We start from the raw sequence: 70496 nt of genomic DNA, 5'->3' as shown, positions 1-70496 counted from the left end.
TAGGAAAAGATTGCATAATGCATGCTCATATGTACTTGGGAGGGCTGTGTGAATGAGACTGAACTTGGGGGATTGGTTTGTAACAAATGCACACAGCAGGTGCATTTTGGTTTGAGAGCAGACTCGGAAAAATGGGGAAGTGAAACAAGCATTTGAGCAAGAGTTTGGAAAGGAGAAAGTAGACCAATTGAAGAGTCTGTCATATCTGTATTTTTCTCACCTATTTTTATACAAAATTTAAAAATCCCATCAATATAATACTATCATATAAGTAGCAGCAAGGATGGATATTAAGAGTGTTTGGCAGTAATTTCCAAATAATGATTCCACTTTTCTATCTATCATTTATTAGACAACAAAAAACTCTTTTCAATTCCATCACAAGTTTACAACAGCTACATAATAATGCATTATAAACGTAAGCTAGTCGCTGAAATACATATACGTTAGCAAAACCATCAGAAATGCCTCGGTCAATATGGCTCTAATGCAAGAGAATCTTAAAAGCAAAGTCAATTATAAAACAATAAAATTTTACAGTTAAGTTTCTTGGCTATCCCATCCCTAATAAATGTTTCTGTGAAGAAATCATATGGGGCTTAAATGCTACAAATTAAACCAAGCCACAGCTAAAAGGCTAATTGTAGATATTGGTTAGTAATTAGCATGACTTTTCAGCTGAATTGCAAAACACTTTTACAGCTCATATAAATACACCAAAGGCACAAGAGAAGATAAAGAAAACCAGACATACCTTTGTTAACATCCTTTTTGCAAGTATGTGATAATGACGTTGCCATATCCGCTGACCTACCATGGTAGCCACCAAAACGCTGTAGAATATCCCAATTACAGTAAAAAGTCCCAGAACAACCAAAGCCATTATGAATAATAATGGTAGCCCAGCTTCCCCGGCACCACCCAAACAGCCACCACATTCAGTTGCCATGGTTCCACAACTCTCAAAGCAAGTAGTGCAATCAGTCCACATACAAAGAGTGCCTGGCAAATGACAGTCTGCACAAACCCTGCAGCAACATCATTTGACACAAAAGTTAGACGTCCGAATCACAAACTCGCTGCTTCATACACAACATTGCAAATTCCTCCATTTTCAACTTAGCATAAGCAACCATGAATAATTAGCAACGTAATTTTATACGTCTTCGAGAAAAAGTTCTTAAAAGAAGGGTCCGCAATATGGTCTAAAATAAATCTTATATATTGCACTCCTAGCAAAGTTTTTGGCATCCTAAAATGAAACAAGAAAACAAGCATTATAATGCAGCCCTATGAAGATGCTGAGAGTTCCATTATGTGTTCTAACAATGACAGAGGCTTGTGAATAGGTAAAATCAAGATTACTACCCAGGTTGACAGCAACAAAGACATAACTCTCTACACGGCTGAGCTAAATCATTGCGAACTCTTCGATCATAACAAGTAATGAAGCACCCAGAAAGACCAAGCAGTGCGAAAAATAATAGAGCTCCTGCATTAGAAATTACCAACAAAAAATTAACCAAAACCAATATCTTTTTGACTTTGGAACAACGAAATTGAACTCAAGGCAATGGAGTCAAAGTAATTCGCAAAAAACAATATCGCATTAGCATTTGATGACACAACTAGAGTTAATCGTAATTTACCACATATGTAGTAAAAGCTCATTTCACTGTCAAAACCCCAGAGAAGACGAAGCCAATATTGCTGGTAACCATCTATTAGATAAACCAAATATGCCAGTGATGCAATGACCTGCATAGGTAATGAAGGGGTTGAATCAGATCACCTAGACACACTCACAAAGTACAAATGGACAAGTATATACATGGCTAGACAAATCGAAACAAATCACCTACAAGCTGGACAGACAGAAAAATAAACAGAATGTCTCTGGTGACAAAAAACCGAAATTTCAGGGTCCGCCATTTCCTATCAGCAGCAACATGAACACGCAAATGGTAAGGAGCCTTGCATGTTGTACAGTGAGCAAAGGCAAACCCTTCCTGCAAAAGAAAAAAAAATTAAGTAATGTATATTTCATAGGTAAGCACTGTAAACTACACCATTTTACACATGGAACTGTTGAGTACAGGAAAAAAAAATTCTGCCACTTAAAATTGGCCACACTTGAACAACTAATGTTTAAGCGGTTGCATATCATAAAAGTACAGATTATTGTCAGAGCTTTTCATAATACAAAATATCCAGGTGTTTCTCCATCTGCGGTTAGTACTTTACACCATACAATACACCAAGTGCACTGGAGGATTTTTTTTTTTCAAAGAAATAGTTCATGGACTACAGGATAAAGACAAAAAAGTTAATTCTAAAGATAATTAATTGGTTACAATATCAAAATATCATCAAAAAAGGGAGAATAGAGTGGAAAACTAAAGATAGCCACTAAACCACGATGTGTCAATGGCAAGAGATTCAAGAGCATGAGAAACATGTTAAAGTCATGGAGAGTAAATCAAAACTGTAAAAAAAAAACCGGGTAAAATAAAATAGGCAAAAAGTACAATTATCACCGAAATAAATGAGTGATGGGTAGCCAACAGACACAGTTATAACTGAAGGGAAAGAATCAAAAGAAAACCACTGAAAGTGACATGAAATGCTGCTAAGCCAACCACATGCTAATACACACAAATTGGAAAATATAATGAGACCAAATCAACAAATGTGAGCATAACAAAAATCATTGGCTAATTGATTAATCAAACAAAAGGTTTACTAACCACCACAAAATCCTCCAGTAAGTTTAGCATATACACTTGCTTCTTGCCACGCTTACTAACATTCAGACAATTATCATCACCTATAAAGTTGTAATGTAATGTAATAAATCATAAAACATTACCTTAATTGCTCGCCAATGATCCAAACATTCTCGGTGTACATATTTGGATGTACCTTTGCACTTACAAGGGGCTATGAAATCTCTACCTGGGTAAAAAAACGGAATGCAGCTGATAAAAGATATCATATACTCCAAGAGTTGGGGATCAACATTCAATAATGAAGCTCACATTAGCAACCATTCTCGACATATTTGCAATACCCCACACATGGAACAACAATAACAGTCCAAGAGCAACTACATACATAATTGCTAAAATAACGAAATTCAAATTCCAACGAACAATGATGTAAGACAGTACTGAATTACTCAAATTCAATAATTAATTACTTTCTCCGTATAATTGACCCAAAATGGGCAGAGCTAGGAGAATAACGTGCCTCTCATCAACTCACACGATTCACGTTTTTGAAGTCTGAATTCTTAAATCAATAAGTAAAAGCAATTTTAAGGACAAAAGTAGAAAAAATCGAAATTACAATATAGAGTCCTTAGAATTACGAAGTGATTGATTCTCACTTCTGAGCACATGAAAGTGCAACTTGCCAAAACCTGAAATCGAAAATCGAAAAGGAAAAAAGTAGGGAAGTGAAATTACCATCGGTTTCGAGACAAATTCGGCATTGGATTTGTTCGGAGGGACCAGCTTCGAGGTCGATCTCGGAAGGGTCAGTGAGAGGAAGGGGAGGGACGAGAGGAGAAGAGTCTGAGTGATCGGCCATTAAAATCCAGAGGGTAGAAATGTCAAATGATAGATGCTGAATCAACTTTTCTTCAGCGAAGCCATAATTCTAATTCATAATCCTTAGCTTAGATTACAATTTAGAACTCAGGAGAAGAAGAAGAAGAAGAATCTCCCTGATCCTTCTCTCTCTCTCAGACTTAGAAGTGAGAATTGATTTTTCAAGTGTTCGTTATCAGCGTAAACAAGGTTATGCGTGAACCGTGAGATCGTGAATTCCCAAAACTAGCCATTGGATTTGGGAATGATGAAATGTTCATTTTCATTTTTATTTAATTTAAAAAAAAAAAAACTTAATTACACGGTTCACGGTTTTGTTATTGTAAAAGTATCAAAATAATTATAACTGCAAAACACATAAATCAGGTGTGAGATTATTCCTATTACATCAATATTATTTCAAATTAAAGTTTTTGAATATAAATTTTCATAAATTGAAAGATAACTTTATCAGAGCAATACTATTTTTAATCGGCGTCAATGCTAATATATATTTTTATATTCCCATTGCATACTGGTTGTTTTTGGTAGTAGCAATTTAGCCCTGAGCGTTTGAAGAGAAGAATTATTCCTGGGCTTAAACGACGACTTCAATCGTTTGGGCTTCAACCATAACTAGATTCTGGGCTCATTACAAATCTGTCTCTGAAAAATAAAACTACATTTGTTTAACGAAAATAATTCTGATTTTACATTTTTTTTTGTTTTTTATGATGAATAACTTGTACGACGCTTATGTATAAATTTATTTTCATAACAAAATTCTTAGTTAATAAATTTCATTAGCACTTTCTTTTTAAATTAAGATACTAATGTCACAATTGTTGTTAAAAACAGTCATTGTTTTTTTAATTACATGTCATGGTAATTTATAAAACAATACCAAACGCATTTCCGTAACAACTTCTACACACACACACATATATATATATATATATATATATATATATATATATATATGAGTGTACACTCACTTAATAACTTGATATAATAATGTTAATAATATTTATTTTATATTGTGTTCCTGTCTTGTATTGTATGTTTCCTCTTGTGATGATCACCTATTCGGTGGGAGGAAATGTGGTTGCAGTGCCAAAGGTGCTTCTAGAGGATGAAGAGTCATCGTTTTAGTGTTGAGAAGGAGGTTTCCAGTGGGAGCTTTAGCAGTGGTCAGTTTAAGTATAGAGTTTATTAGTTTAGTTTAAGTGTATAAGTGATATATTTTTATAGTCATATCTTTTGTAAGACTGTATTAATATATTATGTACACTGGATTATCTATTTTTGAACCATGATGAAACTCCCTATTTTTATTAGTTTTAAGCTACTGAACTTAGGATGTTACATATATATATATATATATATATATATATATATATATATATATATATATATATATATATATATATATATATATATAATTTATTAAGCTATTAGAAAATATAATACACTATGATTTTGTAAAACAGTACACAATATATTTTGTTGTGATTAAATGGTTCAATCTACAAGAAAAATCGATATTACTGACGGTCAAAATCCGTCGATAATGATAAAAATTTGTCGTTAAATTAACATTACCAATGGATCATCGACAGTCAAAAATCTGTCAGTAAAATGCTTGTCGATAATTAATTTTACCGACGAAAATCATGTTCCGTCGGTAATTATCAATGAAAAAATTCATCGGTAATTATCAACAAAAAAATCCGTCGATAAATCTATCGGTAATTACATATGCAAAAATCCGTCGGTAAAATCTGTCGATAATTATCAACCGAAAAATCTGTCAGTAATTACTGACCGAAAAAATCGTCGGTAATAACCAAAAAATTCGTTGGTAAATTTGTTGCACTGTTCATCTTCTTCCTCCTTCCTCTTTCAATTTTTTTTTATTTTTTTTCGTGGTCACCGTCGCTGCCACCGTCAATGCCGCTGCCGCCATCGCCGCCGCCGCCACCACCGCCGCTACCGCCGTCTTCTTCTTCTTCTTCTCCTTCTTCTTCTCCTTCTTCCTCTTCTTCTTCTTCTCCTCTTTCTCCTTCTTATTCTCCTTCTTCTTCTTCTCCTTCTTCTTCTCCTTCTTCTTCTCCTTCTCCTTCTTCCTCTTCTTCTTCTTCTCCTCTTTCTCCTTCTTCTTCTCCTTCTTCTTCTTCTCCTTCTCATTCTTCTTCTCTTTCTCCTTTTTTTTCTTTTTCTTCTTCTTATTTTCCTTCTTCTTATTTTCCTTCTTCTCTTCTTTTTCTTCTTCTCCTTCTTTTTCTTCTTTTCTTCTTCTTCTTGTCTTCTTATAAGGAGAGATTTGGGCGGGAAAATTTTCGCTTCCTTTACCGACGAATTTTTTCATCGATAAATTTTCGATAAAAAAATTTGAATTATCGACGAATTTTATTGATAGAAAAATTCGTCGCTAAATAAAATTTGTATTACTGACAAATTTTTGGTCGATGATTAAAGTTTGAGAATCCGTTGATAAAATCTGTTGGTAATTCAAATTTACCGACAAAAATATATTCGTCGGTAATTTCAGTTTTTTTTTTTTTGTAGTGAATTCATATTTGATATATATCTCTAATTATATTTTTATGAAATTTTAAACAATAATATATAAAGTAATAATTACACGTATATGAAATATGACTAAGTTAAAACCATAAAATCTTATTATCAAAAATAGAACTTAATCCTAGTGTATTATTCTCAAAAATATGCGTGGGCCTTACTTCTTGTTGTAATAATAATTCAAACTAAAAAAAGTTGTCGTTTTGAAAAATTGACTTGATTCAAGGTAAATTGATTAAAGTATGCTCTATTTTGAATTAGGGTTCATCTTTAAAAGAAAAAATAAAACGTACAAGACTCAAACTCTTCCTTTTGTCAAGTAACTATAATGTTTTAGTTTTAACAACACAAAATATTAAATAATTTATTGTATCAAATCAAGATGGAAAAAGGTTCACAATGGTTAACATAAAAAGAAGGGGACAAGGGATAAGGTGGGGTTACTCGAAACACTTCCGCATGTGAACTATTATTTAAGGAAAGACATAATTGTTGTTTTTATTTACTTATTTTTTAAAATATAATTATATTTCGAAATGTGCCGTGTATGACGTAGTTTATTTTTCTTATATATAAAAGAATCTGTAACAAATAATAAATTATAATTTTTTTCTTAAAAGAATTTGTATCTTATATTTATATCTTTCCTGGCACATGCTATTTAAAAAAATAATTTAAAAATTTTCAAATTTAAGTTATCTTCACGTTTTAATAAACTGAAATGTAAGTTTATTATTGTATTAATTTATTTTAATTAAAAAATTTAAATTTTTGTTTTGATAAATTGTATCAATAAAAATAATTCTTATTTCTAAGGATTTAAAAATATTTAATTTAAAAGTAAATTATTTTTCTATTTAATATGATAAAATATTCCTTGCGACGACTAAAATATATAGTATCTATCCTTCTGATACATTATTTTATTTTCCATCTTTTTATAAAATTCTCCAATGTAATCCTAAATGCAGTAACATGACTGATTGAATAAAAGATCTCCCAATTCTTTAAGCAGTCTTTATTCTTTAAATAAAGAAATAAAAAGATGGAGAATCAAATAAAAAGTGTTTTTTTTTTCTACAAGGATCAACCAAAAAATGATTCCTTTAAGTATCGGTTTATATATTTATAAAACATATAAGGTTATTCTGTCTAAAAAATATATGATCGTTCTTAATAAATTTATTTTTCATTAAAATTAAATAAATAATCTCAATAATTATTATATTTTTTTCATTAACTTCTCTATTATCAAAAATCATTTTTTTTAATATTTATCTAATTATAAGAACAATTGCTTTTACACGTTATACTACCATGCGCCTTTTGAGGAATTTGCTTATTAATCAATATGATATAGAATTTTATTTATTTATTTATTTTTGCAATTTCTTTATTTTTTTGGGCACATACTTTGTTTCTTCTGATGCCATTATTCTTTAAATATTAACTTTTTTATGATTAAGAAAACAAAAATGTTAACCAATTAAATAATGAAAATATACGTGTAATACCAAGAATAAGACTAGTTTGCATCATCAAACTGAAATTGTGTTACCAAACATGGTTGTGTGATATCACTTATAACATTAAAAGAAGATTCAGTGACGCAAGAAGAAAACATGATCCATAGAACATAGAAGCAGCCATAAAAACACAATTCTCCTCCATAATCTGCAGCATGCAAAACTTTTTGTTTACGTGAACATATCTCAAATTGCAAGTGTCTTCAACAAATCATGAAAGTAGTGTTAACAACCTCTTTCATTTTTTTTTTCCTTTTTCTTTTCGTAAACATGTAATGTTCTTGTCTCTTACTTTATTTATTTTTTTGGTGTTTGGAAAAATACCCAACTTGAGATGCTGCTGTTTGAGAATCTAAATTCTTGCATAATATAGGTGAGAGGCCCCAATAGCCATTCTTAGTGCAACCCACTTTGTTTCGATTGCCATTTGGAATAAAAAAAAAATGCCAATGGTGTGTTTGGTTGACCTATCATTTTTCATCATTGATTATTCAAAGAAAAAAAATATATACAGAAAATAGGGAATATGGGAAAGAAAATCAGTCGCAAATGCACCCACCACTATCATTATAGCTTTATACACATCATTTGACACCGAGACCTAATTGCACACAATTATTTAAATTTATCGAATCTTTTTTAAATTATGTCTTCTTTTTGTTAATCACGTAATCCAATTCATATCCATTGCTTATTGATTAGGCTTCTTTTTCCTTTTATAATTACAACAATTTGTCCTTTTTTTATTATTAGAATTATTCAGTTGACGACGCCATTGTACCTTACAAATGCACGAGGCCATTGTCCCTCACAACAAGTACAATGGTCGACCCTTCTGCTTCCATGATTGTCTCTTGCCTTTTCCAATGCACGTATGGTTCATTCCTTTCAAATATATTTTAGAATAAATTAGTTTTTTTTTTATATGTATATACTAACCTTTTTTATTTTGTTTAAAAATGTTACATAAATATTTTCTATTATTCGGATCTTATGTCCACTTATATTATTAGATTATTGTATTTGAAGAAATGGGTAACTACTAGATCCCAATAATTTAGCAAGAGTAGTAGAAGTTTCTAGACCCAAGACAAAATGGGTAATTTTGACTAAAGGGTGTTTCCAATTTTACTTGAAAATTAAAGTTTTTGTAGGGTAGTGTAGTTTAGGGATGTCAAAGCGGACCAGGTTTCGTTGGGCCGACCCGTCGACCCGCCAATCCGCTAAAAGAAGGGCGGGTTGGGTTAAAAATTTCAACCCGTCAACTCGTTGTAATCTGGTCCGCATAATTCGCCAATTTAGCAGGCCCAAACGGGCCAGTCTGTCCTGACCCGCTAATCCTTTTTTAAAAATTTTATGTTTAAAATTAAAAATAATTAATTAATAAAACTTTTTATATTATAGAAATAAATTTAATATATATATATAATAAATTTATAAACAAAAATTTTAAAAATTAAAAAAAAAAGAGACGGCCCAGTCTGCCGACTTGTCAGCCCGCCCTAAAAAAAGACAGATTACAATATCTAACCCATTTATTAGTGACGAGCTAGTCCAACCCAGTTCGACCCATTTTTGACGGGCCACGGGCGAACCAGACTGACCTGTTTTACCACCCTAGTGTTGTGGGTGGCTTGGATCTTCATTTTACTGTGTTGTTTTCCTTTGTGGGATTAGGATCTCTACATACACTTTGTGTTTGACACTATTGAAACTTTCGTTTTTGTTTTATTTAAAGAAAGTGGTGGCGCAAGAATAAAACTTTTTTTTTTCATAAATCAGTAATAGCAAATGTCATGGTTTTCCCTTCTTTCTCATCCATTATTTTCTACTTTCTCTTTATCCTTTCTTTGAATGCATTAATTCCTCATTATACACTCACTCACATTCCTTTTTCTCAGTTTCACTTTTTCTGCCCTTTCCTTCATACACATTAACCTCTACCAGTAATCTAATCCAACAATGGATGGAACTAAAAACAAAATTAAACCTTCAAACTAATAAATATATTCTGTTTTATTTTCATAAAAAAAAAATACTAGTATTATCGTAAACTTTAAACACGTTTAAAATTCTCTCTAACACAGTTTATTATAATATTACCATTAGAATGTCTTTATTTGAAGTGTGTTCAAATTTCTTTACATGTTGATTAGATTTATTGATAAAATTCAAATTTAAAATCTTTTTTAAGATTCCAACAATAACACATAAAATAATTTAAAAATACACAATTTCGTATGCAATCACCTCAGCATTTTCTTTTCCTTAATTAACAAGTTATTAATTCTTTTACTTTGCAAGTGAATACCTCTCCTAGTGCAATTTCTGACTCAGGCTTCTCCATATTAACCAAACTCTAATAAACAATCTCCACTGTCATCCTGCCAAATTATTTCCACGGATTCTTAACTCTTTATTTCTTTCTCCGCACTAAATTATTTTCACAAATATATATGATTAGATGTAAAATTATGTAAAATTGATACCATTGAACCCTTACCACTAAATCAAAAGTTATAGTCATTAATCAGAATATAATTTTTTTTATTTAAGAGTGTAACCGCCAAAACGTTACACTTAGCCTTTGTCACGATACAATTAATGTTATCTACAATAAAAAATATATGATACAGACAGATAAAAAGAGTGTGACATTGGCAATGGGAGTAAATAATTTATATATTTATTGATAGTTTTTTTTTAGAGAGAGAAAATAGAGAAACAATACAAATGAAACATGAGTTATATATATAAGGGATTAACATCCTTTATATTAGGAATTCAAGTGTGAGTCTAAGTCCCACATTGACTATAAATGAAAAAGTAGAGTACTATATAAGGATAAAGATTCATAAACTTATTGTTTTAAGATTTTAAGTTGAGAATAGTGTCAATGTCTTATATGATTAGACTCAAGTTTCATTAATAAAACTTCCTCCTTAAACCTAACACCTGGTACCAGGTAAGTGTGTCCTATTAAGATGAACGACATTACGATAAGGGAAGTGATATTTATTATTTCTAATACTAAAATACCAGATAAATTAAAAAGAATTTTATTTTTCTTATCTGTTGACTTGTGGGAAAGATTAAAGTGTGATTGATCTCTTCCAATCTTGTCACTAGTAAAAATCAAGCAACAACAAAGAGAACAAGTAAAAGAAAATGGGGAAAGAAAAAAAGTATGAATTGTTAGTTGAGGAATGTTGGGCCTACTTGTGCTGTTAGGCTTGTAGAGATATTGTTAGAACCAAAAAGTGTGCAAAAGTAGATTTGGATTCTCAAGTTTGGAAAGAAGGGTTATTTTAAAGTGGTAGGCAAAGGTAAACTTCCAATAAATTAAACAAAAGCGAAAGAACCTTACCAAGGAAATGACTCACTTGTGACTAATTATTAGTATAGAAAAATATAGAATTGATTATTCAAAACATTAATGTAAAAATTTTCAATTACTTTTTTGGGGTTACTATTATTATCACAACAGTGTAAAATTTACATACATTTAAAATGAAAAAAAGTAAGAATATGTTATTAAAGTGTGGATTCAATATTAACTCGGTAAATTTTTGGTTGTGGTAAAACAAAATTGCTAATTTAAAAGTAATGGAAAACTAATAAAAATTAAAACCCATTCTTTTAACAATTATTCCTACGACGAATTAAGTTTCTGGGTGTCAAGCTGTACCTGTCAGACAAATTATCATGTTCTTTTCGTTTTATTAGCAACAAATTTCTAATGTCACTTTTCCTTTTCACCTCTTTTTATGATAAAGTTGGTAAAAGTTTGTCCAAGCCAAAATCGTAACGAAAACTTGTATGGATATGGGTCTAGAATCCTGCAAATTCACGGAACCGACAACAACATTTTTAATAGTCTCAACCATTATTCTTAATGATTCTGGTTTATGTTTGGTGAATACGAGAATTTATACATGGTTGGAGATAAAAAAGAAAAAAAAAAAAAGAGTTGATCCCATAAGAAGGGAACTGAAAAAATGTGTGATGATGGTGATCCTCGTCCCAACACTATCTGAAAGGGCAATATGTAATATGTGACACAAAATAGGTCTGTGGTTTCGAGTGATCCGTAATTAAAATATCGAATGAAAAGACAAAAGGGACAAAGAATGACATGTAGATAACAACTTAGGGACCGAGTTTTTTTGAACCCTTTTGTCTCAATGCAAAACTTTGTGCGCGCTGCATCGCGAACCATAATCTACATTTTAATTAATAATCATATCCTACACGCAACACCCATCATCGTTCGCATTCTAACTGGTTAGTTTTTCACCAAACAAGATCGTGTAAAAAAAAAAATTAAACATGGAGAAACTATTGCATAACAAAATATTTCTCAGGTTGTGCTCTTTCCATATAAAAAAAAGATGTGGGTCTCATGCTCATTTCATCTCTGATATATGCTCACGTCATTTTACAATAATATAAATATTTGTTAGAAATTCAAGTGTGAATCTAAGTTCTATATTGGATAGAAATGAGAAAGTGAAGCACTATACAAGGATAAAAACTCATAAATCCATTATTTTAGAATTTTGAATTAAGAGTGCTCTCAATGTCTTATCTTATATGAGTAGGCTCAGATTTCATTGGTGTTATATCTCCTCGTGAAACGTCTCTGAAAATTGAAAGATTGGTTGAGAGGGGTTTCTTTTGTTTTCTTTTCTTTTTTATGAATTCATTATACCACTAAAGTGTTCTTTTTTTTAGTGCAAGTCTATTTCATTTTCATTATTATAATGCCCCTTTCATTTTTTTTATAAGCTCATTACATTGCACGCAACGTAACTTATATAAGATTTAAATACCGTATAAAAATAATATTTACTTGACAAATGTGTATTAAATTATACATATGCATTTAATATTTGGATGACAATTGACATGTGATATTTACCGCATTCCGTAATTGGAACTTAATTATTCCCAAATTATGATACAGGAGTTTAAAAATATTTATTTTCTCATGTAGAAATATTTTTAATTACAAAAACATTTTTATTTTAATATTTATGAGAAAAGACACGATAAGAGAATAGATTTCATGAATAAAATTATAAAACACTAGCAATAGGTTTGGACACGTACCCATTGAGTAGGGTATAACATAAGTACGGATTTATTTTGAAGGCTGAATCATGATTCTAAACATTGCTTTACGCATTGATGTTAAGTTAAGAAAAAATAAAATCTTAAATGCGGATATTCGTATATGGATACCTATCTACCATTCCTAATTAACAATAAGAGTTAATATAACAGTTTAATAATAATAACATATTTTTGTCGCAAATCTCAAGTTTAAGAAATGACACAATTCTTATTCTGAAGACAACTTAAATCTGAAGACTTCTAATTAAGTTAAAATGAATTAATGATGTGGATTTACTAATAATACGATATATGATTATGGAGGATGGAAATGATTAATATTTGTGTTAGAAATGCAAGTGTGAGTTACATTGGTTAAAAATGAGAAAGTAAAGTACTATATAAGAATAAAGATCCATGAATCTATTGTTTTCAGGTTCTGAGTTAAGAGTGATGTAAATATCTTATGTGGTTGGGTTCATGTCTCATTAGTGAAACTCCTTTATAAACCTAACAATTTGTTGATTAAAAATGAAAGATTAATATTGTAAGATACTAGAATCCATTTAAAAGATGTATTTTTTTTTTCATGTAAGAGGAAGAATTGGAACATCTAACAGCATTTTTAAAGGAGAAAATTATCCTAAGATGTGGCAACATGGTGGTAGATAGGACTAAAGATTAACGTTAAAGAAATGAAAACGAATGAGTTAATGTGGTAAGATGGTATGTTAGTTGCATTCGATGCTCTGATTTATTAGGCAGAAATGCTTTTGGTATATTTATGGTGGAGGTGGTGAGGTCAATGGTTAAAAAAGTAGAGTGGGATGCATCGAATCAGAAGGGTAGAATAGGGAGAAAAAAAAACATGAAATCACAATTATTCCAATTCCAACAGGGAGAGACGTGAGGATCTGCCAATCCTATTTTATTTCAACAATAATCTAAACTAATAGTGCTAACAACCATGGGATGCATACGTACAAATATTCGTATTAATTGGCTAATAATTTATACGTTAGGGTTTGTGTGTGTATAATGTAAGACATGAAAAAAAAAATTGAAATGATTAGGTTTTGTCCAATCTGGTGTGAAGGTGTGACGTCTTCTTCTACTCCAAACACTCCACACCACCCTTCGTTAATCATATAAAACTCATAATTTCTTGACTTTCTAAAATTGTTGGTGCCCGCATTCTACCTTGGTTATCATTTCTCACAAATTAATTTCGTGGATGGTGACACCAATAATACCTTATAAACCGGATAATTAAATACAAAAATAGCAAGTACATTAATTAATTATTAAATATTTAGATAGAGTGATGGGTGTTGATAAACATTCCGGTGGCGGTGGAACAGTAACAGGAACAGGAACAGGAACAGGAACAGGGTTGAGGTCTACCTGGTGCGCACATTAGCGATAGTGGAAACATGACGATGAGTGTGACACTTGGGTTGTGAAATATATTTGACTCTCTGTAGATCAACATAAGCAAGCAATTAGTAATTAGTAACAACAACAACAACACACACAAAAAGAAAAAAGAAAAATAAAAAAGGTTCCACCCTCTAATAAGAAGGCACAAAAAGTCGTCTCTTTCAATTTTATTTGTATTTGTACATATACATAAATAATGTAAGGGCATTTAAAAATGGGGGGCTATGTTTGTGTATGTTTTTTTAATATATATAATTAAAATCGAAGGAAGAGGTGTGTCTCTGAAAGCGTCGTCTTCCGAACTAACAACGCAATGATGGAGTGATAGGAAGGGTCTAGCGTTCTGCGGTTCTTCACCACGCCATGCTGGCATGAGGATTTTGAGCGGGAAAATAATAATAAGACAACGTAAATAACGTTTCTGAAAGTGGCTTTATAACAAGGTTTGGCTTTTTGGATTTTGTTTTTTCAGTTTTTGTGGATAATTGAGTAACTGTCGAGGATGGGAATTGGTACAGATCAAAGTTTGTTTGTTGTACTTTTCCAACTCAATATTATCATGACATCAATGGGTGGAGGAGATACCTGGGGAGATTGATGACTTTATTTATCTTTGTTTTGAACTGCTATGATTACCGGTACTTTCTTCCGGAGGTTGTTAAAACTTTTGTTGCCTTTGGGAAAAGGGAAAAAAGGGGGCTACGTAGGATTTGGTTTTGCGTTCCTATATTTGCGAAAAATGATGAGGTGGTTTGTTACCTTATTAATGGGAAAATCGTACAATAGATTCTTCTGCATAGGCGCTGTCTGTGGCGGTTGTCGTGCAAACGTGGATGAGGTGGAGGAAGGAACTAAACTAAAACACGGTTTAGTTAAATGAATTATGCGACTTTTGTGCTTCTCTTTACCTTGTGATGTCTGGTTTTTCTTGAGATTTATGGTTCTGTATGTTCCCGTGTGTTTTTAGCTAGTAGTTAAGGAATTTTACTCTTACTTCTGCTGGTTTAAACAGTGCCAACTACATAATCTACTCTTGTTCTACTTCCTGCTGGTGCTATGATGTAGGATTAACAGAGTATGAACTGGGTATTAATCTTTGAAGTAATAACGGTGTTTGGCTTATAATCTTGAATGCATTTTTTGCTGTATAGGTATACGGTGAATGGTTATTCTTGAGTTGTGGCAGTGATCGATACTAAGAGCATGAATTCAGCATCCCCACAGTTCGTTTCCTCGAGAAGGATGAGTGTGTACGATCCAATCCACCAGATTAGTATGTGGGGAGAAGGCTTCAAAAGTAATGGTAATTTAAGTGCATCCATGCCTTTAATAGACGAGACAGACATGAAGTTAGATAGTCAGGTGCGAGTCCACTACTAAATCTGTGCTTTGTTTCCTTGCCAAATACGAAGGCTTCTTCTGCCAACTAACCAAATTTGTTTGTGCTGTTTCATACCTAGTCAGAGGATGCTTCTCATGGAATACTGGGAGCACCTAATAAGTACGACCAAGAAGCTAACAAGCCTACTGATAAGGTAAGACCGTGTTTTTTTGCCCCTTCTTTCCCCCAAACAAAAGAAAAGAAACAAGGGTTATTTCTTGGTGGTGTTTTGTTACTTTAAACTTTGTGAACTCTGGTATACTTCCTGCAACTGATTTGTCAGCTCAAATTCCCTGCAAATGCAGATGTAGACAATTTTGAGCAATACAATTTCAAATTTCTTTCATCGGGTCATTTGTCTAGGACTAAATGTTTTGCATTTTAGATACGTTGTCATTTTGAAGGCTCAAGGTTTGTTCTGTAGGGTGTTGTTGTATAATGCAACGAAGTATTATTCAAGCCTTGAGTTATTGGGAATGTTTTGGCTCAGCCTTTTCAGTTTTGTTTCCTTTGTGTGAGTGAAAAGTTTAGTCCTGCCATTTTGAACTTTGAGGAATCTGTATTCAAATTGGATCCATACTCTCTTTTATGCCCGTATATGGTGGAAACAAATAGGAACCTAATATGATGAAACATGCAGATACAAAGACGTCTTGCACAAAATCGAGAGGCTGCTCGAAAGAGCCGTTTGAGGAAAAAGGTTTGCATGTTTATGCATTGATGGATTGTGGTATTTGGTATTAGAGACTAGATACACTAATGTTGGTGTTGTTTCTGATATTGCCCCACAGGCCTACGTGCAGCAGTTAGAATCAAGTCGTTTGAAGTTGATGCAGTTGGAGCAAGAGCTTGAACGTGCAAGACAGCAGGTGTGGGGAAGATGAGTTAATATACTTTTAGTTTCTCTAATGGATCACATTACGTTGATCATCGACTTTCTTCCTTTGCCTTTCTCTTTAATATCTCGATGCAACAAAACTGCAGGGAATGTACATAGGTGGTGGGTTGGACTCTAATCATCTGGGTTTTGCTGGATCGGTAAATTCAGGTTGGTACTGCAACTATATATTTCCCTGCACAATAAATTACACATACATCTTCTTTTAAAAATATTATACTTATTGTATGTTGATATTCCTATGGCATTGCAACTCCTGAATTGTTCAGAAATTTTCGTGTTGTCATGCAAGATTACCATAGATTGTTATGGTTGGTTTGTAATATTGTTCCTAGTTTGCATGAGTATCCTTTCTTCTTGTATTAGAATCAGTTTTCCAGTCTGTTCTTGCATTCTAATAATACCATATTTGCAGGAATTACAACCTTTGAGACGGAGTACGGACACTGGGTGAACGAGCAGAATAGGCAAATCACAGAACTGAGAAGTGCTTTAAATGCTCATATCGGTGACATAGAGCTGAGGATTCTGGTAGATGGTATGATGAACCACTACGCTGAAATCTTTCGCATGAAATCTGCTGCTGCAAAAGCCGATGTGTTCTATGTCATGTCTGGTATGTGGAAAACAACGGCCGAAAGATTTTTCCTCTGGATCGGAGGCTTTCGCCCCTCTGAGCTTCTAAAGGTGACGGTTCATATTTAATAAATGCAAGATGTATAAAACTTCATTCCTAGAATGTGTAGTATGGTTGTTGCTGACATTTTATTTTAATTGCAGGTTCTTGGGCCCCTGATTGAACCTCTGACAGAGCAACAACGGTTGGATATCTATAACCTTGGACAATCATGTCAGCAAGCAGAAGATGCCCTGTCACAAGGTATGGACAAACTCCGGCAAACTCTTGCTGATAGTGTAGCAGCTGGACAGTTCATGGAAGGAACGTACATTCCACAGATGACTTCTGCAATGGAGAAATTGGAAGCTCTGGTGAGCTTTGTGAACCAGGTAATGTTTCTGCAGACAATTGTGTAACTTAATTTGTAGTTTTCTTCCGTTGTTAATCCATTCCAGAAAACAAACTACTCTAGGACTTTAAGATTTACAATTCTCATAATATAACAATAGGATATTAAACTGAACCCGGTAAGATATCCTATTAAATGCTGAAATGCGTTCTTTAATTTCTCTATCTCCGTTTGTCAATCTATCTATTTGTCTTTCTTTTTTCTTTTACACTTTTCTTGTTCTTGGATAATCATGAAAGAACTTTATGATCAGAAAGAAAACCTAATCTCTTTCATAAAGCAACATTCCTCAAGTTAGTTTTGATGGATTCATAGTAATATTTCACGAATCATATAATAGAATTAATTCTATAAGTTTTTAAAAAATTTCCTTTGTGGGAAACAATGGTGTGTGTGAAACAGGCTGATCATCTACGGCAGGGAACGTTGCAGCAGATGTCTCGAATACTTACAATCCGTCAGGCTGCTCGATGCTTGCTTGCTTTGGGAGAATATTTCCAGCGCCTGAGGGCTTTGAGCTCACTCTGGTCTAACAGACCCCGTGAACCTGCTTAGTCTCATAAACAAACAGGTTAAAGGAGCCAAAACTTGTAACATGAACGTGATGTGATGATGAACAACATTGGTCAGTTTCTTTGGCCAAGAGCATCACGTGAGGGTCCAGGTTGCTCACATTTTTCCTGCAGTTTTGCGTTATGGAGAAGCTGTAAATACCACTGCTCGCTCATTTTATGCATACCAGTCTGTAAATAAATTAATTTTGGACGCATGGTGTATATTGGATTGTTGCAGAATGAAATATTTAGAATATGCCATGAGCCTGTGTGGAAGTTCGTCATGTAAAATTCATATAACGTTACTTTGTTTGCTTTTCAAAATCAATCCACTTTTAGACTCTCTTAGTGGACATAGTTATTTTTCTGATGATGGAGAGTGATTTGTTAGAAATATCAGTTAGTCTGTGATTGGTTTTATTAGTATGCTGTTCACTCTAATAAGCTTTATAATAAGAGTATTTATACAGTTTTGTTGTATCTTTGTTCAATCAACTACAGATGGTACTCCTTTCTTCTGCATCCACACCAAAATCTGCACATGAGGAGGCATGTCAGTGAACTTCAACAAAGAATCTGGACTCTGCATCATGGTTAAATAGCCAGAAAGAATTGTGTGTACCGGCATCATTGTTGGTGAAACACATTGGTGACTTAATCCTGAAACATTTCCATGCATTAACTAGAATACCGAGATCTTCAATTTATAGGAGTAAACAGTTTCTATGTTTGGAAGAAATCTTGGAAAAGAAAGTTTCTATGCTATTACTTTTATGCAACCAAATTCATTACATCTGAATTTTTCATGCATAGCTACTGTTTCAGCCTTTGCAGGTGTCTTCTCTTTTTTTTCCATCGGTGACAAACAGTTTCTATGTATGTATATAATGAAGCATGCATATAGGTAGCAGAGAAAAAATTATGATACAAGAAAACTGAATGACAAAACAAAAAAAATAAACGAATATTTCGGGGATGTAAAAATCAAGATAACATACTGTCATGTACCTGCATCAGAGATCTCAAACGCTGGAATCAAGTGAGATAGTTGTTTCTCAAGCATAAATAATTCATAAACTTCAGAAAGTGTACGTTGTCGATACCACTTGACCATGATTACCCTGTCAATTATCTTTCCGTTAATCTTTCAAAACATCTTTTGCGAATAATTAATACAATAACTAGTTTTAAATATGAAGATTACTTTTATTTTTATATCAGAAGCAACTAAATGAAACCTCTCCTACAGTATGGTTATGGTAAGAGAAAATATTGAAAAGCATAAATATTCTAAATTTTTGTAACTCATATTTGTTGATATACAAGAAGCGATGAAATCAATTCCTGCATTTCGACATTGTTTATAAATTGAATTAAATAAAAATTATGAATCTAATTAAATTTTTTATAAGTATTAAATAAAAAACAAAAGATTTTAACCACATATAACAACTGGTCTTAGTTTTCCTTAAAAGAAAACTAGTTTTAGTGTATTCTTCGATTCAATTTTCAGAAAGAAAAAAAATACATAAAACTGAGAGAAAGGTTGTCATATATCTGAGAAAACTTTTGGTTAATGTTGGATTCTCACAGGTTTTTGGTAGAAGTGGAACAAGGAAGGAGCAAGAAACTTTTTTCTTTTGACAAAAACATCATCACCAAAGTCCTTTGTATGGTCGAGGTTTGTAATCAAATTGCAGAAGCTGAAGCCTCCGAGAAGTATCATTGTCAGTTGTTGCACCTGAACTCAAACAAGAAGAACAAAAAGCCTTTTACAAACATCTATGCTTTCTCTTCACCATCGCCATGTATAAACCACTTTTAGTAAACACTACACCTTTGTCTGAAAAACTCAAACTTATCTGTTTTGTAATGATATGCATGGCCAGGCCTTATGATTAACTGACCTAGAATCTTCATTGTAAATCGAGCGTTAACTTGGGATTAGCTAACTCTTAAAAAACATTATGCTGAAATTTGTTTAGTCATGTAATTAACAATAATCCCATGTTAAATAACTTTACAATGGTGTACTGATGGAATTAACTGCAGGAACAGGAGTGTGTAAACCAACAGACAGAAAAACCACTAGAAAAAGTGCAGGGAAGTTGTGGAAACCTGAGATACCCGGTAGTATAATTGTGTAGATCTTTTATTTCAACCGTGGAAATACAGAAAGCAGTGAATTATGAAAAGGACAAACTACGATTGCTTAGATGAAAAAGAGATATCACAATGTCAATGAATTATCTCAAAAGCCTGCAGGAAGACCACCCTTTCTTGGATCACTCACTGCCACAAGCCTTCCATTTCCATTCTCTTTACTTTTTCTTGATGACACAAAATCGTCTATAACAATAAATTGGCAAATAGTCCCACCGGCAAGGCCCTTTAGGACATGACCCTTACTTATAAGGACTTTCCTGATATCAGCGCTAAGTTCAAAGTGGTCACCGCTCACAGTTGTCCAATTCTCATAGTTAACCACGTTAGGAATTAGCTGCATAAAACATGGGGAGTTTCTCAGTTAATCAGTGATGGAAATGTTGAGACAAGTATGCAGTCAAAATCACAAATGGAACAGTTTATTGAAATAGTTTACAATTTATATGTAAAACAGTTTAGACTGATATACTGTTGTTTTATAGAAAAGTAGTTTATATCAGTTTGTGCAAAGAATTTAAAAGTTTAAGATACCTGATGATAGACCCTTGGAGCCGTTACAGAAGAAAAAGGATCGAGTCCTTTACCGAAGTGATTCAAAAGAACCTCTGAAGTTCCACCAATAATGAAAGCACCTCCACTTGCACCTACTACAGCTTTTAGCTTCCCATTCTGCATGGACATAGTAAGAAATCATTGCAAGAGAACAATGAGTACCTTAACTGATAATAATGAAACATTTCAAAACCACATAGATGATAATGTGGAAAAAGATAGCCAAATTTAAGAGTCAAGGATTTGATACCTTGAGGGCAATAGTTGGTGTCATGGATGATAGTGGCCGCTTTCCTGGCACGATGAAATTGGCCGGAGCTGGCGGTGGAACATCCTTGGAAACATTTATAGGCATGGAAAAATCATCCATCTCATTGTTCAGTACTATTCCAGTACTTGGTGAAAGGATCTTTGAACCAAAATATGCATTTACAGTAGTAGTCATGGAAATGGCATTTCTCTCAAGATCTATTACACATAAATGACTTGTACCATGATCATGAATTTGATTCCACCTGCCAAGACAGTTAAGCAAAACTTAGAATTCTGTATCACCACAAATAAATTTAGTTAGAATATTAATTTAGACCTTGTTTATTTGGATCTATATATATATATATATATATATATATATATATATATATATATATATATATATATATATTCAATTTAGTGACCACACATACAAGCATTTTCAAATGTGAGGCTTCTAATAAACGTGTGAATCAACCTCCTTTTCACATAGTGTAATGTGAGGCTTCTAATAAACGTGTGAAGATTGAGTGCATTACTTCACTTGGCTATTAGAACTCAATCACATAAAACATTAACATCACTTTCAACTCAAAATTTTAAACAATGGATTTATAAGTCTTCATCTTTATATAATGCTTTATTTTTTCGTTTCTATTCAATGTAGGATTTAGACTCGCACTTAGATTACAGGTCAAATGCCTAAAGTCAACCCATATAACAATTATGGACATCTGCTCAATCAAGTTGACTAAATGCCTATAACAACTAAAGCCAACCAATTGATCATGAAACTGAAATCATTGAATCTTTCAAAACAAGATTGTCGAGCCGCGCATGTTATGATGCATTATTTGCCAACGGTTGCTGCATTTGTTTCCGTCATTCATTCGTAAAGCTGAATGTTCCTAGTGTATGAGGAAGAAGACAAACATGGAGTCTGAAGAATGTCCTTAACTAGCACAGGCATGAATGAAGCCTTGTGAACATTAGTGTAAATTCAAGGAACTAAGGAACTTACTTGCCACCGTAATGACTGGAGTCAAAAGTCTTATTATCATTGATGTCATTTTTCATCTCTTTAGCAAACCAACGAGAAAGCATATCAGAAACAACCCCAGTAATATTTACAAAATCAGGATCACCAAGATTCATTCTCACGGCAAATACATGTTTCAGAGCTTCAATTTCACGATGGACCCCTAGGGCACCAGAAATGCCAGAAGGGAGTTTATATTGATCTAGAATGTTCAGCAGCTGAAACAAAAAGATAACATTGGCTAAATGATTTAGTTTCCTATCGATGAGATCGATATAAAGAAAAAGAAAAGGAAAATATTATTAACAAGAACACCATTGCAGTGAAGCAGTTAAACTTACGAGTATCATTGGAGGTCCACCTGAAGGGGGAGGCATGGCAAGAAGATTTAGTCCAAGAACATTAGTAGATAAAGGTTTCTTCTGTTTAACAGTGTAATTTTTGAGGTCTTTCGTGCTCAATATCCCTCCAGCATTCTGAACATCCTTAACTAAATTACGACCAATCAATCCATCATAGAAGGCTTTTGGACCAAACACAGATATCGCTCTGAGAGTGTCGGCTAGCTTCTTATTGTAGCATGTGTCACCTATGTTCAAGAGTTTTCCATTTGGTGCAAATATGCTACGAAGACCCTTGTCTTGCAATATATCTGACTCTGTTGCCTTCATCTGCATGTGCAGGTATGCTGATATTTGAAACCCACGCGCTAGTTTCTCAGCTGGATTTACAAGCCTTATCCATGGAAGTTTCCCATACTGTTTCCACGCCTCGTGAAGCCCAGCAAGTTCTCCAGGAACTGCTACAGAGAGACCACCTTTGGCCTTCAAAGTAGTATTTCCACCATACATATTCTGAAAAATTGATATACTAACACACCTTAGTACTTGTTTTTAACTGTTATTATGAGATGAAAGGAATTAAAACAAACAAAAACATAAAATTGAGACACTTTTTGTTTTCTCTCTCTTTTTCTTTGTCCTGCAACAAATTCATGAATTGAAAGTATAACCTTAGAAGCAAGAGCAGGGGCAGTTTCTCTCATATCAAAGGCCTTGGACACCCCATTAGCCTGCCTGAGAAGCATAAAGGCTCCACCGCCGAGGCCACTGGAGGCAGGACTCACAACCCCCAAACAAAGGGCGGCGGCCACCGCAGCATCCGCAGCATGTCCTCCTTCTCTGAGAATATCCTTCCCAATCCTTGAACATCGACGATCATCAGTGGCAACAGCTCCATTGCGGGCATAGATCACCTCTGCGTTAACTTTTTTGGCATCAAGGTTTGAAGCATACCCCAAATTCACCACAGCAACCAAGGCGATGACATGCCATAACAACACACCTGCAAAAGTTGGCATGTGTGGTCACAGAATTTGATGTCGGAAATCAAACAGTGGCTGCTGACTTTTTAAGTATGAAGCCGAGAGTGAACGCTGCTTCACGTTCACCTCAGCTTTTTGCAGTTGGATGGTAGTGACTCTCTCACACACAGAGGGACGTATTTGTGTTCTATCTTCTGTGAAAGCACAATATTTATAGTGAAAAAGGGAAAGGACCAGGAACTGACGTTTATTCTTGAATGCTTACAGTTACCATGGTCCATGGTTTTCTTTCTCAAATTTCTAATTTAGGTAAAAAAACATAAATAAATGAAGGTTGGTAAGAGCTTGTAATAGGAACATTTTTCCAAACTATTCTCAATCAATATTTTTAATAGACATAGGATCAGAACAAAGGAATGCGATTTATTTCAACGTTAAAGCTGGATGTGGTATTTGTATCAGAAAAAATACCACATCCGTTGAGATATTTTGTAGAAAAAGAAAGGGTCATACACCACATCCGTTAAAGAGAGTTAATACATATTAAATTTTATAACATTTTTATGATTAAATTAAGGGTTAAATATATTTTAAATTTTTTATAGTAAAATTTAGAATTAATCTTTTATCAAAATTTTTATCAATTTAGTCTTTCATATCTAACAACAGATATCTTAAATCCTACAAAATTTTATAGTTAAATATGATATTAAATAAATTTTAACTAAATAATTATTAATACGGTTTTACTTTATTTAAAGGATAAAAATGTTCATAAATATAATACAATAATATTTTATTTCATATACACCAATAAAAAATTAAAAATAAAAAATAAAATAACAATATTTAAATTGTTAAAAAATTAAAATATAATAAAACTTGAAAAAAATTAGCAGAAAAACAACAAAACCGAACATCTAAAAATTTACAAAAATAAAACAATTAAAATATAAATTAAATAATAAAATAATTATATTTTAACATTATTAAAAATTTAAAAAAATTCTTTTTTTTTACAAAAATTAAAAACCGTACATTTCAAGTCTTCTTTCACCGAAAGACCAGGCAGCACATGTGTACATTCTCTTCTTTTTGTTCTATTTTTGTTTCTATTTAATGCTTTCGTGTTTGTCAGACTTAGGTTTCACCATCTCGACTACACCTGTTTCTATTCAAATAGTAAGTTGTCAAATTGTAGTAAGTTGTGAAATTGTAATAAGATACTGCATATTTTACTTTATATATATATATATATATATATATATATATATATATATATATTAGATTTTATTTTAATTAAAATTTATTATGTCAGGAAGATGAAAACTGTAACAGAAAATATTCTTAATTCTAATTAAATTTAAGCATCCACTAAAAGAGTCAATTGGTAGTGCAGCCAAAGAAAAGAGTGAATTTTAATTGGGTGGTATCGTAACAATAAAATAATTTTGTAATTACATTAACTTCTTATTATATTTAAATTTTAATTAAGCTGAATCCATTCATCTAAAAAGATGAATAGTGATGCAATCAAACAATAATCTAAGTTCGTTTGAAAATATATCGGGTCTGATTTTTCAACTCAAACTTGTCCAAATTTTGAAACCGGGTTGGGTCGATAGATAGAATAGTAGACTGTCAACACTTCTAAATCTAAATAGTAAAAATCTATCAGAAAATGCCAAAAAATAATTATTGTTTGTGTCACACTTAATCGTCTCAAATAATTTACAAATTGATATTTAAGATGATTTAAGTATTTTTTTATATTTTATTTTTAAGAATCCGAGTATGAGTCCAAGATTTTGTATTAGTTAGAAATGAGAAGGTAGAGCGTTATATAAGAATAAAAATTCATAAATTTATTATTTTAATGTTTTAAGTTGAAATTTGTATTATTGTCTTGAGTTCAGATTTTATTGATGTTTGTCCTCCTCAGATGCTATAGACATAACATTTACTTTACTGTGTATCTCAAAAGGTAGATGCTTCTTTGAACATCTGATTATTAGATTGTTTTGTTGAGTTAATGTTAAATAACTACAAAAAAATGAATGTTACACAAAATGTGAGGATACTGGTGAGAGTTATTTAATAAAAAGTGAGAGGGGTTGTTCAAATTATAAAATTATATAAGTAACGGTGGCCTTCTCTTATAATATGTTAATACTTAAACAAAAAGAGATGCTCCAAACATGTTATCTGATTCTTCTTCCAATAATAAAAGATACCTTAGAAGGAAATATCGTTCTTCGAATCTATTCACGCATTCAACTATCCAAATTATAGTGTTGCAAAGTATTCAAAAGGCATTACAATGAAGTAGTTTAATTTCCAATCATAGCTCATTAATATTGCATATTTTACCATTATACGGCAAGTCTATTAAATTTGGCTAAGATAAATTATAATACCATATTAGAAAATTAAATTAAATTAAATGTATATTACCTTTAAAAAATCAATTAAAAACATAAAATTTATTATTGTTTGATATCATCCTTTATGATTAAAGGTATAATTAAAGTTTGAAAGCATATGGTTTATAGTTATTTATTGAGAAATAGTAATTGAGTTGGTTTGAAGATGAGTGGTTCTTGAAACAAATGGCACGTGTAACTTTAATGAAACAACACAAACACCCAAACGCATTATAAAAAGTGCTGAAGTGGGTCCACCACCTAATTCCCAATCATTTTTCTCGTCAAACAAATTATAATTATCGCCGTTTCTTGTTTAATTTAATTAAGTAATGGTTAATAAGTAAAAATAGTTTATTTAAAAAATAATTGGATTTGAATTTGGCTGCGAAAATTTTATTTTCAGCTGTATTTCGACTCTACCCTTCAACAAGCTGTTTTTATATAAGAAAGAAAATAAATTTACTCAATTCTTAAATTTGGAGTACTTTAAACTATTTATTCACAATTGTTTATTTTATAATTCTATAATAAAAACATTTAATATCATGTGTTCCTTCATTTTGCAGTTGTTTAAGATTGTGCAATAAAATGTTATAGCCTGAATGAATCTACCAGCTGTGTGGACCACTTGTTAAGGAACTCACCCAATAATTAGTAATTAGATATTGACATAAAATATTTAATAATTTTTATTTCATAACTAATAATTTATAATCCGTATATTACTAGTTAAAGCTTAACATGTAAAAATGGATTTTAATAATGTTTTACCAATTTTTTTATTCTTTAAATGTATTTATTAAAAAACTAGTGATGACTCAAATTATAAATGTTAAATTATTTTAATAATTTAAATTATTAAATAAAAAGATAGAAATAAATCTATACCTATTAATAGAAAATTTACTTTTAATAGTTGTTAAGTAACTATCCTTTAGTAAACTCATTTTATTACCAATTTTATCATTATTAAAATAAATTATTTTATTAATCAATATTATAATAAAATCCCTCGTAAACAACTATTTTTAATAATTAAAAGTTGTTGGTCACAATAGTGATTAATTTATATGTCAATTTAAAAATAAAAAATTATTAATTACTAAAATAATTATTGTTATAAATAAAAAATATAATTATCTCTATATTGATTTTTAAAATTTAGTTATCAAGATTTTAGTTACCAAAAGAAATTGATTACTAAACATTAATTACCAAGATTTTTATACCAAAAAAAGTAATTTTTAAATTAGTAGCTAATTAATTACTGACAAATTTAGTAATTTAATAATTAATTATAATTTAATATTTATAATAGTGATTATTTTAATAATCAATAATTTTTTATTTTATAAATTAGTAATTATAATATATAACTTTTCATTACTAAAATTGGTTGTTAATAAAACATTTTTCTTGTATCGTAAAATTTTACAATTATTTTTTAATATTTTTTTATTATGGATATATATATATATATATATATATATATATATATGAAAGTACTTTATTTATATTAAATAATAAATATATTACTTAATAAATTATATTTGTAAAAGTATAATTATATTAATTTAAAAGAATTGTTATCTTAATTATACTAATTAATACTTTTTATTTTTTTATTAAATTAACTATAGTTAATTGCAAGATTGAAAAATTTTAAATTTAAATTTCTTTTTTCTAATAACATAAACTGAAAAGTACATTAAACCTAATTTGTTAGGCTGGATGAATTTGATAGACCGTATCATACTCTATGATTCACGAGTAGATTTTATCCCAATAAACAAACAGTTGACTGCTGTATCATTTTTATCAAAATAATCTTGATAGTTTAAATAAAAAAAATAACAACAATTGACCTGGGAAGGGTTAAACTAATATTTATTTTTTTCAATTTTCTGGAAGATTGATAAAAGTATAATGTTTTGTCGATAAATTATTATTAAAGTAATATACTTTACACCCAACTAACACTTCTCGTTGAAGCTAGTTCATTCTGAACATGTTACTGCTACTCATTTTCTCAACTCACGTAACTGTAACACATGCAGTGATCAGTTCTAGAAGAATAAAAACATAACTGTATCATTCAACATCGGCATTAACGAAACAGTTCCTGAAAGCTGCAAAGATGAAAAAGAAAACTGACACGACAAATGTAATCTCTTTATTTGATTTATTAGTTGTTGTTAAAAAATAATAATAATAATATTATTATTATTTATTATTATTATTATTATTATTATGTGTACTCAATATCATCAGTGTTTTGGAATAATTAAAAGGCCATCCACTTACTACAAGTTCCATTGTTCAGCAATGCACGAGATAACATTGGGATATTTCTTATCATAAAAATAACTGGGTCCACACTTTCTTTCTCAAATAGACTATTTATCTATGGAGTAAATTTTAATTTCCAGAATACTTATTCCCAAATGAAAAATTTATCACTCAAAAAGGTAACTTTCTCAATCTTCCTAAGCAAAACTAAATGTTATCAAAATCTATTAAAAGAAGGGTGTCAAAGTTTGAAGTTTCTGTACAAAAGGGAACATTAAACATTAATTGCATAAGCGGGTAAAAGAAAGTAATAGGTAGAGCCGTCAAACTGGATTATAACCCGTGAGCCAATCCGGCTCATCACGAATTTGGGTCGGGTTGGGTTGAAAAAATATTACAAATTTCAGTACGGGTTAAAAATGAACTCAACCCACTAAAAACCCAGCTCATTCGGGTTGAATCCGTGATGAGCCGGATTGGCTCACCAACCTGCCAATAAATTTTAAATATTAAATTAATATATATATATATAATATAATATTAAAAAAATAAAACCTTAAACCTAAATGTTATTCTCTTTAATTCACCATTGCACCTTTTTGTTTGTTGCTGTCGTCTTGAAACCGCTGCTTCCAGACTTTATATTATTTGATTGTTCATTCTTTTCACAGTTCTAATATCTATCTCATCTTTCTCTCTCACTTTCACTTCATACTTTATTTTGTTTTAAAGTTATGCTACTTGACATTTTTGGTTGTTTGTTTATATAGTTAATGTTTATGGTGATTACGGAACAAAATGAATTTTGAAACAGTAGATGATCAACGTGTTAATGATAATTTGAATGATTCTTTGCCACCAACCGTAGAAGAGATTGATAATGAGGGTACAAATTTTGGTAGAGAAAGTAAGAGACCTAGGGAAACTACTTCTAAGGTTTGGGATCATTTTACAAAAATTGGTATAAAAGAAGGTAAAGAAAATGTTGTGGATTTATCCATTCAAGACTTTAATACTACAATTTGATAAGTGACAAGAATGATTTTATGTTAGATAGTAATTTATATTTTTGTGATTTTGGTTTGTATTTGGAGTTTAACATAATTTGGGATTTTATTTGGATTGTATTAAAATTTATTTAGATTTTAATTAGAATTATAATTTAGTTTTCTTGGGATTGAAGAAAAAAAATTGTGTGTGTTTTTTTTTTAATTAAGTGAGCCAGTGAGTCAACCCGTTTAACCCGCCAACCCGTGGTGGGTCGGGTCAGGTTCTAATTTTTTTGGTTCGCTAATAAATTAGTCGGGTTGGGTTGACCCACTAAGTGACCAACCCGTCGCGGGCCGAGCCGGGTTGAATCGGGTGACCCGTTTTGACAGCTCTAGTAATAGGTGGTTAATTGTTACTCAATTAAAATCTAAAGGAAAAAACAAAAAATATAAAAGCAATTCATATATTGTTTCCAAACAAATTTATTTGAAATGTTACATTCAAATGTATTCACAAAGAACTTAATTAATCTACTGATATTTTTACAAATAAATCAATACAAAGAGAATAATTAGTTTATATTAAAGCAACCTTTATTTTGTTTACATCAATTATTTTATAAATGCCGATGAAAATGAATAACTTTTGCATATTATATATTTATAAATACTTTTGTGAATTTTGCTGCTACTAAATTGAAAATAATATTCAGATAATTTTAGACTAAAAATTATGGACAATTTTTTTCATTAAAATTGTCTATTTAAATTAATTTTATAAAATAAAATTCTAAACTAAAAAAAAAATAAAAATCGGTTGACTAACTTGTCATCTTCTCAATCAATCCTTGAATGAGACGGTTTGAGATTTTTAACTCACGGATTTTGACAAAATATTGGGCTCACAATATGTTATTGTCCAAATATCACAGACATACACTAAAGTGGGCTTACAGGTTTTTTAGTAATGATGAAAGCCCAATCCGGTTGAAGCCCAATCTGATTAAAAAACATATTATGAAGTATGGATAATTTTAAACTTAAAATTCAAATTTCAATTATATTAGCATGTTTATGATACTTCGCAATTATATTAAAATGGTAAATTTATGAGATATAGATATTTTTAGGGAAGTTTATGGTGGAAATGATAGTGATACTATTAATCATGAAGAATAACAATAGCTAATATAGGCATAAGTCAAATTCATGGAAAAAAAAAAATCTTAAATGCTATAGAAGATCAATTACCAAAACAATGTTAATATTGTTTTATCACTTGTATATATAGCTCTTTTCGTTTCTTATTCTTAAAGCACATTTTAACTTTAATAAAAAAATATAACAATTTACCGTCAATCTAAAGAATAAATAGTAATAAATTAAAAATAGAAATCCAAAAATTGGCCTTTTTATTAAAAGTGTTTTTTTTAGTCTAAACAAATATGTTTATTTAAAATTACTTGTATTTTTTTAAAATTTGTAAATGAAAAACGTTTTTATAATGTTACAAGGTAACCGTGTTAAACATAAATTTTAACTGAAAATAAGTATTTTTTTTACAATAAATAGACACATGTCAAAATTCTATTCATACAGAAAATATTAAAAATAAATCTCTTTGATAATATTACTTTAGCACCATCAAATTCATTTAATAATCATATCTAAAATCATAAAGACGAGATAAAGTAAAATAAAAAAAAAATTATAATGTGTCAAGAAAATGAGATACGAACTACCTACGGCTTAATTCAATGGAATTATATATTTCCTGGGGTCAGTTTCACCAAATTTTCTAAATGAAGAAGGATTACATTAATAGTGACAATTCAGAGTTTCTTGATGAAAATAATAAAAATATCATAATCTCTTCCAAGGACTCAAGGAGAATAATAAAAGTTGCTCTTAATTTTATATTAATTACCATATCATATTTATACGTAACCACAATGCACACAAATAATTAAAAAGACAAAATAAAGTAACAATCACGTCATTTTATTAAAAAAATTAAATAACTGAATTTCAATTAAAGTATATAAAAATGGTGAGTATTTAATAGATTTTTTTTTTCAAATAAAAAGTTAATTAAAAATATTTTAATTTATCTTAAAAACTTAATTAAATTTATTTTTTATTGTTAAAATAGCCTAATCACGAGTCGTAAACAATTCTTAAATTATCAAAATGTCTTTCGAATGATAAAATAGTGTGTACATCTATAAATTTGTTGTATATGATATTTGTAATAAACAGATTCTACATAAAACATTTAATTGGATTCTGAGCATAGTTAAAATTTTATCCTAGAGAAATTTCTAAAAAATAACCCTCCAGCATTTAGAATACAAGCTACGAAGCCTTGCATGATTTTCAGGCAGCGATCGCTATCCTTGTCACTTTTTTTGGCATCCTAGTGTTTATAGAAAGAAGAGGGGAAGTACAGAATCAACGAGGTTAAAGGCATGGAAGAGAGAAAGTACTAATTAACACAACTATATATATATAAATTGTGAGGATCTCTACAACATTAAAACAATGCAGAATAACAAATTTCCAACAATCAATTAAACTATAACTAATCCGCACCATGGCTTACATTTACGTTCCTGATCATGCTCCCAAAAGGATAGCACCATCTAAACCCATTGGAACATTTGTGTTTCAAAGGGTGTGAGAAGGAGGGGCTTCTTCCTTTGTCTCTGAAGGAAAACGAGGGCGACGAAGAAGGTGACCTAGAAGACGTTGGTGGTGAGTCATGATGAGACTTTCTTTGCCCTAAAATCCTTGGAAAAATGGTTGAGAAGATGTTGTTGGGCTTGGAGGTTGTTCCCTTGGCACTGTGTGAGTTTGAAAAATAGGAAGGTGGGGGTGTGAGAGGTGGTAGAGATGTGTGAGACAAAGGGTGTTTGGGGGTACCAGGTTGTGCCTCCCAGGTGAAAGGAACAGCAACCGAAGTTTCTCCGTAATAGAAGATCCTCGAAGAGGAGTTTGGGGTGGTGGCTTCCTTCGCCATTAGCCTCGAGAAAAACCTATCATCTTTTGTTATTCTGAAGGACATTTTGGATGAGTGATTGTTCGCACCCTCACTCAACATTTTGGTGGATAAACTCAGACACAAGTGTGTGTGTTGTGTTGGCTTAAACTCAGATCTAAATGGCTCAAGATCTGAAAAGAGAGTTATTTTCTAGCAATGTTATGCTTGGTTTGCAGGACCCGACAGTTGAGAAATATAAAATTGAAGTGTTCACGTTACTCAACAATGAAAACAACTAGCTTCTTCTCCTACTTCCTGACAGGATCATTATTTTATTCATAATCATTGTGAACTGGACACCTAGTTAGATTTTTAACTATATATACAAAACTGAGGTATATATTTTTTTTTATTAAAGAGGATAACATCTTAAAAAAAGCTACGTATATATAAAAACTTTTGTATTCATTTAATGCATATATAATTTCTTTTAAAAGTATAATAAATGTTAGTATAAAGTATTTGAAAATGAAATTTTTGAAAGGACCAAATTAATTGCGAGTATATTTAATGGCTTATATAGAGGGCAGACAAACCATAAAACCTAATACAATGGGTAGCTGCACAATTGTTTTTGAAAGCATTTGGACCATAGATTTTGGGATTGATGAATATTATGGGAGGCATGCATTTACAAGGGCATCATTTATCACCCGAAATAGTTGATGTGGTTTGAAGGAAGGAGAATCTGCGAAAATTGGTGATGTGATGTTGGACACTAATAAATGAAACAAGTGACAGGAAGTGGGGCTGGGACACTCAAGGCAGTGCCTACACTACACGTAAATGTATAACATTGATGTTTTGGCAAAACCTAAACATTATATTAACTTTTCCAACATCATTGGTGATTTGAAGAGTAGACATGTAAAGTGAATGAAGATAGGATTAGCGTAAGGGTGTTTATGTTACAGTGAAATACATGTTGTGGAAGATGGAAAGTAGTATAGAATGATGGATATGGAGGAAGACGATGATGAGTTGAATAGAAATTAACAAGTGAAAGTGGTTAAATTATGAGAACAGACAAAATGCGAGTGTATTGACGTTGTACGTAATATTGTACTGCGACGTGACATGGTCATAAAGGGTTTCACGGTTTCACACCATGCACAACACAGACATCAGTTTAATGTGATACAGTGATTGCTGTACCTGTTTTAATGTTATTCAAACTTGTCAACTTTTCATTCTTATTCACAAAAGGATAAAAAGAACAAAGATATTTGGATTAAATACATTTTTGGTCGTTAAGTTTGAATGAATTTTGGAATTAGTTTCTCTTTAAAACTTGATATTAATTTAGTCATTTATTTTTAGAAATATGTAGGTTTAATCATTCTTACCAAATTTTGTTAAGTTTATTTGGCATTTAAATACATTTTATGATAATATTTAAGTTAACATTGAAGCGAAAATATGTCAAAATAGTGTGAACAATTCAAATACTATCATGAAATGTGCTTGAAACTTCAGATAAACTTAACAAAATTTGGTAAGAAGAACTAAATTCATATATTTGTAAAGATGAAGAACTAAATTGGTATCAAGCTTCGAAGAGGGACTAATTCCAAAATTTACTGAAACTTGAGGGACAAAAAACATATTTAACCCAAGATAGTTTAACTCACCTTTTTTATCTATTTTTAACCCATTTCTTCAATTATCATTAAATCATTTATTTTGATTCTCTCTAGTGATGTGATGTGATGATCTAATGGTGATTGAAATGGTGGATTAAAAGTGAGTCAAAAAAAGTGGGTTAAAATATCATTGTCTTATTCACAATGTAGAGCTTCAAAATAGAATTTATATCCAACATGAGTTGGTTCAGTAGACATATAGTTAGGAAAAACCACCACGTTCTCGAGGGATTGTCCGTTATTTTGTCACGATTGATATGAGACTTATTGGATATACCGAAATATAATAAAAGTTATATATATATATATATATATATATATATATATATATAAATTAATTATATTAAAATCAATTATTATTTAGAACCCTCCGGGCCATGGGGTGTACAATAAATAATAAAAATGTGTGTGTGGCATTGAAATAGATGAGTGTGTATAATAGAAAGGAAAGGGGAATTGCATAGTCTGAGCAGAGAACATAATATTGGGAGTGAATGCAGAGACCCCACTGAAGCAAGAATTTGTTTTTCTTCCTCTGCGCGACAAGCATTAATTATGTGGCAGCTGGAATATCAAATGTTTACTTCTGAAAATTCCCATGTTACAATTTTGACGCTGTACTGTGCCCAGCATCATCAATTAATGCTAACCTAATCCCATGATATTCAAAATCATATAATCGACAAACGTAGTAGCTTTCTTCATCGCTTTATTATTGTTATTTTGGTCTTTCTTTTAACTATCATGGATTGTTTTATTGAACTCAACTAAATCAGTTTTTGTTGAGGGTTTTGGATTGTTTTTAAAGGCATAAAAAAGATGAGAAGTGTCTTTGGATTTAGTTAGTAATATGGATAGACTCCCAGTAAAAAATCATGTTTGATTGGATCGACCAGTAAAAGAATTGTTAGTTAATTTTGTTGGTCTGTCTTGCATGATATTTAATTCACTAATTTGTGAACCAGTCTTCATAAACAAAATTTAAAAAACATAATACAAATATTGCATCAATAATATTACTGTTTTAATGTTTCACTTGCACTACTGCATGAGTTTATATTTGACAATAAACTTGAGATAGGTGTTTCAGAGAAAAAATGGAGTGCGGGAAGCAGTAGCCTTAAAGCTATAAACGATGACTAAAATATGAAAAAGGCCCAAATATAACTTGAAATATATATTTTTTCACATCCAGAAATTCAAATTTTTTATCGGATGTTGACTTCCAGAAACACTTTTACCTGAATTAAATTTGGGAGTGCAATTTATATATTTTTTCTCTAATGATAAAAAATATTTTTAAGTTTTAAAAATTTTTTGGAAAGGCAGAAAAAATCTTGGAAGCATAGAAAGAAATTTCCTAATGACAACTTATATATAAAAAGGCTGAAAAGCTCTTTTGTAAGGCTGTGATTTTTTTTCTATATCTCATATAAAACATTTCTCATTTTATTTTTTTTATTGTATAATCCAAAAACATATTTTAAATTTCAAATTAAGTAATCTGGAAGTTAAAAATGATTTTTGGATTAAAATCATTATTTAGAAAAACATTAAAATTATATAATTCAAAAGTTAAAAAAATAATTAAATTGCGTAATTCAAAAATCAAATAACTTCTAAAGTTAGTTTTAACTTTCAAGTTATGTAATTTAAAAATCATTCTTTTACATGTTTTTTTAAATTACATTAGCTAAGATGAAAAAATGAATAGTTAAGATTTTATGTATAAGGATGGAAGAAAAAAAATATGGAGATGCAGAAAGAACTACCTATAATGGGTTGGTGAAGATTAGTCGAACATAGGCTACCCATAAAAGAGTGGCATGACATTATTATTTTATATTCATACATGTGTATGTAATTGGTTTGGTTTATTTTATAATGGAAACTTTATTTTTAAATTTCGGTTTATAATAATAAAAAAATACTCAAAATATAAAACTTTAAGGCTTTTTAGTAGTCATTCTAAAACATTTATATTTATATTACTTGTTTTAAATTGTAAAACTTTAAAAGAGTATTTGGAATAAGATTTACATTAAACATAGAGCAATAGACCATGATACATATTTGAATTCGGAGTTAAGTTTCTCTTCACTATACAAGTGATAAAGTTCATTTTCAGTTATCCAAATTAAAAGCACCAATAATTATAGCTTTCAATAAATATTACGATATTCCATGTCGTTTCCCAACATCTCAATTTAATTTTAATAGCCATAAAAGTTGAAAAAATAAGAAAAAATTCCTGAAAATCATCACTCACCATTACTAATTAACTTGTTCATAATACATTGCATTGAGTTACATCATAAGACAAACTTAAAAAAAAAAAAAAAACCTCAATACAATCTAAACGTTTTATTTTATAAAATTATTATTTTCTATTTTATTATTATTGTAGATTAACATTAATTAATAAATTATATTATTTATAAATATCAATTATATTGCACAATTGTTATTAATTTATGGATAATATATATTGGGTTTATCATGAACTATTCGGGTTGGATTGTTCAACGAACAGTGTGATGAACTTAAGTATTTAAGAACTTGTTGAGATGTCTTTCGTCTCTACTTGTAAGGATATAAAATTGATATCCCATTAGTCAGTTTTATGAGACGAAGTAATATCACATTTGTAAGATACGTTCTTGGATAACCTCCTACCAGAAAAGAGAGCAGTATCATTTCACACGTAAACAACTTCTAAATCTTTCATTAATCAAGTATAATTTTTCATCTATATTGTGTTCCTAATTATTGTTTAGGTACACTTCCACATTCTACTATTATATTAGGAACTGCTCTTAATATTTGAAAATAATTGATTATATCGATGATTTGATGCATCTCATGATCGGTTTAATATTCATAACCTAACAATTGGTATCAGAGCCAAGGTCATGAGTTCGATTCGTAGTGGACAATTGTTAAGGGGAAGGTTGTTGTGGGTTGCACAATTGTCCTGTGGCGGAGGCCAGCTGGTCAGGTCACAATCGAATAAATCGTGACACTTGGGCTTGTGTTACACTCCTAAATAAAAAGAGTTGCGCCTTAACTAATTGATATAATTTTTGACCTAGTAGTGAGCACTCAGTCCTAAGATCCGAAAGTATATAGTATACCATTAAAGTAAATAATATTTAAATTCAATAAAGGACAAGGTTCTTTATCTCCCAATCAACTTCATGCAAATCTAATCAAATTATCAAATATTTATTTTCTTGGCCAGCCAACTTGCAACACTGCATGCATTTTCCTTTTCCCCGCTGAAAGAGCTAATCATGACAATTATGATGAAGAGGTTATAATAATATCTTTTTTATTTTGTTATGCACGTTACCTACTTAAATTATTTTCTCTGCTTTGGTAAAACGTGTTCGATTCATGTTTCTCTTACTAAGTGGGAAAAAATGGTAAACTAATTATTAGAGACTTCTTAAGTGATGATTTATCATCATTGAGCATCAAGATGCGATTCTTTTGCACTCTCATAATGAAAAGTTTGGTAGTATATGGAACAACTGTATAAGCTGTCACGCGTTAATTCATAAAAATGTATATTTATTCACACCATATAATTGTTAATAAAAGGATCCAATAGTTTAAGATTTTAAGAAATTTGAGATTCAAATATCGGTAATATTAAAAGGATATTACCGATAGTATATAACCTATGATCCATTGGCACTAATACTTATATCATGTATTCATATTTCTAATATTTTAATATATTTTATCGATATTTATCAATAATAATAATAATTTATAAATTTGTATTTTAAAAATGTTCAATACATTTGATTTTAATTTAGATTTACACAATAATAATAATATTTATCATGTTTTTAATAATTTTTATATAATTTTTAATATACAGATAATATGTATACTTATATCATGTATTCATATTTCTAATATTTTAATATATTTTATTGATATTTATCAATAATAATAATAATTTATAAATTTGTATTTTAAAAATGTTCAATACATTTGATTTTAATTTAGATTTACACAATAATAATAATATTTATCATGTTTTTAATAATTTTTATATATTTTTTAATATACAGGTAATATGTATCGTATCTTATTATTTTAAAACAAAATGTACCGATATAAAAATAAATATTAAATTGATACACAGTATAAAATATAACGTATCTTTTTTCTAACTGAATACACGATTTTTTTAAAAAAAACTGAGGAAATAAAATGATGAATCATAAGTACTGATTAATTACAGTTTTTTTTTTTCTATTCTAATGTTATTCGTAAACTTCTCTCTAGATATTTGAATCTCAATTTATTATGTCCGAAGTTTTAGACCCATCCCTTTTTGGAAATTTTGAATAATAAATTTACCATTTTAACGAGAACTTTACTGAATAATTACTCTATCTATAAGTTGGTTTTATAGATTCTTTTTTTGGGTAATGAGGTTTTATAATTATGGAGGCATGCAAAAATGGTAGTTACACGGCAAAACAGAAATGAGATAAAAATTGTTATTTTGATTTTTATAATGGATATGTTACTTATATGTTTATTTTTTTTTATCGGAATGTATTTAGATATGATTTTTTATAAAAAATATCAGTTAGATATGATTTAAAGGATTAGTGACATATTAGTCACATATATTTCTTGAAATCCATATTTATCTTTTTGACATATTTAGCAAGTACGTGAGAACATTTTGATAAATAAAATAATGATATGTTTAAAAACTTTTATTTTTTTAAAGCTGTCATGTTTAATGCCTTTTTAAATTGTTAACTGAACACATTATTGTGTCAAATTTAGCTTATTTAAAAATAACTTTTATTTGTTCTTAAAAACATATTAAAACTGATTAGTTTAGCAAGTGCTTTAAAATATTTAAGCTTATATAAAGAGCTTTAGTTAACACTTGTTTTTATTTTAGAAAAGTACTATTTTCATTATATGCTAGATATTTATATTATCTAGTCATATTTCATAATAAAAGAAATGCTTAAAAATATTCAAATAGAAATAGAACTATATAGTTGTTTAAAATAGTTAAGACATATCTCATTTACTTTTTAAAAAAGTATTGTACTGATCAGTGAACTTTAAAGGATAATATAAGTAATTTAATATTCTATCTCTATATTTATTTAGATTTTTTTTTTATAATCGATATAGTTTGTTTATATTTTCGTAGTATAATTTTTAACCTGAGTTTAGTGACTTTCCGTACTTTGCATTTGTTTATTTTTAAAAAATTTTAATGTGATAACTGAAATATTAAAGTTAATAATAATGTCTAGAATATCTTATTTAAAAAATAGGTAAGAGATATTATTAGTCATGAATGAGAGAGATAAATATGTTTTCGATAAGTATTTTTCGTAAGTGTTTTTGAGATTTTTTAAATATTATAAAATAAAATTAAGAATTTAAAAAATTGATATGGTAGAAATTATTCAAATTAACTTGTATAGAATCTATTTTTAATTCATAAGAAAACTATTTAAAATTTGTTCTGTTTAAAAGTATCTGTTGTTGTTAGACCCAGGACGTGTTTGCATAGATTTAACTTTACCTATATGCACTGAATCCTGGGTACTCTATTTTAAGCATAAAAATCTAAAAACTTTTCTTAAAGCAACAATTTCACTGTAGCCATGGCAATTGGGAATGCTTTTACTGCGTGCGCACTACTGAAACTAATCGTAGCAGTAACCAAAGCGAGTTAGTGCTGGTGGGTCGACCGAAACGTCGTCGTTTCGTTCGGTACCACTTCAAACCTTTTCCCCGCTAAAAAGTCAATCACAACGCTTTTCTGCGCCAATCACGCTCCCAGTCAATCACCAACACAACGACCTCAATATCCTTATGACGTGTCACTCCCTCATTGGTTATCACTCGCACCAACCAACCACCTTAAAGCGCACCACCATAACCCATGGTTCTCAGCCCCACCCTATCATTCAACGGAAAAAGGAAAAGGTCCCTCGCAAAAGCGTCCTCTGCAACCCTTTCCTCTTTTCCTTTACCCGTTTGGCTCACCGAGTCGCGACTCGGCCACGCGACATAATCATCACGCCCCTCCTTCCATTTCCATCATCCTCGGATTGCATAAATTCCGCAATGGGTTCTTCGCGGAAGTCCAAGCTTCCACAAAGAAACAACCTTTTCGCGTCTGGGTTTTTTCCATGCTTCTTCTCTGAAGCCCGCGTTTGCGTTCCTACGCTTTTCTTGTTTTCGTCGAAATGGCAGAAACTCGAGACGCCGCCGCCGCCGCCGATGGGGTGCCCGGAACGCCCGCCATAAGGGAAGTCAGACCCGAGGCGGGGAGCCATGGCGGAATCGGGTCGTGCGGAATTCGGAGAGTGAATTTCCGAGCGGAGATTGACACGTCACCGCCGTTTGGGTCGGTTAAAGAGGCCGTGACCCGTTTTGGAGGTAGCGGGCCTTGGATACCGTTTTTTGTAAGTGTTTTGGTTCTATTTTTCTGCACCTTGGACTCGTTTTCTATTTTTTCATTTTAGCAAAGTTCTTACTAGAGTAATCGAAGTGGTTGGTTGAATGTTCAAAACTTAAATTCAAAATTATTAATTAAACTAGATTAATCGTGCATCAATTGATATATAAGTTCTGAATAAATCCTATTAAAATGAATTTTTGTATTTGTGTTTTACAAGATGATTTTTTACTTATACACTAATTTTATATTGCTCTGAATTATTTCATTTTTTCTTCTTAACACTAGGTTGTTGAGCATATTTTGTCATTTTGACAAAACATAAATGAAGATGCCTAAGTATTTCTGATGTTCAATTCAATTGATAAATGCCTAAATTAGTTTTTTAGATTGTAATTCATTGCACTTCAATACGAAGAATTAACAAAACTAAAGGAGTTCCTAAAACTAATATTCATCATTCATTTTTATCCAATTTTGAATGTGATGTGAGACGTGATTTTAGTATAATATGAATATATGAGAATACATGTCTAAAGATAAAATTAACAATAAATAATTAGATGTAGGACTTAAATAACGTGCATACACCTTCAGATTCTTTTAATGTACCTTAAAGTTAGAAAATTGTGGACTACAATGCAGCAGGACTACAATGCAGATTCAAATTTTTGAGTAAACACTGAGAAATTGTAGTATTTTTTTAACAAGTTTTTATTACGCGAAATACCAAAACTGGTATTCTAGTTAAAGAATAATGCAAAGAGAAAAAAACTTATAAGCATTTTGGATCTAAGTTCTACTCCTTTATTTATTAATGTTAGAAGACAATGAGATGCTTTAATTATTTGGTAGAGAAATTTGGTTGCAAGGTTAGTAGATTACTAATGTGTTTTAAGTAGGATAGTTCTTTGTACATTCATGATACATGCCCTGTGTGTTAGTTTACTTTCTGATGTAGAAGAAGATTATCATTAGCAGAACAGCATTGAAGATTTTGATATAAAGAAAGTGGAGGAACAGGCAGCAGAGTTGGAAAAGGATTTGATTGTGAAAGAACTTGAAACTCTTGACGTGCTGGAAGAACTGGGAGCTACTAAGAGAATTGTGGAGGACTTGAAGCAGCAATTGCAAAAAGAGGCTATGAAATGTTTTGCATCACGAGATGTAAATTCATATGAACAAGTTGGAACTCCCATTATTAAGGAAATGGATAAGGAAAATTGTGGAAACAATCTGAATAATCAAGAACAGATGATGCAAATTCCAAGCCCGTGCTCTATCATGTCATCATCACCTGATATGATCCTAATGGAGTTGAAGCAAGCCAAGTTGAATTTAGGCAAAACTATAAATGAACTTGGGGTTATACAATCCTCTGTTGAGTCTTTGAATAAGAAGATGAAGAAAGAGAAAATTTTTCTGGAGAGGACACGGGAAAAGCTAGCATCAAAGTTTGCAGCAGTTTCTGCTCTGGAGAGGGTCCAAGAGCAGACAAAACTAAATCCAGCAGCATCTCATGTAGAATGTGGCTCAGGTAACCCTACTAATACTGTAAGAAATCTCAATTCTGATTCCGGACAGTGCAATAGAATGGTTGAAACTAGAAGATCTGAACCTTCAAAACCCTTAAGTGTGTATGAAGAATATGGATTCAGTGTTAAGACTGCTGAGATGAGGTGGCTCGCTGCTAAAAAGATGGAAGAAGCTGCAAAAGCAGCAGAAGCTATTGCTCTTGCTGAAATCAAGGCTCTATCTAATGCTGACAGATCTTCAGGATATGTTCTGCCAGAGCCTGAGAAAGTCACTTTTGCTTTTGGAGATCGTTCTCCCCTAAACTCCAAGGCTCAGATACCAGAGGAGTCAACTTTGAAGAAGGTAATAGATGCAAGGTTTCAAATTGACGAAACAAAAGTTTCTAAACTGAGTATTTTGAAGAAGTTGGAGGAAGCAACCGAGGAAGTTCTACACAGCAAAAAAGTCTTGACAGATGCTTTAAACAGAGTTGAATCTGCAAACAAAAAGCAACATGCTGTTGAAGAGGCTCTGAGGAGATGGATTCCAGAGGATGATCTTAGAAGGTATAACACTATTTATTGTAACAAGCTTAATCATGGTGGAATCTGTGAAGATTCTGTGCATGATGATGTAACCAGGTCAACTCCAAAGGCAACATTAAGACCCACAATTTCTATGAGAGATGTACTTAGCAGAAAACAGGTTCCCGAAGGACATGCTACAAGAAAGGAAATGGAAGAGCACACTGAAAGACAAAAGGTGGCGTTAAGTCAAATGCTTGAAGCATTGAGGGAAGATCTAACTCTTCCAACAAAGCCTGAGAAAGATGGGAGCAATCAGAAGCAGTTCATGCCACAGAGGAAGAAATTTGGATTCATTCAAATATCACTCCCCCCATTGACAAAACCAAACAAGAAAAGGACATAAATTTCGATCCTCAATCCCCATGCTGGTGCATCTTTATGTTCCCATGTCATTCTTTATTGGTTCATGTTATGTCTGGTTTTGTAAAATATGTTGTTTGAGTGATTGGTTTGTAATTCTGTAGCTAGCTTTGATGGAGCTAGTACATTATATTATTTTGCTTGCTTGGATGCATAGAGTCAAAGTTGGATCATATTTGAAGATTTTATTATTAGAAGTATGTTCTAGCACCTGGTTTGTATCAGTATATAAGTTTAATAATTGTTGATTCAGAAATGTTGAAAAACGCTTTTATTTTCTTAACACACTCTTTCATACTTGTTAAAATTAATTAAAAAATGTTAAACTAAGAACAAAATTCATATAATTTACATTTTCAATAAATATTAATCAACAATATAGTATTTAATAGTGACCGGACTGTTCCTTGCATTTTTCTATGTTGAGCGGGGTACATTTCTTTGTCCACTATAGTTGGTATTCCATGTCTTTTTTTTTTTGTTTTTTATTTTTTAATTATAAAAATGTCATTAGGTTTTTAATTTAATATCAGTCCTCATAGGAATCATTAAAAACAGTTACTTTATTTTATTTTTTCTATTTTATTTTATTGCCAGTGACTGAAATGATATATTTGACATAGATTTAAGAAATTAATGAAAAAAAAAAACAGAAAAGAAAAAGAGTAGAAGTTGAGTGGAGATATTCTTTGGTTGAAGAGATATGATATGAAAGATAAAAAATTAGAAAGTTATTGTTTTAGATTGTTTAATTTTTTAATAATAGTAATTATTATTATTAAATCTTAAATACATTTTAGTTGCGGTAAGATTAGTGAATCTTGATTTTAGTGTTTATAGTTTTTTAAACCTCTGTAAAAATTTAAAATAACTATTTCTACTCGTTATGAAAATGTATAAACTTTTGTTTTAGTTTTTGTAAAATATAATTTTTTATTTTTATCCTTTTTAAATTAAAAAAGTACTAATTTTAGTCCGGAATATTAGTTTTTAAATAATAGTTATTTTATGAATTTTAAGTACTATTTTGCAGTGTCACATATTTATATTATATTACAACACTGCGGTGTCATATCATGATTATTTTTTTTGCTTAACCTTGAATACTATTTTTTTTAACAGAAGCAATTAACCAATGTTATATAATACTAGAAATTAAAAAAAATGATTTTTTAAGTTTTAAAAAGACTAAAAGAATGAAACTTTTTATAAGGATCAAAATTAAAAATTTCTCATTTTAAAATATATATTTGAGTTTTATTACGAAAACTCATCTATTTCTATTTAATTATTTTTATATTTTTATAATAGGAGAAAAGTAACCTTCTTAGTCCATAATCAAATTATGTTATACTAAAAAATATGGTATTCGTAAATTTAAAAAGAAAATTGTACATTTTATCACTCAGTTATTTTTTTTTATTTTATGATCTTTTTTTGTCTTAACCCATTTAATCATCAAAATTTTAAATTTTCACAATTTGTAATGGGTAGATATTGGGATGAAAAAATATAGAAAATACGGCGAAATCAAAATAACATCTTTTGAAAGAAAGAAAATACATAGTTTGTTTTTGTGTGTGTCATTTCTGGTCGATGGAAAATTGAAAAGTTTGATGCAGTATGCGCCAAATATAATAAAGTTAAGATAAATAAATCATATAAAAGGAATAAAAGTAAAATAAACAATATTAAAGCAATTGGGTAATGATAGCAATGAAAATAGTTGCTTTCTTATGAATTTTTCTTCTGCAGTAGCACGTATCCAAAAATAATCGATCAAATAGATACTCTATCTTTTATTTACCGATCTACTACACTTCTGAAAATGATTAAAATTCGGTTCCTGAAAAATCGAATTCTCACTTTTTTTTTTAAATTATCAAAAAACCAGTCAGATTCAGTTTCTGGAAAACTGAATTCTGGATTTTTTTTTAATTTTCGTTTTCTTCTAAGAAAACTAAAATTTAATTTTTTATTTGTTTAGTTTTATTTTTTATAGAAAAAGAAAAAATTAATTGTAGGAATTATAATAAATTAATTTAGTAAAAAATTGTAGGAATTAATGTAACTTTTTAGAATAATTAAATATTGAAAATATATAATTACATTTGGGTTAAATATGTTTTTGGTCCTTCAAGTTTCAGCGAAATTTGGAATTAGTCCCTTCTCAAAAATTCTGACCAATTTAGTCCTTCATCTTTCAAAATGCGTGAATTTAGTCATTTTAATCAAATCTTGTTAAGTTTATATAACGTTTCAAGCGCATTTCATGATAGTATTTAAATTATTTACATTATTTGACATATTTTTGCTTCAATGTTAACTTAAATACTATTATAAAATGTGCTTGAAACGTCAAATAAACTTAACAAAATTTGATTAAAAGAACTAAATTCACGCATTTTGAATGATTAATGACTAAATTGGTATAAAGTTTTAATGATGGACTAATTTCAAAATTTATTGAAACTTGAGGGACCAAAAACATGTTTAACCCATTATATTTTGAAATAAATTAAGTTGATTTGAAATGTGATTATTAAAAATTATATGTTAAAATAGAGAAATAAATAATTGATTGAAAAGTTGTTGTTGATTGTAAAAAAGATTTGATTATTATTTTGTTTTGGTTGAAAGTTTATAAATTAGGCATCCATAATTGTAGTTAAAATTTGATATTAAAATTTAATGTGTGCAGTTTTAAATAATTATTTTTAGTTTGAATTATTATACAATTAAATATTTTTCTCCTTCCACAAATAAATTTCAATCTATTATTTATTTTTTTATTTTCAAAATATAACTTTTACTTATATATACATTTTGCATGTCAAATAATAAAAAACTTAATTTATTTAAAAATATAATTATATATTTTTAAATATTTAATTATTTCAAAATATTAAATCAGTTACTACATTTTAAAATATGTTTTCCTTCCCTCTTAATTAAAACAAATTTAATAAAAATGAAAAAAAAATGTAATTCAAAATTCGGTTTCTCAAAAATTAAATTCTGACCGTTTTCCAAATCATTTTCAACATGAAGGTCAAAATTCGATTTTTCAAATAACGAAATTCAGTTTTCCAAAAACTGAATTCTGAACTAATTTAAAAGGGTGTTACTGCCGCAAATATTAGAAACAGTATGTTAAGTGGGAAAATAAAAAGAGTAACAGTGCTATTTTGAAAAAAAAAAAAAGAAGATCATTTTCTTATCCGGTGAAGAAGTGGAGCACGTGAGATGTCACGTGAGTAGAAAAGCAGGAAACAAAGGAAAATCCAGGAGGGTGCAAAATTGAGAGGCGGAAGGTGGCTTAGGATCAGAATTTAAAACATTAGGATTTGGATTGGGAACAGACACAAATCATATAAAGACTGAAACAAAACATCGTCGTCATCATCTTCTTCCCCTCTCTTCTGCTTCCGTAACATTAACGTTGCTGCCGTTTATCCCAAAACCATGGACTTCACCACTTTCGCAAATTCCATAGCTTCTACTCATGCAATTCCTCCAACACACCCTTATCGCCTTCAACCCTCTCCTTTTCCTCCCCACCTCACAGTATGCGATTTCCCCTCTCTCTCTCTGCTTCTCTCCACGTATATTCACGTATGTATTTACTGCTATTTTGTTTATGTGAGTTCTTATTTTTCTTTTGGAATTTTCAGAATTTAAAGCGTTCGGGTTTGGTTAAGAATCGGCTAATTGCTCGTTGCAGTTCTAAGTCCGATGAATTTGGCTCTGTGAATGGGCTGCAATTCACACCCAATAAGCTTTTCGTGGAGGAGGTATCGATTCTACTCATTTCATGTTAATTCTCAAGTGTTTTAAAAATCATCGTATCCATTTTTTTTCCTAATGTTCTACACCTAATCGAGATTCAGGGTTTTTCTTTTACGTCTGGCTAGCACTTCGAGCACCGGTTAAATAGTGTTTTATGTTTTTGGATATACGGTGTGTTTAAGGAGTTTATTTCGGCCTCTGAAAGTGGTTTTCCGTTCTTGAACTTAATTTATTAGGGTTCTCACTGAAGTTACAAAAAATGAGTTTATTAGGTTATTTGTAAAGCGTATGAATGAGCTCTTATTTGACAAGAGTATTGGAATAAGGGTTTATTTGAAAGAGGATATCTGCAACTTAATTGGTCTTATATTATGACATAAACACTTGTGCAAGAGTTTGAATGACCTTATTAACATAGCTTATGATGTCTGTAATGACTTAGAAAATATCGTACAGCGTATATAAAAACAATTTAATCCAATTTCCTCCGCGTCAGTTCTAACAACTTAAGCATAGTTGCTTATATGATAAGCACGTATTCAGTATGCCCTTGATGTTTACCTACGTGCCCAAGTACTCAATACTCACAAGCTCTTCTTCTGTAAGATTTATCCAACGAGTACTTAAATTGTTTACCAGAGCATGTTTGTTATGAAAAAGGTTATTGTTTTATAGCTACTTTTTATTTCGTTTTCATAGGGCAGGTCTTTTATATTTACACTTTTCATTTCCTGTCTATAGTACAAAATTTTGTTGGAACAGTGTGTTTATCAATTTAAAGTGATTGTAACTTTTCTAATTCGTTGTTTCCTTCCAGGCTATTGGAGCTGAATATGGGGAAGGCTTTGAGACTTTTAGGACGGATGGACCATTAAAAGTTGATGTGGTAAGAAATTTCTTGTCATCATAGAAATTTCTAGTTTCTCTTCAGATTTTACTTCCTTGCCTCTTTGTACTTATGTGATGCTAGTATAGTGTAATTTATGACTGAAGGTTGACAATTCTATTTGAAAATAGGACTATTTGAATGACAAATTGCAAGATGGCTTTCTTCACCGCATACGGTATGCAATGAAGCCAGATGAAGCTTATGGTCTAATTTTCTCTTGGGACAATGTGGTGGTAAGTACTTTTAGCTCAAGTTTGTATGTTTTATTATAATTTTTTCTTTTCTTCTCCTTTTCTGGGTTAGAATAAACGATTCTAGAACATTGTCTTTACTATAGTATTTTTTATCATGTTTTAAAGGGTTAAATAATGGTAGTTAGTTTATGAAATTTATTGCAATTACGCTGAAGATATGTATTTACTAATTTCTGGTTGGTAATTGCATGTGGGAATGACTGCTATGACCAAGTTTTGGGAAAAATAGTGCAGGACCTTACACTCACTTAATATCATGCAACCGGTTCATTTAAATCGATTCCCTGATAAATGCATGCACTTCATTTCAGGCTGGTACTCGAGCTGTAAAAAGGAAGGCGTGGGAGCAGCTGGCCTTTGAAGAAGGTATGTTAATTGTTATACTTCATTACTTTGGAGCTTTAGATGGGATAATCTTCAAAGATGCATGGTCTTTTAGACGGATGGTATAAAATAGAAACAAAAGGACACGTTCTCCATTAAATAATGGAGCAACTAATAAAAAAACTAATAAATAATCATTCCTTTCTTTAAGTTTAGATATTCAGTTGATATATATCTATTTGGGAACACAAATTAGTAGCAAGAAAAGGAAGATCTTTTAAATTAGAATTTTACATTATCAACTCATCAATTGTTGTTTATAATGTCTCCTCTTCATTATTGGTAGATGTTAATGGTTAGTGCGGAAGATTGTTGCAAAATTTTTTGAAAAACTGCTGTGGCATAACCGTCCCTGGCAGCCATTATTTTTAAATTACTTGAGTAACTACGAACTTTTTAAATAACAGAAACCTCTTGAATACCAAAATTTGCTTTAGTTTCCATGCTTCTGTTACACCAACAGTGTAACAAACACCGCTCACCTTTACCTCTTTTTGTGCAAAGAACTCCCACTCTTCTCCAACAATGTCTCCGGTGGTGCTCACTATTAACCTATTTTATTACTCTTCACCAACAGTCCCAGTGTTTTAAATCTCATATATTAGCCTGTACCATCCAACTGCAAAAATGCCATAGCAATATATGGTATATCGTGATAGTTGTTTTTTCTTTATTTAATTTTTGTATGGTTTATTTAATGTATACTACATACATACACACATACACACACACACACATAGATATATAAATAGAGAGAGAGAGAGAGAGAGAAAGAGAGAGGACAGGGATAGATTCTAAGAAATGATAAAATTTACTCAAAATTAAAAACATTGATATTTAATAATAAAAGATAGGAATAATAATGATATTCTATATCCAAGTCTTCTTTATCATTGTTACTATTATTACATCTATACATTTCGGCTTTCAAAATTAAAACCCCATAAGTAGCTCTCTAGAAGGACCCTAATGTCTCTGTTCATAGGGACTTTTTTGGAAGCAACACATAGTACCTTCCTTGCGCCACTTTAGCACACTCAACCTTATGCGTTGTTTTCTATGTACAACACCTATCTTCACTTTTCATTGAATGTTTAATATGTCTTGTATTTGAAATATGAATATCTTTTGAATTTTGTTTTACATGTATGTTTTGCTTTAGAGACCTATGACTTTTTATTTTAATTATGAACATGTCATGAATTCTGAGTATTTATATACATATAAATACTCACGTGGTTCTTTTACCTACACAATCTTTATGCTTTAGTCCCTATACTGAAAATGACTCATTTAGTCTTTTTGAAAAAATAGTTTTTAATTGGTTTTAGTCCCTGTTGTTTAGAATTAGGGTTTAGGGTTTTAAAATGAGTAGTTTCTAGGTTTATGGGCTAAAATGTAAAGATTGTGATGGTACAAGAACCAAATGAGTAATTAAACCTAAAGAACTCATAATAATAGTCATCCTACTATGGACTATCGCACCATAGCGTTTCTTGAATTGACTTCTGCATGCTATTGTCTGACATTGATAACTGTGATTATCATATGCAGGAAAGGATATTCCGGAAGAAGGTGAGATGCACAAATTAGTGTTTTATACAGGTGCTGATTATGTGTTGCGTAAGGTTAGTTTGCCTTTTTCTTGTGGTTTGTTGGTTTACACAGGCTTTCAATTATGAAGACATGCTTTCTTTAGAGATAGCATCATCATTAGAAGTCTAAAACATTGTTCTGAACATTTTTCTTCGCTGATTATCCTCCCTTCATTTGCAGTTTTTTGTATCAGATAATGCAGAGGAGGAGCTGAATAGGCTAAAGTTGAGGTTTTCTCAGATATATTATGATAATCTTCTCCGAGTAAGTTGCCTTGATTTATTCTAATGGCTTTTGTTGAGGATTCAGTGGGATAAAACCTGACATTTCTTGCTTGTAACTTTGTTCAGCTTGCCAAACCAATAGATGGCCTCGAAGACTGGTTGGAAGCAGTATATACAGCTCGCATCCCCTGTGCTGTGGTTTCAAGCCTTGATAGAAGAAATATGTTAGAGATTTTGGAGCGAATGGGGCTCAGCAAGTATTTCCAGGTTGGTTTTAAGAATAGTTTACAAGAAATCAATTTTTGCCTTGTTTCTCCAATTGAAAAAAATCAGTGGTATGCATAACTAATTTTGCTTGAAATATGGTTATACGGGAAGACTGCCAGGTCTTATTTCTCTCAGGCTGTCATGGACAATTATAAATACTGTGTAGCTTCATTTGCAGTTTGACTCATGGTCAATAGATTTTGAAAAATACTGTTCACACATTCTTTAATTAAGAAAACAAGCAGTTTGTTTTTGCTGCAATTCATGCTCTAGATCCATTACAGGGAGGACGAATGCTATTAAGGCACTATTATTGGGTAAAATCCATGTTGGTTACAATCCATATTGTTCCTTCACTTCTATGTTGTGGAACTTACGTGACTGTTACCCCCGATCATAGTGTTGTGCTAATGTTCCTCTTGAGGGAATTAGGGATACAAACCTTCATTTTGTGGGTAACCCCAATTTGATAACTTGGCCATTTATGGCTATATTTTGACCTATTTTATGTGGTAGATATAGTAAGTAATATTATGAATAACTCGACATGATTAAACTTTTCCACTTGCTGATTGTCTCATTTTATTTGCAGGCAATTGTGACAGAGGAGGATGGAATGGAGTCAATAGCTCATAGATTTCTGTCTGCTGCTGTCAAGGTACAGATTATCCATATGATTCAATTTTGATGAAATGATTCTGCCTTGAAACTATTACTATTCTATTACTACATATACTATGGTTTTTTAACATTTACTACATAGGTTGAGTGGTATTTTAGTTTTAAAAGGTTGAAACGTTGAGTGCCTTTGCTTTAATTTTGTGGGGTGATATCTTGTGTATTTTATTCTTTTTTTACATTAAGATCCTAAAATCATCTTAGTAGAACATGAAAAATTCTGGAATCATCGTTGCTAATTGTGTGCTCACGATAAATGCTAAAGGTCCAAAGTGCAAATAAATATGGGAATGTTTAGATGTAGCATTGCTATTATATTTAGGGTTTTTTAATATCCTGCAAGTCTTTCGTAAAATTCTCATTCTTATTACAATATTATGCTAGCTATTGACCTGTTTGCCTATTCCCTGCAGTTGGATCGTAAACCTTCCAAGTGTGTGGTTTTTGAAGATGATCCTAGAGGAGTAACTGCGGCGCACAACTGTACAATGATGGCTGTAGCATTAATTGGAGCTCATCCTGCGTGAGTAATTCACATTTATGCATAATAACATAGGATGTTGTACCAAAATAAGATTTGACGAAAGGTTTAAGAAATGCACATTTCCAATTTAGTGTTTTTCATATGCAAACAGTTATACTTTTCAGTAATTTAAATTTTCTGATGAAATTATTCGTTTAATATTTAGAAACTGATCGATGTTGAAAACCTGCAGGTATGATCTTGGGCAGGCTGATCTTACCGTTGGTAACTTCAGTGAACTTTCTGTGATCAACTTGCGAAGACTATTTGCCAACAGGGGTTCTTCATTTATGGACCTGCAGAAGCAGATCATAGAGAAAACTCCTCCCAAAAGGAAACTTACAATAGACACCATTTTTTAATACATTTTCCTCCTTTTGCTAAATTTCCTTGTAATTAAATAGTTATGAGCTCGTAATTTTTTTTATATCCAATAAAATTGCGATCAGTTCGATCTGATTTTTCACCCCCTATGTTTTATTTCAATTTCATTTTTGTTTTCACTTATTATCCTTTTCTTTTGGTATGTTTGGAATCAAGAACAAATGGTCACAACTTCCCTCAGCATAAGATTGAGAGGGGATTCAACTTAAAAGAAATTAGATACTTTGGCACTTAAATAATTTGGATTAGCCGCATCAAATCCTAGTTAAAAAAACAATTGTAGAAAGATAATGATGAAGCCAACAACAACCATTGTTGTTTCTTTCATATAAACCAAAGTTCCAATTTCATAAGTAAACTCATCAGCATTTTCTCTTCCAAACACGATTTTCCATCTTATAAAATCTCCCAAACTTTGCTCTGTTTTCAATAACCTATCTGCTTCTAAATTTTGTATAATATTACTAGTCCCTAAATACTTTTATCTAAATAACGGTTTGATGAATTTACTTATTAACAACAGCGCGAAAGTAAATTTAGTTGGTTTAAAAATAGAACTGGAAAGCAATTCAAAATAAATGAACTATAGCCGGCCCGTTTTGGCCTGCACAGCTCTTGGTTCATTAAAAAGGAGTTGGACCGGGCTACTTCACCATTGAAAAACGGGTTGAAATTGCAACTTATCCCACCATTTAAAAAGGCCCGTTTTTATATTTTTGTATAAAATTTACTTATATATACTTTAAATAAATATTTATAGTATATTTAATTATATAAATATTTTTTAGCTTAATTTATCAATTCACATATTTAATTGAATAAATTAAAATAATTATATTTGCATGTTAAATTGTATTATTGTAACTAATAATTGAAATTTAATTTATAAGTGTATTTAAATTATAATAATATTGTATATTTACATTTATATAATAATATAATATAGAAAAAAATAGTTTTTTTATTTAAAAAAATAAAAAAATAAATAAAAATAGTCTGTAGGCGGATTACTTCACTTTTGGTCTGTTAATTTGATGAGTTAGACATACCGAACTAAAATATGTTGATGAAATAAAGATTCTAGTATTTAAGTCTAATACTTTAATTATATTTAGGTCCAATATTTATCAAGAAAATTAAAGATATTGTTTTTATAAAAGTGCTCTTACGTGATTTTCAATCAACCTCCAACTTAAAAGTCCTAACTTTAATAAATAAAAAAATTATTGATTCATCGAACACCAATTAGCATACTCTATTTTTATATTCATCCCTTTTAGATACGATGTATAATTTTTTTTCTCCATTATTTTGCAATTGAAGTTTTCAAATTTTACAAAATCTTTAATTTTGTATACATTTACTTTTAATTCTTATCCAACTTAAGGATTAAAGTAATTAATTAAAGTATACACTAAATAAACATTTGCAAATTAAAAAATGAAACTAAAAGTTACATTTTTTTTCTAATACGAAAGTCGCCTATTATAAATTAAAGGAAAAGAAAAACAGAATTTATCCTTTGTTTGCTTTTATTTGGTTAGGTAATTGTACATGTGCTTATTTACATTTTATTACAAAGAAGTTTGATATAGCATAGGTGGAAGGGGAGTGTGTGTACTGTCAGAAAATTCCATGGAGAAGTTGGTGACATGGCAAAAGCGCAACAAATTGAGGATTGCAATTGGTGAATCAACTCTCCATTGCTGATCTCATTCATTTCCTTATCTTTCCTTTCTTCCCTAACCATATCACATCCTTCAAACTTCAATTTCTCTGACATACAACTTTTCAGCTCCACTTCACTCTGCAATTCAATTCAAAAATGTTGTGCGTCAACACCGCCTTCACTTCTTTCATACCCAGAAAACCAACTTGTGTTTTTCCCTCCAAATCAACCACCTCAATTTCCTGCACCCTCCAAGGTATTATCTTTATTACGATCCACTTATTAGGGTTTTTCATTTTCAGGGCATTTATTGTGCAATTTCATTGTTCTTCTCGACATTTTCAGCTTTCCACCAAGACCCAGATAACACATCGTTGACCTTTAACTTTTGCCCCCCATTTAAATGCTACCGATTTTTATTTATTTTTTTGTTATATTTTAATATCCCTGAACTCGTAGTTGAGGTTTTTTTATTCCTTCTATTTTGCTATGAACTAAATGTTATCGTTATTACTTTTTCAATTCCGTGCGAAAATGCAGTCGTCTCGTCGTTTCTGGTCAAAGCTCCAAACCCATTCTTGAACTTTGTTATCTGATTAATGGATTTTGTTTATGAGTTCTGGAAATCTTGTGCAGGAACCGTTGCTGAACCAAAATCTACAGCTGCTGCTGAACCGCTTTTGCTTAATGCAGTTCGTGGGGTAGAAGTTGAAAGACCACCGGTTTGGCTCATGAGGCAAGCAGGGAGGTACATGAAGGCAGGTTCATGCAGCTTTTTGTGATTTATGGCCTACGTAAAACTTAATTGAAGGTTTAGGGCATCCTAGTTTGGTATTTGGTGTCATAAATTTCTGTATATTGTGAAATTGTTTGTGCAGTGGTGTTATCTTGACTTTGAGAAAATTTGTACAAATTAACTTTTGTTTACACTAATTTAAGGTTGCCAGAAGCTGATTCATTTTTTCTTCTTATTTTTTTCTTGTAATAAGTACTTATGGATAAGTTTATCCAAACAAGCAGGTGTTAAAGGGTGTGTTTTTGTTAACTCTGTCACTTTTTAGTTACACGCCTCCTCTGAAACTAAACATAGCTAGCGGAGTGTCTACAGTTTCCAAAGTTTATCTCCATTTCAGAAATTTTCTGGACTTTTTTATGATGATCTTAGCCCAAGAATTTGTTTGAATTGTTTATGATCCATGGTTATCTGCTTCAATTGTAGATTTAAGTCCAACAACTATCATGATTTATGTTACTAAACCTAAAACTAGTTGGGTTCTTGTTCTTCATGAATTGAGTTTGGTGAGTATGTCTTCTTTACAGAAAATGAATCTAATTTGCCGATTTTTATTAACCAGAGTTACCAAACCATATGTGAGAAATATCCTTCATTCCGTGAAAGATCTGAAAATGTCGATCTTGTGGTGGAAATTTCCCTGCAACCATGGCATGTTTTCAAGCCCGATGGAGTAAGATAACACTCTGGCACTCATTAATATATCTATGTTATCACATTTTTAATGTATTGATTATGATTTTGTTGCCATTAATAATTTGCTGGGCACTGATTCTGTGACAGGTGATTTTATTCTCAGACATTCTTACCCCACTTTCTGGAATGAATATACCCTTTGATATTGTGAAGGGTAAGGGTCCTGTCATATTTGATCCTATTCACACAGATGCCCAGGTCAATCAAGTGAGAGAGTTTGTTCCTGAAGAGTCAGTTCCATACGTTGGTGAAGCACTGACAATATTGAGGAAAGAGGTCTGACTGGTCCTATGTTCCGTTGCATTTCTGCTTTTGTTCGTTTTACACCCCACTTCCTTTTTATAGCTGAAGCATGCATGTTTTGTCCAATACCAGAAGACAGGAAATTCTGTATATTTATGTGATTAAAAAGGAATTCTCTGTATTTTAAGAATGTTAATTGGTTGGGGGCTGTAATAGCATGGAATGATGGAGAAGAGGTGATTAGGCATACGTCACGTGGTACTAGGGGGAACATATAATATTGAAAACTCAGAATTATATATTTTATTGAACTGTAAACCTTGCTGGTGGTATTAATATACTGGGTTAATCTTCATTTCCCGTTTGTATTATAAAGTTGTTTTATGTAGTAGTAGAGAATGGAGCTTCATGGAGACCCAAATATCTTGTTATTGTTGCTTTATCATTATTCTGTGTCCTATTGATGTATTATGCTCTAATGTTTTCCCATATCATTCAATGAATGCTGAACTGTTGATTGCAGGTGAATGATACAGCTGCAGTTCTTGGTTTTGTGGGGGCACCGTTTACTCTGGCATCATATGTGGTTGAAGGTGGTTCATCTAAAAACTTCTCAAAAATAAAAAGATTAGCTTTCTCTGAATCCAAGGTAATCTTCAGCCATCTTCCCTTATCATTCAAGCTCACTAAAGTTGTTGCCCATGGAAACTCACTCACATTCTTATGTTTTAAATCGTTTTCTTTTTCAGCATTTTGTATCCTGAGATATACTGATCAATCCAGATAATCAGCAAATCCTTAAGTTGGTCATTAGTTAGAAAATTAGTTCTGGTTGAAATGGAAAGAAGTTAGCACGGTTCATGTTACCATATCTGTTTAGGTTTTTCTTCTACTCTATTTTGTGTGTGCATTTCCAAAATGAAATTTGTTCATTACGATTAGAAATCAGTTCTTAATACCAGCTAAGAGGGTAATTAATCGATAATAAAATTTGCACTATTTCTTTATCTCGTTTCACTATAAAACTGTGATTTCTCCACAGATCCTGCACGCTTTACTGCAAAAGTTTACAACGTCAATGGCAAGATACATTCAATACCAAGCTGATAATGGAGCTCAAGCTGTTCAGATCTTTGATTCATGGGCAACAGAGCTTAGTCCAGTGGATTTTGAAGAATTCAGTTTGCCTTACTTGAAGCAGATTATTGATACTGTGAAGAAAAGCCATCCAAATCTCCCCTTAATCCTGTATGCTAGTGGATCTGGGGGCTTGCTTGAAAGACTAGCCTTGACAGGGGTGGATGTAATTAGCTTGGATTGGACAGTGGATATGGCTGATGGTAGGAGGCGACTGGGACCAAATATAGCTGTCCAGGGAAATGTGGACCCTGGTGTTCTTTTTGGTTCCAAAGATTTCATCACTGATAGGATAAATGATACTGTGAAAAAAGCAGGTAGAGGGAAACATATCTTGAATCTTGGTCATGGAATTAAAGTAGGTACGCCTGAGGAGAATGTTGCACATTTTTTTGAGGTTGCCAAATCAGTCCGATACTAACCAGCCAACTATGATTAATTATTTTTATTTATCTTTTGTTTCTCTTCACTATGTCTGTTTGATTTTGATTCTCTAGTGCATTTTTTCAGAATAATTACATATCTGTCATCTAATTATGAATAGAAGCCAGGGACATGAACAATAATGTATGTACATTGCTTATACTTCACAGAGTTAGCATATCACAACACGAACAAAATAACATTTAAATAAATAAAAGCTATCAGTTAATCCATTAAATTGTTTTAGTTCAAAAAGTACTGTATCCTCTTAAAGCATTTGATTGTTGTCCAAAGTAGTTCAATTGGACCATCTAAACATGCCCAATGTGAGAATTAAAGGCTGGTTCGGTTCCAAGCAAATAAGTTGAACTCTGGTTCATGGATTTGCATAACCAAGTAAAGATTCTGCATCCTACTGTTTTACATAATTCTATCAATCAATTTGTAAATGAATAAGTATTTTGAAAGTGTTGTAGCTCCATGCCAACCAATAGGGAGCAGCATGTGGTGCAAACTAAGCACATATTGAGCCTCACATTGGTGTCTGGGTCCTTCAAGGAATTTGGGCTTGGTTTTCTTAAATTGAATCTAACAGTGTAAGTGTTGAACACTACACAAATAATGAGAAGATTTCATCTTTGGTAATGTTGATGGCTTGCTGATGCAATTATATAAGTGAACTGTAAAATGTTTCAAAAGCCCAGAGTACGTCAACGTGATCTTGGGTAGGAATACGTTGTGTTGTGTTGTATCAAACACCGTTGTTCCATTATGAGATTGAGGTGAAGATGCTCACACTTTAATTTTAGTGGTTCACTTTTAAGGTAAAAGTCTCAGGATTAAATTGGTGATGCCGACTAATTTAATTCATACCAAACATTCAAAACTACCTTTAATACATTGCAAGGTCCCATTAACTAGCTAAAATATTAACTTCATCAATAAATATATTGAAAAACCCTGATAACCAGCTGAAAATAAACCTCATGTGCAGTGCTAAGTGCTGATATTAACAGCTGCTTGGGAGATTGTTTGAAATACATCGTTTTTTTTTTTTAAATTTGTTTTCCAACCTTCAGTGTAGATTTTGAAAGCAAATTTGCCATTAAGAAAAGTTTTATTTTTCCAAATTAAATTATACATGAAATATCAACACAAATCAATTGCACGAAAATCATTCCATAATATGGTTTCTTAGGTTTAGCATTTCAATACTAGAAATATTTTTCAAAATACATGTGAGAAAAAAAAGGATCTAATAATGTTTTTTAGTTTTAAAAACTTAAAATACCTTTTGGAAACTAAAATCAAGGCCTTGATCTCTATCATAAGCGTACAAATCTATAATTGCATTTGAGAGCTTTAAAAGCTTATCCTTTAGAAAAAAAAAAAAACTTGGTTCCTAATCGAAAAGCTTTCGGAAACACGTTTTATTACTTTTTGTTATGAGAAAATTGATATACTTCCAAACATGATGGGCATATGAGCTAAACTAAAAGGTTTCCCATGAGTGAAACTTGTAAATACTTTATGTAAACCAATGCTTATGATATGTATAAAATGAGACTTAGGTTATTACATGTCACATGAAATGTCTTATACATGGATCTTAGATCATGTGATTTAATCTAAAATGGTTCGAGAACACCTTTTTAATGAAATGATAATAATGTCTAATTCGACAATATTGATCACATTTTTGAAAATGTTTTCCTTTATGGAGAAATATATTAATTGAAAAATACCTCAACAATGACGAGAATTATTTCTCGTAAATTCATTATTTATTATATATGTTTAATAATATTTTCGCACTTTTCTTCTCGAAGGAGATTATCGTGGCATTTTCATTGAGTGTGTTAGATACATGATAGTAAAATATATCCGTTTTGCAAGTCACGGAAACAAAAGGATATAACCTATTTAGAAATCTTAAAAAAATTTGAATAACTCATGTTGTCTATCCACAAATATCTTATATTAATGGGGATTGGGTAGGTTGATGCACTTTTTTCATGGGTGCAAACTTGTTGGATTGGCGTTTTTATTAATTGAAAAGGTACTAAAAGCAAAGAAGTGAAAGAATTAAGCTACCAACATTGAAGAGAAATACACACATACGTGGTCTTTAAGTTATGTAATAACTGATACAACGTAATATGATACCATAAATCAAATAAAGTGATAACCGATAAGGCACCAAATCCAGATCAGATACATGTAAGCACTGGTCCCACTTTACCTTCAACTACACCAAAAATTCAAAACCAAAGAAAACAACTCAACCATATTAATGACACCTTAAATCAGACACTGAAATTTTGAATTTATAATAAAGTCTCTAGTGTATATTTTTATATATAAATATCGTATCATAGCTCAAACAAATACAGATATAATCATAAAAACTGTTTATGTTTTAAAACTAGGCGTTTCCCTGTACCTATAAAAATTCAAAACTGGGGTAGTTTGTGTTTGTTTCCCTCTGTGGCCAAACAGAAGCGTACAAATTTGTTTTTTCCTGAAATAGTTGTTGTGTATGTTTTTGCTTATGTTATCTAGGGTGTGCTTGAAACACAACACGAGTGTGATGTTTCATTAGTAAAAATTAAGAAATTGGTGAACTTTTTCTGAATTTGCTGAAGGCTTTGAGGAAGCAGAAAGAGTTTGGATTACGACAATCCAGGTTTTGATTACTTTTTTCTTTTTTCAAATGATTGATTTGTATACATTAGTAAACAAAAGGAAGTTATTATTCTAAAAATATTTTTAAAAGAGTTATTTTTTTCACAACCAATTATTTGCTTTTGACTTAATAGTTATAACGGATGATGATTTACTTTAATCCTCAGATTAAAAAAATTAAAGATAAAAAAAATTTCTCTTTCATCATGTAATCTGTTATTGTTTACTTTATTTGTCTGGAGATTTGGTTTGGTTTATTTATGTAGGCAGAGTTATTCTACGAAGTTAATAATGTTACTAAATTACTTGATTGATATAGAAAAATAATAAAACTGATGCATAATTAAAAATGAAGAAAGGGAAATAAAATAATAAAATAACAGAATTAATACATAATGGTAATAGGAATTTAGAGTTTGCTACTGGAGATTGAGAAAGTGATTAGGTAATATACTTAGAAAAATAATAGGATTGAGAATTATGCTACTGTGCTATTTTTGTATTAAGAATTAAGAGTTAGTTTTTGTTTTAGTCAAAAGAGTTAGTAAGAATTAAGGATTAGGTAGTTTGTTATATGTTAGTATAATGATTTTAAGGAAACACTATGAGGTCAACAAAATGTCTGTTGTACAGAATCAAAGGAAAAATGAATTGCGTTTTATAACACATCAGAATATGTTGGAAAATTATTAATAGCAGGAAATAACTGATATAAGGTTATTTGAATGTAAATAATAATTTTGATCTAAATACTGGATAAAAAATATAATAAAAAAAAATGAAGAAGAAAAAAACGTAGGCATTTTTGAATGAGAAAGAGGAAAAGACAGTGAAATATGACGCGGAATAAACGCAAAGTGAAAGAAAGTGAAGAAAGTGGTTTATATATACCAAGCTAACTTGTTCACTCCAATTCCATTATGCTTTTTCCCTCTCTAACGTCCCATCTTCCTTCAAACGGTAACACCTTCTTCTGCTTCTTCTTCTCTTACTCTGTTCTTCACAACCTTTCTGTTATCTTCTTAGGTTTGTCAATGTCGTAATTCAACTCAATTCTCCTAAACTTTTTTTTTCTTATTCTTTGATTGGTTGATAGATCGAGGGAAAGTGACAAGGTTCGTTTGGTTATGCCTTTCTTTTTGGTTGTTGGTTGCAGAGGATTATGTGGTTGAGTCCACGCCTTGTGAATGATCATGTTTTGATTTTTGTGATGTCTTTTATTGTTTCAGTCAATTGCTTTCTATTTTAATTCTACTTCGTATATTGTTTGCGTTGGGACCTTTATGTATGTGCTTTTTTTTTAACTGTTTTTTGTTTCTCATTCTCAGGGAGAGTATTTGAATTGAGCCCCTTCTCTGAAGCCATTTTTGGTCACGTTTCGCGCGTTTTTTGGTGGCTTCTCGAGGAGGTTGAAGGACTCAGGTGAGAGAGTGGTGCATTTATCGTGTTGGTAATACGCTCTAGAATTGGTGCTGGTGGTTTTTTTTTTCAAGGTTAGACAAATCGGAGAGAGAGAGAGAGAGAGAGAGAGAGAGATAAGGTTCCTCACTTAGAAAACCAGGGTGCTTTATTTTTGTGTCTGAGGGTTTGTGCTTGAAAATGGGGAAAAGAGGGAATGTGTTGATGCAGAAGTATGAAATTGGGAAACTATTAGGGCAAGGAAACTTTGCAAAGGTTTACCATGCAAGGGACCTCAAGACTGGGGAGAGTGTAGCCGTTAAGGTGATTGAAAAGGAGAAAATTTTAAAAATTGGGTTGGTGGATCAAATAAAGCGAGAGATATCTATCATGAAACGGATTAAACACCCCAATGTTTTGCAATTGTATGAGGTCTTGGCCACCAAGACCAAGATTTACTTCATCATGGAATATGCCAAAGGGGGCGAACTTTTTAACAGGGTGGCTAAAGGTAGATTCAGTGAGGCTAGGACAAGGAAGTACTTTCAACAATTGGTCAGTGCAGTTGATTTTTGCCATAGCAAGGGCGTTTATCACAGGGATTTGAAGCCAGAGAACTTGCTTTTGGATGAGAATGGTGTTTTGAAGGTAGCGGATTTTGGGTTGAGTGCATTTGTTGAATCGCATCGTCAAGACAACATGTTGCATACAGTTTGTGGAACTCCTGCATATGTGGCGCCTGAGGTTGTAAGTAGAAAGGGCTATGATGGAGCAAAATCTGATGTATGGTCTTGTGGAGTGATCTTATTTGTTCTTTTGTCTGGTCATTTGCCATTCTATGATTTGAATCTCATGTCACTGTATAGGAAAATAGGCAGGGCGGAATACAAATGTCCAAACTGGTTTTCAATTGAAGTGCGCAGATTGTTAGGGAAAATCCTTGACCCCAACCCAGATACCAGGATATCCATGGCAAAAGTTATGGAAAATTCCTGGTTCAGAGGATTCAAACCCAAGTCCGGTGAAGAGAAAAGACAGTCTGCAAATATGGATTTAGTTAATTCTGATCAAGTTTTCGGTTTGTGCGAGAATACAAGCACTGCTTCTGTTGAGGCAGTTCAAGAATTGGTTGCACCTGCACATTTAAATGCTTTTGACATAATTTCTCTGTCTTCAGGGCTAGACTTGTCTGGCCTATTTGCTAACATCGGTGAACAGGAAGATATCAAATTTACGTTCATGAGCTCTTCCTCATCTATCATGTCTACAGTGGAAGATATTGCTCGCATTTTGAGGATGCTCATCATTAAGAAGGATGGAGGGTTGCTGAAATTGGAGAGATCCGAGGCTGGTAGAAAAGAATCGCTTTCCATTGATGTTGAAATATTTGAAGTCGCTCCATCTTTCCATTTGATTGAGATGAAATCCGGCGGTGATACATTAGAATTCCAGAAGATATTGAAGGAAGATTTAAGACCAGCTCTCAAAGATATTGTTGGTGTTTGGCAAGACGAGCATTACTTGCAGTAACAGGGTTGTACTCCTTAAAAGATTCATTGACTTTTCAAGCTATGAATTAGTTACAGTTACGACAATGTTACCGTGGTAATTGAAATGTTCATATTCATACTCTACAATAAATATGGTTTTGGTTGAGAATGTTTGCTGAATTGTGAGATGCCATTACATCATACCTTTGCTAGAAATAGTTTTTTTGTTTTCGCACCAATATGTGAATTCGAACTTAAGTTGTAATGGTTTCCAAAGGCTATGGTTGTTTAGTATGCAACTGCTGTAAGAAACTCCATGCCTAGAATGTATATATTTCAGTCACAGTACTAATACAAAGAAGAAAATAAATGAAGCTTATTTGGTTGTTTTGTAATCAAGGTTGTTTGTTGCTGTCATACATAAACATATTTATATATTCTTCTAGATTTTGCTTAGGTATGTATGACTAATAGTAAAATCACTTTGCCGTCCATATCATTTGGGGAAACTTCCACTATTTTGCTAACAGGTCACTGCACACAGTGGTAGCTAAAGTAAATACAATTTGATCAGTAAATTTTGTGCTTTGTATCAAAAGAAATAATTTTTTTCCTTGATTGTTTATTGTATCACTTATTTCTTTTGAGTATGGATAACATGGTAGAATGAGAAAAATAAATATGTTAAATGTTTTCACATAACCATATATATGCTTGTATTTCATAAGAAAAGAAAAGAAAATCTTGACTGATGATTTTTCATCTACAACTATTAGCTACCAGCTCCCTATTTTACTCTAAAGGATGCGTGGTGTACTGTAATCTTTCGCAACCCCTTTTTTCAAGTTAGGCTATAGCTTTTTAAGGTTGAAGTTTTATCACAGCTTACCTGAAACTCAAGCTTTAATTATGAACACTATTTACTTATCAGTAGTTTTCTAGGAAGAACCTAACTCTTATAATAGAGTAAAGTTTACCCCACACTTTCAGCTATGTTAAGCAATGGATCTGAGTGGTTATTTCTTACCTTTTAGTAAAGATGTTATGCTGTTCATTGTTGTGTTATGGGTCCTGACTCTTTTGGTTACGAAACAGTTAGTGGGGACATTTCACCCCCAGTTTTCTTTCCCATATAAAAAAGGGCATAAAATAATATTTATAGTGTCCTCACCTCACTTTAAACTTTGTATAGTTTTGAATTGATAAATTTTCAGGTATCTTAAGGTTAGAATTATAAGGCTGAAAACAAAGTATAGAGTTCTGTCAAAATATTTTTCTAGCTTAAAATTTTTAAACTTTCATGGAAATCTCAGAACTCAATTTACACATGTCTAGTTTTTGCGATGGTCCTAGGAAAAATGGATTCCCTCTTTCCACGTTAATAGCAAAGCAACCACTTGATTGCTCATACTATTTACCCGTGTTAGCTGATTCCAACGCTAAACTACGCACAGGCTTCATTGCTGAGTCTCTGTATTAGGTTTAGATCGTATCATTGTGAAGGACTTGAATATTTTCATCACCAAATCAACAGAATTTGTAAAAAATGTAATCCAACGCGTTCTTCGTAATAGATACATTTCGTTGGTATATATAGTGATAAACATTGCATTTTCACTTGAAATTCCATCAGCAAAAGCTGAAACAGAAAATGCTAACATCACGAACATTTTACAATATAGCACACATGGTGTGGTGAATACTGAGATATTAGTTTATACATTCATAAATTCTACACAAACTCGTGTATCTGAATTTATTGGGCTCTAACTTCACTTTCAGGTGGAGCCAATTAAATTCAAAATAACAATCATTCATCAGTTTGTGGTAGAATCTCAAGTAAATTTAAGCTTCATATCACACTACCTGTTATTTGTGGTGGCCTACAACACTAATAGCTAGTTTTCACACTTGTAAACTAAGAGAGGCGTCCAAAGTTGGGTTCCCCTCCATTTGAACACAAAGGCCCTCTTTGACCCTTATTGATTCCCTCTTATAAATGTATCTACTCGAAACCCAAAGAAAAACCACCAAATTGATACTTGACAGGACCAACAAAAACCCATAATAGTAGTCCAAGTGAGAATCATTCAAGTTGTCCCCTATCCAGCTCTTTTTGTCACCCCTTCCTGATATTTTATCAACCATTGTCACCAAAAAGCTGTTCAAGAAGTTCCCAACACCGATCCCACTAGTGAAGAATGTCGTTCCTAGGCTCTGCATGTCTTCAGGGGATTGATCATAGAAGAATTCTAGTAACCCAATGGCATTAAACACGTCTGCTATCCCTATTAACACATACTGAGGCATCAGCCAAAATATACTCATCGGGACAATATCTTTAGGACCAGCTACGTGGTTTGCACTGATAACATGCATTCTTCTAACTTCTACTACGTAAGCAATTGCAATGGCTATGATCTGGATTGAAAATCCAATCCCTAGCCTCTGAAGCAATGTGATTCCTCTGGGGTGACCAGTTTTCTGGCGCATAAACGGCACGAAAAACTGGTCGTACATTGGCACTGAGAGAAGCATGGAAAGTGTCACAAAGCTTCCAAGAGAGGCCGAGGGAATTTTAAAATTAGGTCCAAGGTTTCTGTCCAAAGTGGTTCCTTGTTTCACAAAAAGAGTGTTGATTTGTGCCCAAATGGTGCTTGGAATCAGTGTCACGAGCCATACAAGGGCCATACCAAAGATAAGTTTAGAACCTTCTACTTGGGTTACTGTCAGCGGTACCCTTTTGGAACCAGCACTGCCTTCTTTAATAGCAGCTTTGTCCAGAAACCTGCACAAACAAGTTTTCAGTTTCTAACAAAATTGGTACAAGTAAAAGATATTGCCTTTATGTGGCAGTGGAATGTTCCAACATGATTCAATCTTTTGCTGATGAATGTGTCTTATGTGTCTCTCTATGCACCAAGAATGCAAATGGGGACTATATCGTGTTTTTCATGCAATATGTGATAGCTATTGTTTGTAGTAACCTGCAACAGTGGTCACAATATGGTTGAAAGATAGGGACTATGAAAGAAGGACTCAAAGAAGATAGTGAGAACTGTGCACATGGAAGAAATTGTATGCCTCACTATTTTGCCTCAAAGAGTGGGTTCTCTGGTTAAGCACAAAAGTTGTATTGAATGAATGAGACTCCTTTGGACTTTGACTGCCTCAGAGCCAAGAGATTGAAACGGGGAACATGGAATCAGTAGACATGGCCCATTTTCTAGATTCTCTTTCAAATTGATGAGTTGGACAATGATGGAAAATGCCATTCCTAGATGCTTCCAAGTTTACTAGATCAGCTATTAATACACAATAATCTTTAAAACATAGAAATTGTTATGTGACCAGGAAAACTGGTTTCCATGTATATCTATTTTTAGATGTGTATTTATGAAAAAACAAAGTGGAAGGTAAAAGATAAATAATCATATACAAAAAAAATTTCCCCACTTTGCACCTTCCTCGTTTCTTTTGATCGTTAACTTTTTTATAAATATTTTTTCTAGTCTCTTTGTTTTATTTTCTTATCACACGTTTCATCCTCTGTATAACCTGAAGATAAATGATATGTTGATGTCAATTTTTTTTTTCATACTCTATCCCTACAAAAATTACACTAAAAACATAAAACTATTTTTTACCATAAAAGAAAAAAAAAATACAAAGTAGAGTCTAAATCAAATATAATATCAAAGACATTATAGGATTGGAAAAAAGTTGAATTGATGAATTCATGTTTTTTGAATCCTATAATTTCTCTTTACTTTCTGTAAATAAAAGTGTATTTTTTTTTCAATCTCGTTCTTATATTTTTATTTTATTATTATTTTTATGAAGTGTTATAAAGAGAGATTTACAGTCTCGGGTGTTTTATACATAACTTGACTCGCAGATCAGGATCTATCAGATCCAAATTTTCTCAATTATGCTCGATATTTTCACACGAAGAACCCGGAAGTTTTACATGTGAAGTTGATAAACGTTGAAGTGCTTTGGAAGCTCTCTTAAGAAGGTATTTATTAGGGAAAAAAAAACAAATCTTTAAATATTTCATCTAATCTTCCATCTATATATTAATATATCTGAGAGTTAAAGAGAAGTTACTTTCAGATGCACCATTGCTTCCACGTCATTCATATGTCCTTACAAAGGCAAGAATGACACATGGCACTCCAAAACTATAAACAATATCATATGAAACATCTTACCCTATGTCACTTATTATTATATTGCCATTTTTCAGTTTCATTTATTTATTTCTGTCTGAAGATATGGACTAACCTTGAGTTTCTACCAAGCATTATGCATTTTAGAGGGCGTAACGTAAAATGAATAATTCTAACACTGGTTTTTTTAACTGAGACCAGATATGTTGAGATATATGTGCTGACCTGAGTGTGGGAGTGTGATAAACCTGACGTTTTCCGGTACTAACATAATGGTGGAGGTTGTGCTCATAGAGATCAGAGGGGTTAACAGGGAGTTGAAGTTTTCTATTCCTGAATGCTGCAATGGGGACACGAACGAGGTCCCTAGCAGGAGCATTGGTTGTTCTTACTTTGTGGCGATATATCGGTGTGCCTATATAGAATATAAGCAATGAAAGCATGAGACCAGCAGTGGGGATACCATAACCGAGTCCCCATCCCAAGTTCTCTTGAATGTATACCAATCCCAGACTCGCAATCAAAGCACCCAAGAATGAAGTGAACATCCACCAGTTGAAGAACGAGGCCTTAAGCTCTTTCTCGTTGGGGTTGAAGTCATCAAACTGGTCGGCACCGAAGGTTGAGATGTTGGGTTTTGTTCCGCCTGCTCCAATTGCCATTGTGTAAAGGGCTGTGTAGAAAAACGCAATCTGTGAGGTTGAAGCCTTGTTGCATATGCCATTGCTGCACGTTGGTCTCAGCCTCTTCAGTGACACTGCTACTGTCAGAAGTGTCATACCCTGTCATCAAATAATGCAACTTCTAAGTAAAGGAAGAAAATTTGGTGCTGTCTTTTGGGCTCAGAAACATGGTTTCAAGTTTTAACCTACACTGCATGCACATCTCTGCATCAAATCATACAACAACATCATTCTAAAATCACCATTTAGAATAATTTGTCAATGGCTTACAGTATTCTTTCATTACCAATCACTTGCAATATAATTTCTAATCCCATTTTTATAAACTGACGGTGCACATTAATTCATTTATGGAGAAAATTTTTCACTCTTAGATATTAGATATGTCAGGTTTTACATAAGGGTTCTTAAGGCGATGAGTTTATGGGTCTTGATTCTTATATAGTGTTCTATTTTCTCATTTTTCATCAATGTAAGACTTACACTTGAATTCTTAACAAGATCATTCTTAACGAGTTTTATGTAATCTTATACTATTTTTTAATAAATCTTAATTAGCAATAACGAATATATTATTTACTATCGCCTCGTAAGTATTAATTTGAAATAAGAAAAACCATGCTATATATATTGAAAAAAGGTCATTTTTTGTAGGTAACATTTTATATAAGCCTCTATTATTTTTTTTCCTCTTTTAAAAATTAAACTAAAAAAATAAAAAAGAGAGAATATTGCCAAAAATATATGTAATGCTTCATTATACACATCTCACATTGAAAACGAAAAAACATATAAATTAATTAATTAATTAAAATTTAGAATTGGAAATAATTTTTTCTTGACAAATCAACCACAGAAAGGAGGCCACATATGGGTTCATAGGTGGGGCTATTTTTGAATCATAAATAATAATCTTGTCCTATCTATGACAGTTAACAATCATATACATTGCCCCCACAAGTGCAAATGATAGAATGGAAGTATTTGGTGGATGAGGTAAACTCACAAAAAGGTATACAAAAAGTAATTAAAAAATTGATTAAAAGAGTGATTTGAAAGAAATTGGAATAGAAGTTACCAAGACATAAATGAGAGATGAGAGTGTGAAAGTCCAGAAACGACCCAAGTAAGAATCTGCGATGCAAGCTCCAAGAATTGGCGTTATCCACACAGATCCTGACCAGTTATTCACATTCCTCACTGATGAAACTGTGTCTTCATGAAGTTGGCTTGTAAGATAATTCACCAAGTTCGAAGCCACTCCATAAAACGCCATCCTTTCAAATGCTTCATACCCTGAATTCAGAATAACCATACCATATCATCATCATATACAGAAACATGATATATCTGCATAATGCAACGAATACGATAAGAAGAATTAAGAAAAGTTGAAGGGTATGAAAAAAGGCATTGATTGTTCTGACCAACAAGAAAAGCACAAGCCTTCCATTTGCCGGTTTTGGATGAGAGTGCAGGGTGGCCACGAAAATCAACAGTGGCATCTTGGGTATAATCTGCATTGGCTTCCATTGATGATGATGATAAGAGATATATTACATAAACAAATAAGCAAGAAATAAGAGATGTATAGAGAAAGTTAGTGATGTATCAAGGAGAGCAATAAATGGAGAAAGAGATCGGTGCTAGAAAAAACGGGAGTAGCTGCTATCTCTATATATATACTGCGGAATAGCTTTATTATCCATCACGGCATCTTTATATTTATTTTTTATTTTCTTTCTAACCATGCTTTTAAAACCCAAATACATTTCAAGTTTCATTGTTACATGGGCTTCTACTGGTATTAACACAATTATTTTAACAATTAAAAATTCATTAAAAGTTAAAATTCAAGATAAATTTATAAGTTTTTAATGTTTCACATAACCTAAATAATATATATGAATATCATATTTAAATTAAAATTTCAATAATGTATATCAATATAATTAATAATAAAAATAATAAATATTATTAGAATTTTTCATATTACTTAATATTTTTCTTGTAAATTTATAACAAAAATTTATAAAAAAAATATATTTTTTTAATTTTTTTTAAATATTTTAATTAATAGATGATATAGATAATTATTTCTTATAAAATTTATAAATATTTTTTGCAAAAAATATTTTATACAAAATATTTTTGTAAAAAATTTAATAATAACTTTTTACAATTTTTTTATACCAAAATTTGTGAATATTTTTTATGAAAAAATTTTAAAACAAAATTGACAAAAACTAATATTTTTTAATAATGAAAAATATTAATGTTTCAAGTAATTCTTTAAAATTGAAATTAAATAATTTTTTGTTTGGTCGTATTTTACTAATTTGACTGATTTAATATTGGATTTGTGTATCATTACTTTCCTACCATAACGCAACCAGATAAAGACCTGTTCCTGGTTGAGATAGTTCGTTCGATTTTAACGTATTGTCTCAATCTTGATAAGCATATATTAGTTAATATAAATTAATATATAATTATACATATAATATTTCTATATATTATAAAGAATATTATGTATTGAAAGGATAATAGTTCTCAAAAAAGTGTGTTACATTTTTTTCTATACCACATATAATAAAATAATAATAATAATAATAATAATAATAATAATAATAATAGTTGAACTATAATTTAATTTATTAATTTAATTTAAAAATAAAATATATGATCCATATACCATTTATTACATCTCATTACTATTTCAAACTACACCTAAAAAACCATCATGTATGTAATATATAAATCACAAATTACTTATGATATTGTGATATATATATATATATATATATATATATATATATATATATATATATATATATATATATATATATATATATATATATATATATATATATATATATATATATATATATATATATATATATATATATATATATATATATATATATATATATATATATATATATATATTTTTCAAATTCCACCATTGTCCTTACGATATGATCTGTTTCCATACCATCAATTGAGTTTATAATAGCATCTGGGAGTTGATCGCGATATCCTTTCTCACAGATATTTTCGGCAACTCAATTAAGTCAGACTCCGGTCCTTTCTCCCCACTAGCCGACCCTGCCCCACTGGCCAACTTAGAATCATTAACACAGTTTAAGTAACAAACAGATACTTTCAATATCTATAATCGGATGCACCCGAATTATAAACTCTAACTAAGCCCTTAGTGGGCAACTTATCAACAAACTTCATTAAGATCTCCACCATCGGTCCCCATATCCTTGTACCGAGAAGGGGTACCCGTCCAGCTAAATGGGAATTTTGTACTCCCATCTGCGTTCAAGAAATAAGGCTTGCCTTCTTCCTTC

The 70496-nt window shown here is 31.3% G+C and overlaps 9 protein-coding genes across 15 annotated transcripts in view; 5 read left to right on the top strand and 4 right to left on the bottom strand.

Moving 5' to 3' along the window:
- The window catches only part of LOC114196042 (uncharacterized), a 5715-nt gene extending 1938 nt beyond the window's left edge, over nt 1–3777 (bottom strand). Inside the window, exons 1-6 of the mRNA XM_028086542.2 lie at nt 3468–3777; nt 2870–2955; nt 1863–2009; nt 1650–1758; nt 1369–1492; nt 755–1028 (exon numbers count right to left, since the gene is read on the bottom strand). Of these exons, the coding sequence (XP_027942343.1) occupies nt 755–1028; nt 1369–1492; nt 1650–1758; nt 1863–2009; nt 2870–2955; nt 3468–3591 (864 nt within the window). The 5' untranslated portion in view covers nt 3592–3777. The remainder of the gene's footprint in view (nt 1–754; nt 1029–1368; nt 1493–1649; nt 1759–1862; nt 2010–2869; nt 2956–3467) is intronic.
- Nucleotides 3778–14410: 10633 nt separating this feature from the next.
- On the top strand, nt 14411–18899 carry LOC114181758 (transcription factor TGA4-like). Of its 5 annotated transcripts, XR_003603917.2 has the most exons (10): nt 14411–14697; nt 15406–15616; nt 15715–15789; nt 16276–16335; nt 16427–16504; nt 16620–16683; nt 16949–17220; nt 17314–17541; nt 17964–18267; nt 18617–18899. XR_003603917.2 is itself a non-coding variant. In XM_028068305.2 (9 exons), the coding sequence occupies exons 2-9, from the start codon at nt 15458–15460 to the stop codon at nt 18114–18116; spliced, it is 1089 nt and encodes a 362-aa protein (XP_027924106.1). In that variant the 5' UTR covers nt 14411–14697; nt 15406–15457; the 3' UTR covers nt 18117–18509. The 5 variants fall into 5 exon arrangements, 4 of the variants coding, with proteins under 4 accessions (XP_027924106.1, XP_027924116.1, XP_085531622.1 ...); XM_028068305.2 differs by lacking the exon at nt 18617–18899 and having other exon boundaries at nt 17964–18509; XM_028068315.2 differs by lacking the exons at nt 14411–14697; nt 18617–18899 and adding an exon at nt 14745–14892 and having other exon boundaries at nt 17964–18509.
- Nucleotides 18900–20246: 1347 nt separating this feature from the next.
- LOC114181751 (glutathione hydrolase 1-like) lies at nt 20247–23647 on the bottom strand. Its single transcript, XM_028068297.2, has 6 exons — nt 23137–23647; nt 22466–22978; nt 22107–22342; nt 21084–21348; nt 20813–20950; nt 20247–20615 (listed from the first exon to the last, which is right to left on the bottom strand). Exons 1-6 carry the CDS (start codon nt 23482–23484, stop codon nt 20367–20369), a joined length of 1749 nt encoding a protein of 582 aa, XP_027924098.1. The 5' UTR covers nt 23485–23647; the 3' UTR covers nt 20247–20366.
- Nucleotides 23648–31626: 7979 nt separating this feature from the next.
- Nucleotides 31627–32479, bottom strand: LOC114164404 (uncharacterized). Its single transcript, XM_028049076.2, has one exon. The coding sequence runs from the start codon at nt 32250–32252 to the stop codon at nt 31734–31736; it is 519 nt and encodes a 172-aa protein (XP_027904877.1). The 5' UTR covers nt 32253–32479; the 3' UTR covers nt 31627–31733.
- Nucleotides 32480–39799: 7320 nt separating this feature from the next.
- LOC114186341 (WEB family protein (DUF827)) lies at nt 39800–43043 on the top strand. 2 transcript variants are annotated; one of them, XM_085675480.1, is made up of 2 exons: nt 39800–40305; nt 41277–43043. In XM_085675480.1, the coding sequence occupies exons 1-2, from the start codon at nt 40087–40089 to the stop codon at nt 42741–42743; spliced, it is 1686 nt and encodes a 561-aa protein (XP_085531606.1). In that variant the 5' UTR covers nt 39800–40086; the 3' UTR covers nt 42744–43043. The 2 variants fall into 2 exon arrangements, with proteins under 2 accessions (XP_085531606.1, XP_027930214.1); XM_028074413.2 differs by having other exon boundaries at nt 39802–40305; nt 41280–43043.
- Nucleotides 43044–46059: 3016 nt separating this feature from the next.
- On the top strand, nt 46060–51830 carry LOC114173934 (Haloacid dehalogenase-like hydrolase (HAD) superfamily protein). Its single transcript, XM_028058625.2, has 11 exons — nt 46060–46327; nt 46435–46554; nt 47367–47435; nt 47567–47671; nt 48004–48058; nt 49631–49704; nt 49853–49936; nt 50023–50163; nt 50756–50821; nt 51255–51364; nt 51558–51830. Exons 1-11 carry the CDS (start codon nt 46226–46228, stop codon nt 51724–51726), a joined length of 1095 nt encoding a protein of 364 aa, XP_027914426.1. The 5' UTR covers nt 46060–46225; the 3' UTR covers nt 51727–51830.
- A 1578-nt stretch (nt 51831–53408) lies between these two features.
- Nucleotides 53409–56755, top strand: HEME2 (Uroporphyrinogen decarboxylase). The gene is made up of 6 exons (XM_028048968.2): nt 53409–53673; nt 54054–54175; nt 54773–54883; nt 54994–55182; nt 55673–55798; nt 56192–56755. Exons 1-6 carry the CDS (start codon nt 53574–53576, stop codon nt 56705–56707), a joined length of 1164 nt encoding a protein of 387 aa, XP_027904769.1. The 5' UTR covers nt 53409–53573; the 3' UTR covers nt 56708–56755.
- A 3458-nt stretch (nt 56756–60213) lies between these two features.
- LOC114186700 (CBL-interacting protein kinase 2-like) lies at nt 60214–62462 on the top strand. Of its 2 annotated transcripts, none has more exons than XM_028074677.2 (2): nt 60214–60354; nt 60723–62462. In XM_028074677.2, exon 2 carries the CDS (start codon nt 60994–60996, stop codon nt 62320–62322), a length of 1329 nt encoding a protein of 442 aa, XP_027930478.1. In that variant the 5' UTR covers nt 60214–60354; nt 60723–60993; the 3' UTR covers nt 62323–62462. The 2 variants fall into 2 exon arrangements, with proteins under 2 accessions (XP_027930478.1, XP_085531598.1); XM_085675472.1 differs by having other exon boundaries at nt 60322–60509.
- A 1381-nt stretch (nt 62463–63843) lies between these two features.
- LOC114186691 (Major facilitator superfamily protein) lies at nt 63844–68802 on the bottom strand. Its single transcript, XM_028074668.2, has 4 exons — nt 68565–68802; nt 68216–68433; nt 66680–67236; nt 63844–65070 (listed from the first exon to the last, which is right to left on the bottom strand). The coding sequence occupies exons 1-4, from the start codon at nt 68668–68670 to the stop codon at nt 64188–64190; spliced, it is 1764 nt and encodes a 587-aa protein (XP_027930469.1). The 5' UTR covers nt 68671–68802; the 3' UTR covers nt 63844–64187.
- Nucleotides 68803–70496: the final 1694 nt, after the last annotated feature.

This window comes from Vigna unguiculata, chromosome 1 (genome assembly GCF_037176805.1).
Source record: "Vigna unguiculata cultivar grain cowpea cultivar isolate G323 ecotype 2 chromosome 1, ASM3717680v1, whole genome shotgun sequence".
NCBI lineage: Eukaryota > Viridiplantae > Streptophyta > Magnoliopsida > Fabales > Fabaceae > Vigna > Vigna unguiculata.
Note: the sequence above shows the minus strand (reverse complement) of the source record. Positions and strands in the feature narration are given on the sequence as shown.

Coding starts and splice junctions, on each gene's coding strand:
- LOC114186341 (XM_085675480.1), top strand. CDS start 40,087: ATGGCAGAAACTCGAGACGCCGCCGCCGCCGCCGATGGGGTGCCCGGA. Junction 40,306..41,276: donor GGCCTTGGATACCGTTTTTT/GTAAGTGTTTTG, acceptor GATTATCATTAG/CAGAACAGCATTGAAGATTT.
- LOC114186691 (XM_028074668.2), bottom strand. CDS start 68,670: ATGGAAGCCAATGCAGATTATACCCAAGATGCCACTGTTGATTTTCGT. Junction 67,237..68,215: donor CATCTCTCATTTATGTCTTG/GTAACTTCTATT, acceptor ATTTGATGACAG/GGTATGACACTTCTGACAGT. Junction 65,071..66,679: donor TATCACACTCCCACACTCAG/GTCAGCACATAT, acceptor TTGTTTGTGCAG/GTTTCTGGACAAAGCTGCTA.
- LOC114181758 (XM_028068305.2), top strand. CDS start 15,458: ATGAATTCAGCATCCCCACAGTTCGTTTCCTCGAGAAGGATGAGTGTG. Junction 16,505..16,619: donor TTGAACGTGCAAGACAGCAG/GTGTGGGGAAGA, acceptor ACAAAACTGCAG/GGAATGTACATAGGTGGTGG. Junction 17,221..17,313: donor GCCCCTCTGAGCTTCTAAAG/GTGACGGTTCAT, acceptor TTTTAATTGCAG/GTTCTTGGGCCCCTGATTGA.
- LOC114173934 (XM_028058625.2), top strand. CDS start 46,226: ATGGACTTCACCACTTTCGCAAATTCCATAGCTTCTACTCATGCAATT. Junction 48,059..49,630: donor GCAGCTGGCCTTTGAAGAAG/GTATGTTAATTG, acceptor TATCATATGCAG/GAAAGGATATTCCGGAAGAA. Junction 51,365..51,557: donor TTAATTGGAGCTCATCCTGC/GTGAGTAATTCA, acceptor GAAAACCTGCAG/GTATGATCTTGGGCAGGCTG.
- LOC114186700 (XM_028074677.2), top strand. CDS start 60,994: ATGGGGAAAAGAGGGAATGTGTTGATGCAGAAGTATGAAATTGGGAAA.
- LOC114164404 (XM_028049076.2), bottom strand. CDS start 32,252: ATGTTGAGTGAGGGTGCGAACAATCACTCATCCAAAATGTCCTTCAGA.
- HEME2 (XM_028048968.2), top strand. CDS start 53,574: ATGTTGTGCGTCAACACCGCCTTCACTTCTTTCATACCCAGAAAACCA. Junction 55,183..55,672: donor TGACAATATTGAGGAAAGAG/GTCTGACTGGTC, acceptor TGTTGATTGCAG/GTGAATGATACAGCTGCAGT. Junction 55,799..56,191: donor TAGCTTTCTCTGAATCCAAG/GTAATCTTCAGC, acceptor ATTTCTCCACAG/ATCCTGCACGCTTTACTGCA.
- LOC114181751 (XM_028068297.2), bottom strand. CDS start 23,484: ATGCCAACTTTTGCAGGTGTGTTGTTATGGCATGTCATCGCCTTGGTT. Junction 22,343..22,465: donor GTGGACCTCCAATGATACTC/GTAAGTTTAACT, acceptor TTTTTGTTTCAG/CTGCTGAACATTCTAGATCA. Junction 20,951..21,083: donor CACCAACTATTGCCCTCAAG/GTATCAAATCCT, acceptor ATGTCCATGCAG/AATGGGAAGCTAAAAGCTGT.